The following is a 72,089-nucleotide window of genomic DNA, read 5'->3' as shown; positions in this document are numbered from 1 at the left end:
CATAGAAAAAATCATCCGCAGAAAAGGCAACAAGTTACTTGTCAAATGGCTGGGACTCCCAGAACACAGCTGGATCGATGCAAACAAAATAATAATATGAACACCTGGGATGTTATAAAGAGGCTGCCAGAACCTGAACAGCAGAATAAGAGAAATGGCAAGTTGCTGCCTGATAATATTAGATGTCTTATTCTTGGGCCATCGGCTTGTGGTAAAACTACACTATTGATTGATAATTTTTTATTAGCACCCAACTGGTTAGACTGGAAAAACAGGCACTTGTATGTCTTCTCTAAGAGCTTGGAACAATTAAAATATCAACAGCTGATGAAGCTATATGATGGATTGGATATAGCCACTTTTGAACCAGATGTTAAGCCACTCCATGAATGTCTCGATAATTCTGTTGTTGTGTTTGATGACATTATACTGGATAATCAAAACAAGGTTAGAAACTTCTTTACACAGGGCCGGCACAAAACATTGATTGCTTCTACCTGGCACAGACTTTTTCTAAAATTCCGAAGCAGCTGATCCGAGACAACAGCAATTTTATAAGTGTGTTTCATCAAGACCATACCAACCTCAAACACATACATGATGAATATGTAGGTGGGGACCTGAGCTACAATGATTTTTCCAAGATTTGCAGTGGGTGCTGGAACCAGGACAGTTATGGGTTTGTCACAATTGATATGACAAAAAAAACCAATAGTGGCAAATACAGAAATAAAATCAACAATTTTCTAGACATTGAAACATATATAAATAAACATGAAAAGGCCAATCACTGATGATCTTAAATTAAGAGATTATCTTGTAAAAAGATTTAAGGGATGGAAATCAGAGAACCGAGGAATTTATGAAAAACACAAACAAACAGAACAGCCTGTAATTGATGCTATTAGTGAATTAGGTAAAAATATTAAAACTGTTACAGAGCAAAATCAAAATTTGATCACAGAGCTTGTACCTGTAGCTGCCAGGAACATATTAGATTATCCATTCACCCCACTTTCCAGTATTCATACACCTAGTCCTATTGCTCCTAGAAGAATTGAAGCTACTCAGGATCCTATTGAATTGGGTCTTCTTGCTCAAAAATATTTAAGCACACCTAAAGACAACAAAGATGAGGTTTTTGGCTTATATGCTGACACAGAGCGTGATGGTAGCATCATACATAGAATTGGCAATTTCAGAGTAACATTTATGGGAGATGATCTGATTGTATATTCAGAATCTCATCTTGGAGAAAAAGGTGCTTTTGTTAAGTATCTCGGAACACCTGGATTGTGGGAACTGATGACTAGGAAGAGACCTGGCAGCTATACAGATCAAGATTATGAATATTACAAAGAAATATTAATAAAATCAGATGCTCTATACCAGAACAATGATCCCACACAAAAAAGAGTCAAGTCTAGCAGTGGAGCAAAATACAACAACTTAATCAAGCCCATATGGTCCCAGATCAAGACTGGTAGTGGAATCAAACAATACAACACCCTGCCTAAAGAATTTGTGTGGGTTGATGATGTCAGGAAACTTGTAGATAGGTTGCTGGTGATAGCTGGGGAGGAAAATGCTGGCAACTACAATTTTTACAATGAAAAGTTTGGAATTATGGACATGATAAGCACAAAATTGTCTAATTTTATAGTGAATGACACTAAGGGGATTGGATATCTTATAAAAATTATTAATACTCTACCACCTAAATTTTGGAATATTTCTGAGGGTCGGGGTCTGGTTAATGACATTATAAACAAGCTGCCATTTGAACTACACATTCCAGGCTATCAGTATTGTGGTCCAGGCACAAAATTGGACCATAGATTAAACAGAGGTGATCCTGGTGTTAATCCCCTAGATGCTGCTTGTAGAGACCATGACATAGCATACAACACACATTCTGATCTTGACAAGTGACATGTTGCAGACAAGAAATTAGAAGAGGCTGCATTTGGTAGATTTGTAAGCAAAGATGCTTCTTTAAGTGAAAAAATAGCAGCATTGGGGACCACCATAGCTATGAACACCAAACAAAAATTGGGGTGGGGGTTGTGAATATGTATATAATAAACCTACAATGAAGGCCAAGGGTGTTATGTATCAAATACCTTATGCAGGTCTCAAATCTCTTAAAACTATTGATAATCTTTTAACCAAAAAGCAGTGCAAGAAAAAAAATTCTTGTCTTGCCAAGGGTCATGGTATGAAATTGTTGCTTAGCACCCCCCAATTAAAAAAAATTACAGCAATCAAGAAAAAAATCACATGTGGGGGGTTTCATATTTACTATCCCGGTCATCTTAGCTGCTCTCGGGGCTGTTGGGAGCTTGGCTGGGGGATCAGCTGCCATAGCAAAAACAGTAATAGATGCCAAGAAAAATAAGGCAGAATTAGATGAGCAGAGGCGCCATAACCTGGCCATGGAGAAACAAATCAAAGGTGTTAAGAGAGCCATGAATAAGTTTAAAAAAAACAAGAGCCGCTTACAAACCAAGATATTGAAGCTTTAATCAAGCCACTGGGCATCAAACATTTTAGAGGTGTGTACATGTCTGATTCTTTGCCAGAGCAACCACTCAACAAAGAGTGTGGCATTGTTAATTTGGATAAGTTCAAAAATCAGGGCACTCACTGGATCTGTTATCTTAAATATTTAAACAATGAGGCATTTGTGTTTGATTCATTTGGAGGTGTTCCACCTGAAAATTTAGTAAAATATCTAAAATCAGCTAATCTTTATTACAATAATGCCCGTGTTCAAAATTTCAAAGATGTTAATTGTGGACATTTGTGTTTATCTGTTCTTAGATATATGTCTCAAATAAATAAACCATCAATTGAAAATTTTCAAAAGGCCCTGTGGTATTTAAAACATCATGGGGGTATTCCATCTCACCAGCCAAAATTCAATATTGAAACTCAAATTACATGATGACATAGTGTATCCCAAAACAATAGCTCTCAGAGCATTTTATGGCATGTACTTGATCCCTAATATTACACACCACAACAACAAAATTGCAGTTGGTGATGAAAAAATTGTCATTACTCCAGGGCAGTATAATCTGTCCACTCTAAATGCTCAATTACCCAGAGGTGTAGTGTTAAGTCAAAATTCTGTCACTCACAGAGTAGAGATTGTATCTGCTACAGAGACAGTGGATCTGGGTACTATAGGAGAGCTGTTAGGATTTGAGAACAACACAAAGCTTGAACCAGCCATCAAACACACTGCTATGAATATACCTTAATTCTTAGCCATAGAGACTCTGAATATTCACTGTAATGTGGCCGAGGGTATGATCACCAAATCAAATGGCATAGGCACTCACAAACAAACTGGCATCATTGCAACATTCAAACCTAATTCTGAATTTATGGAGCCCATTATCTACAATCCATCCCCAACATTATATTTTCCTGTGTGCCATAATAGAATAGATAATATTGAATTGATGGTCACTAATGAAAAAGAAGAATTAGTTGATTTTGCTGGAGCCACAACAACTGCTATCATAAAGATTAATATTTTAATAAAAATACATACAAGAAAAAAATGGAAAATATTGAGAGTTATGAGCTACAATCATTCCCCCCAAACAGGAGGACATTTGCAAATTTAAATCAACCCAACACAGAGATTGAGGTTGATCTTGATGTAGGGGATGGCTTTATACACCCTCACAGAACAGATCTATACATCAAACTTGATGTTGTAAAGCTCGATGGTACAGATTATCCTGCAAATTCAAATATAAGATTGGTGGACAATTTTGTGCCATATCTGTTCTCTGAAATTGAGATCAGAAAACATGGTGTTGTTATAAACAGAGTAGATTATCCCGGCATTACCTCCACAGCTTTGGCCACACTAAAATTATCCAAAACCGAGGCTTTTTACTACAAAATAGGTGGATTTGAGGCTGGTGATAAGATATTATCTAAGAACCACACAGTGCTGTTCCCTATGCGCCTGTTGCCAGGATTCTTCTCAGATTACAAAGATATTATGTGGAAGGGTGGTTTAAGAATCACATTTAGAAGAGCTGCAAATGATAATAATGCTTTGATGAGGTACAGTGCATTAAACTCTACCGGGGAAGCTCTGCCTAATACCCTACCTGATGAGAGCAAATGCATTATTCAGACTATGGAGCTAAGAATCCCGGTTGTTGAATATGAGGCCAGTTATGCTCTTAAATACAAAGCTGATATAATAAAAAATCCACAGATTCCTCTACAATTTTATACATATCAATGTGTACAGAAGCCCGCATCTGGTACATATTATGAGTTTGATGCTACAAATTCATTCTCCAGTATACAATATGACATGCCAGATTTTGTGGTGGTACTGTTTCAGACTGGAAGACACAATAATCAGGAAAAAAATTCAAGTAAATTTGATAACTGCAACATCAAGAACATTTATCTTAAAAATGGCAGAAATGAGGTATTTCCTAGAGAAAATTATAATTTAGACATGTCCAAGGATGATTTCCTCAAATTATATGAAGCATTTACAGCATACAAAAGGGTCACTACTGGCAATACTGACATGTATTACACACCAGATGAATTCAAAGCACAGAGACCCATGTTTGTCATTAACACTTCAAAAAGAAAACAAGTTGTGGTTAATGACAGAACAAACATTAAAATTATCTGTGAATTCCACGAAACACTCCCCGATGACACCATATGTAGTGTTATTCTTATAGGGAAAAAATCATATGTTTATGATGTAAGAAATGAGAGAGTCACAGAGCAATTCTAGAAGATTTCTGCACAATACATTGTCTTAGTACTAGATATGCAAGTTGGGCCTGGTGTCCAATTGAACTTAAACCAGAAGTGGACCGGAAGTAAATATGTATAGGTGTGTGTGTGTGTGTGTATGTGTGTGTGTGTGTGTGTGTGTGGGTGGGTGTGGGTGTGGGTGTGTATGTGGGTGGGTGTATCGTGGCCTAGTTTTAAGTGTGGCCAAAAAAAAATATCAAGAGGGGCATATTTTTGACAAGTTTATGGACAACAATCTCAGAAGTGCCTTTTATAAGTGTAGGCAAATCAATCTGAGGGGGGTCATACTTTCCCGGGAAATTCTCGAGGGCATTTTTACAAAAATCTTGGATTAGACGGGGTTCCACACTTGAGCAAAAAGCTCATATGGGCATGTTGAGCTAGTTTTAAGTGTGGCCAAATCTGCTTGAGGGGGGCTCATACTTTCTCGGGTTTATAATATTGTAAATACAACTACTGCAGTTGAAGGAGGATGGCCTGGTGCTGCTAAGAAGTCATCGTCCAAGTTCAGCTGTTAACCGAACCATTTCCAAGTTGTTTTATTTGTGGACAGGACCGTTCATAGCTACCCAAGTGAAATTCAACACGGCAGTGTTATTGGACACAAAAACTCGTAAGGACGTGTGCAAGGTGAATTTCGACAATCTGAAGATTTTTAATTGTTCTCCAGACTTGAGGAAAATACTTTTAGAAGGTTGAATCCAAAATCTCCTAGACTGTGAGTGCTTCCACGAGTCGTCGTCGATTTTGTTACTCAATGGAGGGCGATTGACATGTCCTTCCTGGACGTATGAACAGACAGCTGAAGTATACCATCCCGCCTGATAGATATGAATCTTGTTGCGGGGGAAATAGAAGTTACGAGATTAATGGAGGTTCATGTGATAATTTTTGTGCTGCTGTTACTATGATTTTTAGTGCATTTCGTTATGATGTAAAATGTTGTTCTTAATTGCATAATCAAGATAAATATATTCTGAACCTAGATGTTAACACGTAAGTCCTGAGTTTGTTAATTTTTAATGCAAATCTTAATGTTTTCCCGTGCCCTGGAAGGTATCACGTGTATACCGATATACAGTCTCATGTTACTCATTCTCAATTTGTATTGAAATAAATCTATTCTTATGGATATTAATATACTATAGTTGAACCTGGCGGGATGGTATACTTCAGCAGTCTGTTCATACGTCCAGGAAGGACATGTCATGATGGAAGCGTAATCTGATTTGTTCTTCTAATTGAAAAGTGTCCCCCGGTTCCGTAAATTCTTCCACAATTTTAGTCTTTAAAGTTACAAAATCTATATCCTGTGCTTCCTTGGTTCGGCTCCAAGTATTGAACCATTCCAATGCTGAATCACCCAAAAAATGCCGGTAGCATTTGCCTTTTCTTTAAGTCATTCCACTCATTAAGAATAGCTAAACTTTCAAATTTGTCAATGAATTTTAATACATCCTCGTGAATGTTACCTTGAAACTGGATAGTTTCGAGAATGTCGGGGTGGATAAATCTAGACTGCGCCATGATTCTATGATTAGCCTATGCGCAGGAAAAATGCTTGATTAGCTTAAAATTAGCACAAAGTTGCTTGTTTTCTTTTCTCATCCCCCCGTGGCTTTGACAGGACATTATTAGCAAGTCAATTGTTTACTCTCTCGGAAATTTGATAAGTTAGGTTCAACAAGAGAGTAAGAGAGTGACGATAGTACCGAACACATCTTTGAAATAGTTAACCAACCTTTATGCAACATCCTAATGTTAATTCTCCTTTTTCCACAAACCAATCGCCAAATAACCTAGTTACAACTCTACTCTTATTTATTTGAGCCTTACCGCGTAGCATATTGCTAGGCCTACCTTTTGCTTTCTTTTCTTGATATTTGGTAATAATTGAATTAACACAACGTGAAGCGCTAACAAGTGAAAATTCCGGCGCCATATCGCACGTACGTAATTTGAAAAGCTAGAAGGCTCTATTATTTTCATCATATTTCGGGTTGAAATAGATGAAAATCGCAGTATTTCACGTACTGCAGTGTTTTCTCATCGCATTTGCAAAAAAAATGGATGAGAAGCCCAAAGCACGTCTACCACGTAACGATTTTTGGGGTGGGGTTAAATTTTAAACTGGTTAACAAACTCTTTTCATTTCTGAAAAAATGAAAATGCCCGCGTATCTCCACCACGTAACGCAACTCCCATGCTGCGTTTGGGATCGAACCAAGAACCTCTAGATTGAATTGGGTGATGTAGTTATTTGTCATTCATCTCTCAGATGGTTATCACTCGCTTGGCCTAAATGTGATAAATGCAAGAGGTTACATTAAAGGAATGGCGATAGAAATTAACTTAGGTTAGATATGGGTTTTATACTCTCCATGACTGAACCGATATGGATTGGTTTAGAAAAGGATATTACTTGCCTTACAAATAGATGAAGATTGCTCCTACACTTGTCCTCTCAAATGTCACTTGTCTGACCTCCCTGTCAGACATCGATTCAATCACACACCATCGTCCAATAATACAACCTTAGTGACAATGAAGTTCGACCAGTCACAAATATAGGAGTGCGTTGTGAAAGAAGGAGAACACATGCATATGCTGAACATATTTTATTCAGCAGGCTACATGGAACAAAGGAAAACATAAATTTCCGCTGCAACGCAGCAATGTATGGTGTCCACACAAAATAAAACATTTTCGTCCATCTACACGTGACATTGTAGTTCGACCACTGTTAGAGGGGATCCTGTTTACCATGGTGTGACGCCGCCCCGTCGGCGAATAACTGTGGCAATGCGTCGGGGCATGCTGCGAACGAGTCGTTCAAGGTATTCCACATCGATGCGGTGCCATTCCTCCTGCAGGCAGGCGATAAGAGCAGCCACTGTCGTGGGTCCCCTCTGTTGCACACGTCGCTTAAGAACACGCCACACATTCTCAATGGGCGAGAGGTCGGGACTCGAAGGTGGCCATGGCAGACTTCGCACGTGATGGCGAATCAACCATTCTCTTGTCAGCCGCGCTGTATGAGGCCTGGCATTGTCGTGTTGAAAGATGAACAGTGTGGAACAGCTGCCTTCGCACTGTGGGAAGATGCCGCTCCAGTATGCGTGTATAGGCGTGTGCATTCACAATGCCCTCACAGACGTGTAGTGAGCCAACCCCAGATGCCGTCATGCATCCTCATACCATCACTGACGCAGATTTCTGTACCCGACGTGCATAACATTTTGCTTCATTCTGTTCCTCCTTCCGACAAATGACTGTTTTCCGTATTTTCCCGTACACAACATTGAAAATGGATTCGTCCGTCCACAAAACCCTGTTCCACTGCCGAAATGTCCATCCCCGGTACATTCGTGCCCACCGTAGTCGATTGCCTTTGTTCAACATGGAAAGGAAGGGTTTACGTTTCGCCTTGTACACTCGGTAACCGCATCGCTGTAGGTAACGGCGAATGGTTCTGGTTGACACTTCAATGTGAAAGCGTTCTCGAGTCCACAGTCGTAATTCGGCCACAGAAACATGATTGTCGGTCTGGTTATAGCGACTAAATATACGTAGGTCACGCACGCTCAGCAGGCGTTTTCGACCGGGGGCCTTACCTGGCTCTGTAGTACCCGTATTTTGGTGGTGTTTGATGATGCAGTGGACGGTTGACTTGGGTAAGTTCAGTTGGCGCCCTATTTCCCGTTCACTGAGTCCATCCCGTTGCAACTCCACCACTCTTCTCCTCACGGTGTTGTCAATAGGTTTGCCCCTGGCCATGGTGATGATGCACTGCGGTTCCTCGGTGCACAGCACGCGCTTATATACGGCGGACTCCCTTATCGTGTCCGTGACGTCATGCTTCCGTCGAATGCGCCACTATCTGGAATTTATCCGTATGGGTCTGGTGCCTGGTCGAAGTTCAATGTCACACGTATAGTTCCCCGTTTTCGTTCTTTACGTGACCTTGGGTGCAACATGCTGGGATCACGATTGTTGCCTGCTCACACGCCTCCTCTTACACACATGAGTCACTTCTGCGGGTCACCCATTCCACCGCCTATGCCTATGTGCATTTAATCACGTATTCCTTTCTGGTCGAACTTCATTGTCACCAAGGTTGTAGTTCTCCACTTTGCTTCTCTCTCACAATCTGCAGACCTTACTCTCTCTCGTATTCTCGCAAACTGATTCCACCTCCTGACAATTCCAAAACTCATGCCACATACGCCTTCCAAGTCAATCACCCGACCTTTGCCTGATTACTTATTCAGCATTCCTTTCTCTGATACCTGCTATGCTAAGACTTTATACTTCTTACCCAATACCTTGGGTACGATACGAAAGGCAATCTGAAAGTACCACGTGTCGAAGTGTGACGAGCTCTCCTGCATAGCAGTCGGTTCCAGTGTTCTTCCACTGATAATGCGAATACGGCCCTCCAATCTTGGTCTCATTCACCGTTGTCTGTTACAAGTGGTTGCATCGTCGAAGACATTGTGTTGTACCTCAGGACGTTCTACAGTGCATTCCTCGCGGGTCGTGTGCATTCCTGTATTTAATTCGCAGTGGCAAATTGTTGAATGTGAACTAATAATGCCTTTCACAAACGAAGAAGTATTTGATATGCTCATGGTGTTGGATGAGTGCCAACGAAATAGTTCTGCTGCTGCTCGTGTGTATGCTGCAAGGTATCCCGATCGGGAACATCGTTCAAGACATGTTCTTCGCAGCCATTCCGATCGTGTACGCAGAAGGGGCAATGTTCAGCCTTCTAGCAGTCACAAACATGAACGCATTGCTCGGCCTGTTCGAGATGAGAGGTCTGCTGGTGTACTTGCAGCCTTCCATCTCAATCGTCACGTGAGTATCAGCAGTGACGTGCACTGAGGAGTAGCTAGTCTAGCAGAGATAGATCAATCGATCTCACATCTCGAATTATATTCAAATCACAATATTTATTGTCTTGTTAAAGCCACCACAGCTCATATGCAACACCTTTCTTTCCATGCTCTTCTCGTCCACCGGTGTTCTCGGCGGGCAAAGCTGGCTGGATACCCTAGCTCGCTCTTATTCCGCCTGACCAGTTTCCAGGTAGAAACGGCCGCCCTAAAGAAAAGGAAGATTTCTACCTCTACCTCCCTTGCCCCCTCACCCCGCTGCAGTGGTTGAAAGCCCGTGCTTTCAGGTCCCCCAGTCTATCTCCTATAGGACAGATAGGGGATTGGTTTCTCTTAGATTTTTTTGTAAATCCTCTAAAGAACTCAGAGTAAAATTTTCTGCAGTTCTCTGTATTTACACAACATTTTACACGTTGTACAATATGTATGTATAATATGGGATGTAGTTTTATTATTTATGAAATAGGAACGTGTTATGTGCAGACAATAATGTTATGCTTTCTTTCTTTTTTTCTTTTTCAAATATGGAATATATAATGATTAAATTACAAATATGTGCTCGGGCTCTCTCACACTCTCGTTTTAGTAGTGTTTTATTTAAATATACTAATCTCTTGGCCTCTAACAGTCTAACAGTATTTATTTGGGCAAGAGAACGTGCGTTCATATTGTTGTTGGATTGGTTTATTTTACTTCGCTTTTCTGCCACATTTGGTTATTGCGAAAATGAGGATGAGTGATGATATGATGAAATTGATGAAGGGACCTCATATGAACAATCCAGGCCAGGATTCGAACCCGTGATGAGTGCGCATTCTTGTCCTATGTGTTGTACTCTTCAGTGAATACTGAAATAATTTGGAATGAAAAATGTATCTCAGAACTCAAAAAGCCAAATGAATATTATTGAAGAAACTACAAAAAAGTGTGTTTTGTTACCTGTTTTGTTTCTGTGCATAAAGTGGACTTAAAACACCAAATCAACCAACTGTGCGGGAGTGGTTTTCACAGCGCGCTACGACACCAGGAGTTCTGGGTTCGAACCGCACCCTGGCCATGGGTGTTCTTTGTGTTTGTACCTTCCTTAATTTTATCGTATCATCTTCGCAATTAACCAAATGTGACAAAAAAGCGACGCTAAGTAACAAAAATGAAATGAAATCATTGATTGATTGATTGCTCGATTTGGTTTATTTTACTTCGTTTTTCCGCCACTTTTGGCTAATCGCGAAAATGATACGATAAAATTGATGAAGGGACACACAAGGAATACCCATGGACAAGCTGAGATTCTAACCCATGATCTCTGGCTTAGTAGTAAAATCAAATCGTTTTTTATTTTCGAATGTGGGTGAGGGTTACGTGTACTTTTTTTTTTTAGTACTCATTCATCATTTTGTAATCCTTTCCTGTTATTGACATTCTTTTTGTTAGGAATACTGGGTCCTAAAGGGGGGAGGGGTATGGCCCCCCCTTGAGCACGCCACTGACTGCTACCCCAAGTGTCGACGTCACCGCACGTCACTGAGTATCAGGCAAGTTGCTCGGGATTCTGGTGTCAGCGCAACTACAGTGAGAAAGATTTTAAAGGATCACAGATTTCATCCGTACCACGTGTCCTTGCATCAGGAGCTACACGGAACTGATTTTCAAAGCAGGCTAGACTTTTGAATGTGGTCTCAAGCTCAAGTGAATGCAAATGTTCGATTCTTTGACGAAATGTTGTGATCTGACGAGGCTACATTTAAAAGTGATGGTCAGGTAAATCGGCACAACATGCATTACTGGGCTGCCGAAAACCCACGGTGGATGCAAGATTTGATTTGATTTGATTTAGTTTATTTTACTTCGCGTTTTGTGCCTCTTGGCTAATTTGCGAAGATGGGGATGAGTGATGAAATGATGAAATTGATGAATGGACATTCACAAACAACCAAGCCCGACCGGGATTCGAACCCGGGACCCTTGGCGTCGCAGCGCGATGTGCTAACCACTCGGCCACAGGGTCGGGCGGTGGATGCAAGAGGTTGATCATCAACGTAGATGGTCTGTGAATGTGTGGTGTGGAATCATCGGCGGACGAATAATTGGACCTCATTTTTTTTCAAGCGAGGCTTACGGGTGTTGTGTATCCCACATTTCTTCAAGAACAATTGCCCAGTCTTCTCGAAGACGTCCCCTTACACATCAGAACACACATGTGGCTACAACAAGATGGCTTGCCCAGCACATTTTGAGCTGAGAGTGAGGAATCAGGTGAATGCAGTGTTTCGTGGTCACTTGGTAGGTAGAGGTGGGCCTGTGCCCTGGCCTCTTAGGTCACCAGACTTAACATGTTTAGATTATTACCTCTGAAGACGACTGATAGAAATAGTTTACCAAAATCGCCCTACAACGAGGGACGACATGATCGAGCGCATATTTGCTGCATGCAGGCAGATTAGTGAGGCAGAAGTTATTGCAGCACAGAATGATTTCAGTATCCGTGTGCAGAAATGCATTGAGACCGAGGGAAGACATTTCGAACATCTACTGTAAGTTGGTAAATGTGCATCACACTGGGTGCATTACCTATTCTTCTCGTTTTCGCTGTTTATTGGTTTCTGATTACTCTTTCGTTTATCTTATCATCATTTCAGTTAGGCCTATTTATTTTGTCAAACAATGGTTTGGCAATCAATTGTGAGAAAAGGACCTTTTTCTTTGGCGAAGGAGCCATTCAACACGCCAACGAATTCCTTATTGTGCGTGACAGTAAACCATTCGTTGCCAGTCGTAAGCCTGGAGAAAGTATGAAGGGCGGTCAAAGTTGCAGCTACAACAAAGCTTACAGTAGTATGTTGTTTAAAAAGCGGACCCATTACCATAATTGTTTGTACAGGATCTTATGTACTCTGTCCAGTGTTTGTGTTTTGCTATTTACGTACGTAATTCCTCACTTTGGAACACCAACTTCAGGGGTCGGAATTGTTTTGGTCGCCATTTTGAAACCGGTCAGTGGATTACAAAATCATGTTTGTATCCTTTTCACGTTTTCTGTGACCTTTGAAACGAGGTATTACTCGACCTCCGTGCCATTTGAAATCTTCGAGTTCTTCCCTAACTTTAGACCCCCTTTTTGGGTCACGCGGTTTCATCCTTTTTTAGTCCGGCAGTCATCATGTGGCATATCATTGGAAAGCTTGTGTCCTGCACTTTCCGAAACTGTTATGGTGCTGCACTTATCTTAATTGTTAAGCTCGGTATACTCGATTTGGCTCACCTTCCTTTTTTTGCAAAACCATTTTCTACACGGAAAACGGTAGGTGGTACAGACAAATGTTTCATATGACAATCGTATTTTTTCCCCGCCTTTCCGAATCTGCATTCCAAACATACCCTTCCCATTTGAAAATCGCACGAACGGAGCATCTGCCCCCCCCCCCCATTAAAACCACAAAGGGTGGCTTTTGGGCTAACAAATGAGGAACTCAAACAGTTATTTTTACACCTACAAATGTTCAATGTGTGTAGCACCCATCAACACGATAGTCTGCTTAGTATAGTTCTTGCCATACTCGCATCAACGTGGGCCTGTCGATAGTGTCCATCGCCTTAGGGGCTGAGATATTACGCTGCATCGGGGAGACGAATACCCTGTCTTTGATGAAATTCCACAAAAATAAGCCACACGGTGTAATGTAATACGATCTTGGGGACCAAAACATTGCACAAAACACTGTGCACACTGTGGGTGTGGCAGGGATATAAACTCTCAGCTTAACACAACATGCACGCACAAGCTGCTTGCGTTCCTCGAACGTTCCGGACTGGTTTCATTAACGTTTGTTTAATAGTTTACTTGCAATAAATTTTTGTAACCCCTTAAGTATTTATGAAATACCCGGTTTATATACGTGTATGTGTGTGTTGGCTTCCGTGGCGGAGTGATTGGCACATCGGGCTACGAAGGCAATGGTCGAGGGTTTGAATCCCGTCCTGGGCATGGGTGTTTGTGAATGTCCATTCCTCAATTTCATCTTATCATCACTCATCCCCATCTTCGCGATTAGCCAAGAGTGGCAGAAAAGCGAAGTAAAGCACACCGAATGAGTCAATGAATATATATTTATGTGTTTATGTATATATATATATATATATATATATATATATATGTGTGTGTGTGTGTGTGTGTGTGTGTGTGTGTGTGTGTGTGTGTGTGTGCGTGCGTTGGTATACCCGTCATTAGGAGGAACAAGATTAGAAAAATTACCAGCATTAAGAGGGACTTTTTCATTGCGAGGTAATTTTGGTGGTTCCTCGGAACGAGAAAGCACATTATTTAATATTATGGCCGAACCGGCAAAGGAAAATTTAATGTCTTGGAATTAATCGACGAAGGGGACCAAGATCTATATTTTGATAAAAGGTAGAACAATGTCCGACAATTGTACTCGGAGTTATGCTACAAAACAGTGCATTTTTCTGGTTCCTCTTTTCGGGGCGTTGTGCCTGTACGTGTGTATCAGGTGTTTATCGGTTCCTCTCAACGGGGCTCTGTGCTTATCACCTACACACAACGTGTGTGTCGTTTGTGCGACGCCAGAGACATCTGCAGTGTGTGAAAAATTGCGGAACTACATCAGCGGTGACGTCAAGGCGGAGCGAGGAAGATCGTAGGGGGTGGGGCCTGCGGTTGCAGAGAACAGCGTTGTCGGATCTCCCCCTCAACTTAAATGACTCAGCATTTTTCACTGACGGCTCTGAACGTTGCATTGTTCGCAGTGCTGCATAAGTTGCAACGCTGAAAAATGCAGCGTTGCTACATAATTGCCTACATCGGAAATGTTAACGGTGCTTCACGATTGCGTTCTGAGAGGGTTCGTTGTGTGATAGTAGCCGTATTTAATATATCGGTTTGAGCTTGAGCAATTATGTCTCGTATTTCTCGGAAAAGATATATATCAACGAAGAATTGTAGCAATCTGCCGGAGGGCGCGTGTGAGCGAGCAAAGAATATTGTAGGAAATGCTTGTGTATTTCCTCATCAAGAAAGCAAACTAGTAGGATTTCTTCTTGTATTAGTTAACAAAATATTCAACCAGAGTTCCTATGCTAGAATACTTAAAATGATTGCGCTTAATCTAACTAAAGCACAAAAGCCAGATACAGGACAATATAGTACAAAAACAACATACATATTTACGTTCTTAATTGTGGTGTAACTATTCGTTTTCTCCGTCTACTCCACTCGTTAAAAATTTGCTCCTCCTCTGTGGTGACAGTAGCGTATTTAAGAGTACGACTTCAATCTCCTTCCCGAAATACCTTCCACCCTTAAAATGTTTCTTTCGTCACTAGAATGCAGATGCATATGTTCAAAAATGGCAAAATACGTAGTTAAACATTAATAAGAATAGGTTCTTCACTAACATTTCAATATTTTTCGTAATACATGTCTCTAAAGTAAGGTAGAATTCACACCGAACTTACAGGCGACACGTGTTGCTTGAGGATTTCACCAATCCAACGCAAGTTTCTGAGCCCTATTATGCCTGCCGCTACGTTATGAAACGTTGCTGCGGATTGACGCGTTTCCAATCGACATATGTCATTTGCACTTGCTGTTTGGAGTGAAATCCACGTGTTGCTTGACGTTTCGGTCTGAAAGTTACAGGCGACAAGCAACACGGAGATGCCAAGCAGCTTTCAGACCAAAGCGACACACAACACATGTCGCTTCGGAACTAGTCAATCAATATCAACGTTTCACACCTTAGACCAAGAACAGACCAAGTCAATTTGATGCACGGCCCGAGCGACATGGTGATTTCACACCCAAGCGACAAGCGACACGAGACCCTTCAATCTAATGCAAAAGATTCATTGCGTATGCGGGAACAACAGAAACAGGTGACACGATGCACCGTATTGAGAACATAGTCCAGTCCAAGCTACAAATGCAGCTTGTGTCGCTTCAGTTCAAAATTTTTGTTTTCAAGAAGCACGTTACATGGGGATTTCACAATGAAACGACACGACACGCATGATTTTGTGCGAGCAATAAAGGTTTCGATTTCCTGTGGGGCATAGCACCTTGCACTGGCGTACGCAGGGGGGAGCTGATGGGGCTACTGCCCTCCAGAAATTTAAAGAAAATCCAAATTTTAAATGAAAATTTTTAAGAACTCAAAGAAAGGAAAGATGTAAACGCAAACCTCCCTTAAAGTTAAAATGACACCCGATAACCATTTCTGTCTTCGAGTACAGTTTTAATAGTGAAAAGTTGAAAATGTACGATAGCCTATATATACTGCTGGACAATGAAAACCGGACACTTTAATATTTGACATCTGAATTGCAATAACAGCTCGCAGGTATATTACAGAATGTATGGCAGATCATGTAGTACCATATGCACCATTCATAGGCTCGGACTTTGTTTATGCATTCGTACTTAATTCAGTTTCTGCAACATTTAGTTAGCCCTTGTACCAGAGCTTTTATCGACCCATTGCGTTATCACAAAAAATGCAAGTGTCCGGTTTTTTTTGTCCAGCAGTATATTTTATTCGGTATCCCACAATTCTAGAACAAAGCTATATACTATACACCTTTACAATTTCAGCCCCTCCAGAACAAAAATCCTGCTTACGCCAGTGGCACCGTGAGAACAATTGGAGCAGACTATGATATCGAAAACCAGAAAACTACGGCGACTCAATTGTATTTAACTTAGTATATGGCACATGTTTTCCCTCTTCTCGAGTGGCAGCAACGAATCGTCCCCTACGTATGGTCAGTGCATCGCCCACTGGCATATACATGAGGGAGGGATGAAAGACAGGCCTGCGGCAAGGAGTAGCAAGTCTCCATTTCCACTTCACAGCCTAACAATGACAACTAAAGGTGGCCAGGTAGGGAAATTTCCTTTGGGCTCAGGATGGTGGTGTGTGTTGCAAGGCGTGCTGTCGACAGTGGCGGCGATTGGGTTCCTAAACTGGATTGGGCAAAGGAACTTTACTTTTCCTTTATAGATAAGCTTTAGCATAGTGTCGGAGCAAATGTGGCTAAAAGTGAGGGGGGGCAACTGCCGCCCTACGCTCCCTCCCTAATGATTATTCGACTGTGAAATCAGTTGAAATATTGGAATCAGATTCTTTCCTCATTCATCCATAAACATTCTATTTCATTTCGCTTTGTAATAAAAATAAGCACTTTATAAATTTAAAAAAATATATTTTTAAAATTATTCTTAAAATCAACGTAATTAAACAGAATTATGGCTGACACATTTTAAGAAAGAAGTTACAGTCCGTGAATTACTTTTTCACAGTGTTCAATAATTTTATTAGTGTAGTGCTGCCTCCTAGAGGAAGAAGAAACAAGCTACTGTTGCTAGACACGAGTCTGTGCAAACAGGACCTGGAATGGTGAACGTAGTTTCGTTATAATGTAAAGTGTTACGTTGTTTGTGAGTTTGTGTAATAAATGCAGTTAATCTTGTTAACATATGTGTTTCCATCGCACAACATTATTTGTGAGTTTGTGTAATAAATGCAGTTAATCTTGTTAACATATGTGTTTCAATCGCACAACATTATGGCGCAGTCGGTATAAAAGAACTTTCCTCTTCATGGATTGCAGAATTTGCAAGAACCTTACATTTCCGTAAGTTTATTCTGTTCGGACTGACTGTCCTCATTCGTACAACAAGCTGTTGTAGCAATCATAAACGTGTTGCTTTGACGCAATTTGTCATAACACGGTAAGGATTACCGTCTACATTGTTTAAGTCTTACAAAAATAGTGTGATGTAAATATGTATATCAAGATTCCTTCTAACGTGGAACCAAGTTATAATCATGAAACGTACAAAGGCTTTGTCACGTTCATAGATACATTGTGATCCGATGCAGATCAAGTATAATTATAAGTGAAAACTCACTTTTCATAGTTGTTAGGTTAAACGTTTGGATTTACAGTCATAAATATGTACACAAACTTGACATTTAACGCTTTCGACGAAGATTCAGAGGACATTGAAGATTATCTCTTACGTTTCGAACAGTTGTGTATCATTCAAAAGTTCAGCGATGATCAGAGAGTTCCTATACTCATCGCCTTTATAGGTGCAAAGGCATTTAAAGTCTTGAAAAATGTAGTCGCACCAGACCTTGTACAGAATCTGTCGTATTCTCGTCTAAAGGATAGTCTTTTGTCACACTACAAACCTGTAACTAATAAGTTTGTTGAACGATATAAGTTTCGATGTTGTGTACAGGAGGAAGGTGAAACCATTTCTGATTATGTCATAAGGCTGAAGCAACAAGCCACAAAATGTAACTACGGTAATTATCTGGACGAAGCTTTAGTTGAACAGATAGTATTGGGCATACGATCTGAAGTTACTAGAAGGAAGTTGCTTTCAGTACAGTCATTAACCTTTCAGCAATGTCAGGAACTGACATTACAAAATGAAATGTTAGAGAAAGAAACCCGATTGTTAATACGATCAGAAAGTGTAAAGCAAGAGTCAGCAGTTTCACGCACCTCAACCCAATTTCCAAAAAGAACAGTGCAAGGGGACAAACATACAAAACAACATACTTATAGTTCGTCTAATCCAACGATTCACGGAATGAAATATACTGATTACAGCTGTCCTAACTGTACGTACAAACATGATTTTAAAGACAACTGTCCAGCCAAGGATTCAGTTTGTTCATTCTGTAGGAAACGTGGTCACTGGCAAAAGCGGTGTAGGAAGAGAGAGAGAAGCTTAAACGGAAGCCCAATAGTAGTAATAACGTAGGACAAACTACTGAAATCGAAAATTTGAAGATGTCAACTTCTCATACTTCACCTGGCGAGCAAACAGCATGGATACCTAGTGTCGTCTCATACAGTTGTGACTCGCACATCATCGGGTCACCTACGTCCAATTACCCTTTATCAAAGAATCCAATGCTAAAGGATTTACTTATTAACGGCAAGTTTGTTCAATGTGAGCTCGATACAGAGTCTGCCGTAACTCTGTTCCAAGCAGATTCATTCAGGAATTGGTTTCCAACGACTGATATTAACCGTTCCTCCATAAAAATATATGGCGTAGGGAAACATGCTCTTTCAGTGCAAGGTCAGGCTGAACTGGAACTTATACACTCCGGATCGACTTATTTACTTCCCGTTATTTTATGCAAGGACTTTCTCACCTATCCACTCATAGGTCGTTCATGGCTAGATATCGTTACTCCGGATTGGAGAACGCTACTGTTATGCTCAGAGCCGGCAAGTTCTATGGTAGGGATAGCTACAGAGATTGAACAACTTCAACACTCGCATTCGAATTCAGATCCAGTCATTTCTTCTAACACTGGTGTAGTCGTAATGAAGCCGATGTCGAACACCATACACGTGCCGTTAAGTGAAGATGCTATATCTACATCGGATAGCGGATTGTCTTTTAACAAGGAAGGATTAGTTGAAGAGGAAACTTGTCAATCCTCAAGTCCGAAAGTCAAGAAAGGTTCAGGTAATAGGTGGTCGGAAGCTAGATCCGTAGGACAAAGACTCCACGTAGACCATTTCTTCTTGGCTGGGAGAAAGTTCCTATTACTTGTGGATGCTTATAGTCGCTGGATAGATGTCTGGCCAGTATCTTCCTTAGATACACCGGAGACCATACGCTGGATTCTTCAGTCATGCTCGACTCTCGGAATTCCACAAACAATAGTTTCGGATAATGGTCCGGCATTTATCAGCCTAAAGTTCCGTTCCTTTTGCCAACAGTTCGGGATTGAACACATCACAATACCGCCATACCACAGTCCTAGCAACGGGCTTGCTGAGAGGTACGTACGCACGGTGAAGACTGGCATGTTGAAGGTTTTGCATGAACATCCACATCTGACTTCTTTACAGTTCGATGCAAAGTTAGCGGAGTACCTGCTGTTTTTGAGGAATTCCCGGTTGGGAGAGGAACGTAGTCTTCCTGCAGCCTCAGTTCTCACCTTCAGTCCAAGAACATGGTGGAACTGTATACGTGGTGATCATAATAGAGATGACGAGAGGACAGAAGCTCCTCCTTTCTTGAAACCTAGGAGCAACCACAGCAAACCATACAGACATTTTCACCTACCGAAACCGTATGGGTTCAATCACCGAAGCACTTGTCACCTAACTTCAACGAGGCAGATATTGTAGAAAGGTTGGGTGGCACTCACCTTTACAAAGTACGCTTTGCAGATGGATCTCAAAGGGTGGTACATTCACGTTGGATTCGTCACAGGACACACAGACAACAAAACAGTCCAGAAACCTGGGATGATGATAGTCCACCCGGAGCAGAAGGCACGGCGGAGGATCGAAATTCGGATTCCGAAACTACCCCACTTCAACCAGACGTTGATGTCCATCAACTCCAAGACGCTGACGCTGCTCCACGACCAATATACACTCCTCATGTGCCTAGAAGATCGACCAGGATTAAGGTACCTCCTGACAGATACGGGTACCCTTGTTAATTTTTTTTTTTTGTAACTCTGGGAGGAATGTAGTGCTGCCTCCTAGAGGAAGAAGAAACAAGCTACTGTTGCTAGACATGAGTCTGTGCAAACAGGACCTGGAATGGTGAACGTAGTTTCGTTATAATGTAAAGTATTACGTTGTTTGTGAGTTTGTGTAATAAATGCAGTTAATCTTGTTAACATATGTGTTTCAATCGCACAACAATTAGGAGGCGCTTTTCTGCCATTTTATTTAACAGCAACGGTGCGAATGTGTGGTGATTAGAAGAAATTTAGGAAGGGACACTCACGCCCAGGCTGGGATTCAAACCCGGAAACCCTGGCGTCGTATTACACTGAACTAACCTCTCCCCCAAATTTTGGAGGACAGAAAGTAAGTTATTCACGTAATATATAAGATGTAATATATAATATATTACATATTATATAATATAATATTCGAACCAGTGTATAGTGCACCTCCACTGCATATCGCCAGTTTGCAAGGCGATTCTTATATTCTGTATACTCTGTACTATTCACAGTTACAATACAAGTGTTAACCCATTGAGAAACCTAAGTTTGCCATTTTGGAATCTCTCTCTCCAGGACGTAGTGTAATCAAGGGGTCCAGAGTTCGTTACCCGGTTGAGGCACATTGTGGTTCCGATCCCACTTTAAACTGTAGATTCAATCCCGATTACCCTTCTAGGCATAAAGTGTACTTAAAAATAAATCTTACGTTGAACTTGATTGAAATTACGTTTTTGCTTGCAAGTTTGAATATGTATATTAATATTAATAATAACAGGGGCGGCGCCAGAAATTTTCGTCAGGGTGGGCAGAAGCTCCATATTGATAGATTAGGGTGGGCAGTATAACTGTAAGACCATATATACAGGCACGTATTTAGAAATATGTTTCGGGGGGTCCGAATGAAGTGTCTCAATAATCATAATAATAATAATATTTTTTAATTGAAATAATTGCATTAAATCAAATTAATACTAATTACAACATATAAATTAATATTGTATTATTATTACATGAATGGGTAAAGAGACGGTATAAGAATAAAAATATAACAGGGCATATTCATTATTTAGCTTATCTGTAGTTAAGATCGGAATAATTTATATAAAAACAATTGCTCTGGCAATGAAATTAATGCCAAATACATGAAGAATTGAATATTTACTGAACAAAAGCAATGTTAGATGCATTTGGAGATAACTAAATTTCTGATTAATATTTCATACGCCTTATCATGAGTAGTAGTGTGTATAAATCATTGTAATGTCATTCAAAGCTGTATGATCCCAATATAATCCTTGACTTTCAATACGTTCAGAGGAAATTAATAACCATCGATTATACAACAAATGCTAAACAAGCATATTTTCATTATTTAATTTTAATACTTGGTAAACCTTTCGGGGGGGATCCGGACCCCGTGGACCCCCTAAATACGTCCTTGCATATACAGTATATATATGTGTATGTATCCCCCTCTCTCTTACACTCCCGATTTTCCTCTTACTTGTCTTGCCTTTCCTTTTCTTGTTTTCCTCTTTATTCTTTTCTAATCTATTCTCGCATCTTGTTCCATTTCCATTCGCTTTGTCTCTGATGGACACAATCATTTCAAGGAAGTGTTTACCCATGCGCAGCCATACATTCTAATCACATTCTTTCATGCATGTTAATATAGTGAAATAAATGTGAATTGTGTTGCAAATACAAGGCACATACTTGATTTTATGTATTCGGCGACAATGATATAAAGTGCGATGGTAGACAATCGTAAAGTTTCTCGTAATTTAAATGCATGTTCCTGAGCATAGTATTTTCATGGTACGAGTTTTTCACTGAAAGAGTTTTCTTACTCGTTGGGGGTCACTGTGTTTTCAGCTTACAAGGTTTGTACAACTGACAAATCTATCTGAATGTTTGTAGTAGCGGCGATTGGGTGCCAACATTTGAGGGGCGAGAACAAAATACGTTTTCTTGGTATAAAAATGATTAAAGAGGCCATAGTGCGAGGGCAAAATGTCACGGTGAGTACTGCACCCCCACTTCCCGCTCCTTCTAATCGGCGCCACTGAATGTTTGGATTAAAATGTATCTTATTAGGAATGATTTTAAACACACACGGAAAACCAATTCTTTGTTCATTATGCATGAAGTATTCCTGGGCTAATGAAAGGCTATTTTGACAAAATATCACTCATAAGTAATAAACAAGTAAGATTGAGAAATCTGTTCAGAATTGAAGAGATTATTAGCTAAGTTGCTATTTGTTTTCTGACATGTTACTAATTCTGGAGAAGCAATACACGTATGGTTACATGAACGTATTTTCTGAGATTACAAAATTATTTAGGACACAAGGAATTCATCGAAGTTGATCACCGTACCAGTAATAATTCATCTATTTTTCATAGATGTCTTGGGTTGTATGGCGTGACCATTTCGAACACACTAGAATGTCAACCTCTATCTTGTGCACCATACTCTGGAAACTTTATTCTTTCAGGGCAACGAGTCCCTGGCGCCTGACACCTTTGTCAAAGTAAAGGTTTATATTTTGAGTGTCAGCACGTGTTTGTTTTCGCCCCTTCTTTACTTTCATCTAATCACCATTGAACCTTATAACGTCGTCATTATCAAAATTAGCAGAAAAATGACTTAAAATAAAACAAATCCACCACAACTTACTCTTCCAAAAATGGAGTTGCATTAGTCCATAGCTCCTAGAAAGTTGAAGTGGCAGTTTCAATTGCACAGCGTTTCATTACTGGATCAAGGCAGCTAATTCCGTGAACAATGACGTTGCTTTCCGAAAGTCTCAAATATTTGTCTCAGGCAATCACCCTCTTACAATGGACGCATCTTCTGTGGTGATAAATTGCCACGTTTGATGCGAGTTCTTTCTGTATATTTTTCCCCAATGGCATAACGCTGCCGTTATAATAAGAGAGGTCCTATGTTCGACTCCCCCCTCCTCCGGTGGAAGCACAATGCACACTGGTTCGGACTACACGTTAAACTGTAGGTTTAGTCCCGATTAGCCTATATGAGCATGAAAGTGGGCTTAAAACAAACTAACAGAATCGTCTTCTGGGTACTTTGTGACATACCTTTTCCTTTGCTTTAGCTGCATCTACAGATTCTGTTGACATTTTTGGCTGATTAATGTGACAAAATTTATGTCTGGAACGAGGATTTCTAAATAGGATATTGTAGTGATTATTGTGATTTCTTCTTATTAGTAGAACGTATATAAAGTTGATATTTCGCGTACCATATTGATATTTGAAGATGACAGGTATATAAAAAAAGGGACACTTCTGAAATTTCAATGCAGAGCTAAGTGAAACTATATTATACTCTCTAGCATACTTAAACTCGAAGGTTTATGGATGCAGCAACACAAGCCTTCTATCTGTCCCTATCTTGGGCAAGATCAATTCAATCTTTCCCATCCTTACCGATTTAATTTAGGTCCATCTCAACGTTATCCCTCCATCCTCGTCTTGGCCTTCCTACTGGTATCTTACCATCAGGTTTCCCAACAAGCATCCTGTAAACTATTCTTTCCTCTGCCATTCGTGTCACATGGCCTGCCCATCTAAGTCTCCTTAATTAAATTATTCTGATAATAACTAAAAATTCGAAATAATTTTTTGTGTTGCTGGAGGAAGTAACGTTAAGATGATGTTTTGATTTGTTTATCTGGAGATTATTTTAACCATACTCAGGCCGGGATATACATATATATACGTATGTGGAGGCCCGGAGCTGCAGTCCTCAAGTTCACCCTAAATTCTGATCTAATCTTGATCATACCCTGCATAATTTTGAGCCTATCTAAGCCTACTATCTGCTTTTAATTATGGAAGTATTAATTTGATCACAGACTTTAATTCGATTGCTCTAGTAATTGAGGACTAAAAGTGGTAAACGTTGTAAGTGCCAAAAGCGAAAGTGTTGGGAAATCGCATCGTTCAGCACATCAGCACATAAGAACGTGCACACTAGTGACCCCTTTAAACGCCCTTTGAACTACTTAGAGGGCTACCAGCCACATTTCACGTTTCTCACATTATCAAGGATGGCACATTTCACAGTTTAACGTCGAAAACGGTGTTTGAATTATTGTGGCACTTACAGCGTTTACCAATTTTAGTCTTCAAATACTTTCACTTTCTAATGACAAAATTGGCTTTTTATGGGTTGATAATATGTGAACATTTCTAGCATAGATAATATTCACAAGTAAAATATACATGTTATGGACACCAGAATACACTTGCCTATGTATTGAATCATTCATATATCTCCAAGTATATGTACTTATTGAATTTGATTGGGTGGGCAGTCGGGTGGGCACATGAACTTTTGGGTGGGCGCTTGCCCACCCGTGCCCACCCCTGTCGCCGTCCCTGAATAATAATAATCTTAACTACTTTAATTAATAGAGTATGAGATTTGATCAAATTGTCCTTTGCTTGTAGAGATGTTACTGATGCAAGTATTGATGAAATGAACTGCAATGAGTATTTTGCTACCCTTGAAAAAAAACGAACCAAAGGAAAAAGCCGCCCGCCTCCCCCCTCCCTGTCCTGTTTAAGGGGGGGAGAGTGGTCAGACGTTCAGACCATACGCTTGGCAATTCTGAACTACCCTTTCTTTGTCAGTGCCAGGGGTAGGTTAGAAGAAGTGTTTGCGCACCCTTTAATTTTCTTCCGCACCCATTTTTCAACCAATAACACCAACTCTTAGAGTGCCATACCCGGTGGAGGCACATAGTGGTTCGGATCCCATTTTAAACTGTAGGTCCAGCCCCGATTAGCGTTACTGTGCATAAAGTGAACTTAAAACACCAACTCAACAACAACAACTCTTGGAGTGCCATGCTGTCTCATGTCATATTCAGCGCCGAATGTTACGTTCTAAAGTGAGATCGCTGTTATTGTTTACAACAGGCAAACACTGATCACCGATTTCTTTCCTGTACTGTCGGCAGTTTATAAAGGCAAGCCGCTATTGTCTTTCTTTCGTCAACATTGTTGTTAAGAATTGTTTCTTCTTATGTTTCACGTAGTCTGTGTTTGTCGATAAATGCCAAAGCTCAGTGTCAGGTGCTCTGTGTTATCCTTTGCATTGTTGATACACCGTTTTTGTTCTCTGCCTACTATCGGATCAAAAGCTATGTATACTCGAGTTTTGGACTCCAATTAAAAATTAATCAGTAGACCTAAATAAAAACGAGTTACATCAAAATTTGACTGTTTCAATTCTGTGTTAAGCTATAGTAACCAATTATTTTCGATTTTTAGTCGTCTTGAGAATAAAAAACTGCAGTTTTTTTGCGTTTTCCAAACAAGAAATCAAAAAAATTAAAAAATCGTCCGAACGTGATCAAATTTAAATATGCAGGTAGAAAGGTTGTAAATATAATTCTTAATTTTCAATTTTTTTTATTGGCTAAAAAGTCAAATGTGTCTTATCAATTTTCTGAAACATATTCCCTCCCATCCCGTGGGAAAATACCTTGCTTGCCTTTCCTTGGAAAAATTCTTCCAATTTTTCATGTGTCATTGGCCTCCCTTCAACAAGCTGTTCTTTTCAAATTTTTGGCCTCTCCTATGGCGCAGTGGTAGTATCGTCGCCTTGTAATCGAGGGGTTCCGGGTTCGATTTCTGGTGGAGGCATATAGTGGTTCGGATCCCACTTTAAACTGTAGGTCCAGTCCCGATTAGCCTTGCTGTGCACAAAGTGTACTTAAACACCAACTCAATCAATCAAATTTCTAAACATGTCTTGTACTAAAACCGAGCAAGAGTGAAGCAGTTGGAGTTTTAAAGTCCGCTTTATGCACAGTAAGTCTGGACCTATAGTTTAAAGTGGGATCCAAACCACTGTGTGCCTCCATCGGGTATCGAACCCGGGACACCTTTCGCTAGTTTTATCCACTTTCGTTGGCATATTATTGGTATTTCAATTAGTGGCTAAAACAAGCATGCATGTTTCGTGTTTTCTTTATTTTCAACACCGCGCCCCTTAAATTTCATTCCACACCCTCTCAGCACTTCTACAGAGCATTCATTCCCCGACATTCGCTACAAGACTCGGCAGCTAGCGGCCCGGCGTCAGCGCTTGTCTTTCCCAGTGAACGGGTCCGCGACAGTCGCACGTTACAGTCTGTTTCTTTCGCACTCCCTGCCTTCGCTCTCTTTCCCTTTCTGTTGACGTTACAGACTGACGCCAGTATAATCCTCCCTCGGAAGTTGTGTTGTGTCGTGTCCGTGTGTTGAAGATTGTGGCTTAATATGGCACAACAAAAGTTTACATTGCAACAAAGAATTTACGTTGTCGAGTGTTACTTCGGAAAGAGGAATTGTGGAGAAGTGCGAGGACGTTTTGCAACGAAATTTCCTGGTGTTCCCGTTCCACATAGAACCACTATATTAAACCTCGTAAAAAAGTTTAGAGTAACAGCGTCAGTTCTGAATAAAAGTGGAAAGAAAAATGGGGAAATCTAAAAAAATAAAGTATACAAAGACAATCCGCATACCATCAGTGAGTTAAAAGAGAGTATTGTACGAGAAATCGGGACAATTACAGTAGTAAACGAACTTGCACGTGTAAATGCCAATTTCTTTCGGAGATGCCAGGAATGTGTTGTAGCAGAGGGACATCATTTTCAACACCTTCTGTAGTCAAGGTTAGTACACAATATGAAAACTGTAATTTTAATAGCCGACTCGAGCGACTGTCACGGACCCCGTTCACAGGGAAAGACAAGCGCTGCTACCGGGCCGCTTACCGCCGAGTCTCGTAGCGAATGTCGGGGAATGCTCTGTATATAATTAATTCTGGCAACGCACCAAGATTTACGGTTGTGGTTTTCTCTCCGTTGGGAACAACGAGGACGTTTAAGTAAGCAAATAAATAAAATAATAATAATAATAATAATAATAAACAGTTGTGTTTATATACGTATGTATACGTACATAATTTATATCCCCTCCTCCACATTCACCTGAAAGTGGCAACAGTTGTGATTCGTGGGACCGTCTGCTCAGTTGATATCTATGTTTTGGCTTTTTGAGTGTGTGCAGTATTCCCCAAGGCCCTCTTCTCTTGTTGTTGCTGTGCAGAAACACAATAATCCTGAAATCGCTTGTATGGCTAGGAATTAAGTACAATGTAAGTGACAGCGTTGAAGAGATTAGAGGGGAGAAATGGTATGGCAATGAGTGAAGTTGCCAAACGAAGAATATGTGTATGACAAATTACTATTGTTTTTGCATGCATAGTTCGTCATTAACTACTTTCCTTTTGTTGCAACATATGATTTTTACTTCAAGACTTATAATAGGTCTGTGTGGGCCTCCCTGATGGTGCAGTGGCAGAGTAGTCACCTTGTAATCGGGGGTCCAGGGTTCGATACCCTGTGGAAACACATAGTTGTTCGGATTCCACTTTAAAATGTAGTTCCAGTCCCGATTAGTCTTTCTGTGCATAAAGTCGACTTAAAACAACAATTCAATTCAATTATAACGAACGCTTTCATTACACTTTAATAATCCTAATTATTATGCATTGAAATATATATTGATACAATCAACCCCATAAAATTCTGAAAATTGATATTGGAAATATTAATAGATTGAAGAAACAGGTGTATATAACTTTACTCTTCTTGTTTAAAGTAATCGAATTTTGAAGGAAAATGTAACTCACTTCCCTTTTTGTTATTTAGTGTCTAGTGGAGTGACCTACTAATTCTGACAGCAAATTCAATGAGTCATGATATTCATCTTGGTCAGGGTGTGGCTTCCTTTAGATTGTGTTTCTTTTATCACATATTTAATAGTTCATCCTCATCGCCGCAATTAACCAGTATACATATAATTTTGACCATAAATAGCAAAATGCAAGTTGAAACTTCTTGATGTTTACGATTTTCTTCGCATCTAAATTGTGGACATCCGCCTAGTAGGCTCCTGTTGTCTGCAAGAAACAATCTGGAATTTTATTAAATTTCCTGCCGCGTCTCATCGGGCTTGAAATGTATTACTTCACAAGAAAATTTTGAACAACTGTACTATCTTGCATTACGAGTTATAAAAGTAAGTAAATTCATCAAAAACTTTCACAAATCGTTGGTTGGTTGGTTGATTTGGTGTTTTAAGTCCACTTTATGCACAGTAAGGCTAATCGGGACTGGACCTACAGTTTAAAGTGGGATCCGAACCACTTGTGCCTCCACCGGGTATCGAACCCGTTTCACAAATCGTGTTTTAACACTATCATAAACATAATAGTGGATTGAAAGTGCCTGGGTATGGTTTGTGGAGGAGGCGGAGGGTCTTTTTAGAGGTATCAATCATTATCGTAAAATCTGAGAATTTTCGCCAAAGTCATTTAAATGTTTTTAGTGAAAGAATAGCCTCACAGTTTCCATACATCTGAATTACTGGCTCTACAATGGCTTTTGTGATAGTTCAACGGTTTGAGAGCTTTGATAAGTATTGATTGTGCCAAGCTCGCACTGGCGTACCCATGTAGTTGATGGGAGTTATGGCCCCGTATTTGACCCAGGTTAAAACAAAATAGAAGTCGAATAAATGAGAAGATGGCAAAATTTTAGACTGTGTGCTAAGCCATAACCAGTGGCGTAAATAATAACCCCGCAACCCCATCGTGCGGGGGGAGGGGGCCGAGCTTCGGGGGTGCATTAAGTTTTGTTGACTTGGAGTTTCAAAGTCCACTTTATGCACAGTAAGGCTAATCGGGACTGAACCTACAGTTTAAAGTGGAATCCAAACCACTATGTGCCTCCACCGGGTATCGAACCCCGAACCCCTTGATTACAAGGCGACGACGCTACCAATGCACCATCGGGGAGGCCCTGGGGTCGCGTTAAGAAAAGACAGATAGTTCACAAGTTTTCTTTTTGGCATTAAAATATATTTTCAACCAAACATGTATTTTTATGCACCTGCAACTGCAACATACAATGTTAATCACTAGAAAAGTAGAAAGCGAATTACCAGATTAAAAGAAAAATCTTCGTTAGCTGAATATTTCAACCTCCGATTATTATACCCTAGTACTTAAACCGGACAGAAACGTCGTCGCCTTGTAATCAAGGGGTTCCGGGTTCGATACCCGGTGGAGGCACACAGTTTTTCGGATCCCACTTTAAACTGTAGGTCCAGTCCCGATTAGCCTTACTGTGCATAAAGTGGACTTAAAACACCAAATCAATCAATTAAACCGGACAGAAAAGAGAGAGATTTTGGTTATGCTACTACTCTATTTTAGCCGCTGTTTATTGTGTTGGTTGGTTTCTTGTGTTTATTAGCTGTTTACCAATAGGTTCGATAAACACTTTAATGGTGCTTGGTGTAAAGGTAAAATTAATGATTGGATAGGTTTAAGTAAAAAAGAAATCAAACATCAAACCGATATCACATGGTATATTTGGTGTTGCGATATTTTCGAAACTATTAGTTACAAGTACGAAATTTGGTGATTTGAATTAACTGTGAATTATCAAGTTGATACAATATGATATCCTATTCTAGATCAGCCTGTTTGTTTGGGTGTTTTACTCTGCCCAACAATCGAACCCAATCTGAACGTAGCTGTCACGATCCACATTCGTTCATACGTAACTCAGTTCTGCGTAATTCGGTTTTATACGTCAATTACTGTAGGTCTCGGGAAAATATTAATTTTAAAACGTGTTAATTAACCTTTACTTGTACGTAATGCATTTATAGGTAATTCTGTGTTTTACCTATAACATAAAATACAGTTGATTTGTACGTAACCAAGCTACAACAATGTCACACAAAAACATAAATACTCAACAGGATAGGTTGATATGGCGGCGGTCGGTCTGGAATTGCGAGAAAGGGGAGTGCGGCGCGGCGGTGTCACAGAGAAGACAACAAACAGAGGCGGCACGTGGCATGAAATCAGAGGAGATTTGACGCAGTTGTTCAGAACAAGATACCAATTTTATTTTGTACGTACACTAGGTTGACCAGGTTTTCTGAACAGAAAATCAGGACATCCATGAATGCGTACGGGGGGGGGGGGTGTAGTTATAACTAAAAGAGCACAGGGTCCAGTAGACCCCGCCCCCCTCTTTGGCAAAGAAAAAGTCATGCTGCTTATATGTTTCCTCAAATATTACATAATTCTCTTTAATCTATTTTCCTTTTGATTTTATTTGATTTTTGTTATTTAACACCGTCTTATTGTCACTTATGGCTAATTGCAACAATGAATGTGAATGATGATATGATTAAATTCATGAGAGAGGAAAAGTTACATGCTTGACCAGAAAGTAAATTGTATACGGGAAGTGGACGCTAATCGACATAAAACTATTAAAGTGGCAAATGTAATGTACTTAAGAATCAAACTGTTAACTTTTAAATTCGTTAATTTAGCACTTTATGACAGAAATGACCTGTATTATACTGTATGTTGTAACTCAAAATAGATGCACTTATTTTAATAATGGCGTGTTATGTAAATCTGATTTGAAAGTAATTCTCAGTTATATGCAGGGGCTCTGATCACTGAAAATAATTAATGAATGACTCACTTTCTCCCTTTTTTAAGTTTTGGCCTCAGCGTTCGGAATCTCGTAAAAGCTAGGGGTGTGCGGGATTCCGAAAAGTCGGGACCGGGATCGGGGAAAAAATTTCTCGTCCCGATCCCGAGAAGTCGGGAAATACCGAATGCTCATTTTAAAATGTCGTTATTTCTCGACGTTTTCTGCATTGTCAATTTCTGGAACTTATCATAAATTGTTAGTATTTAATCCACAAATCACTTAAAGTGAAAATGACGTGTAGAATTCGAGATTTTCAGAGCTTCCGGAAATTTCGAACATTTCCTGTCCCGAAAATTTCCCGACCTAGTCGGGAAATAGAAAATAAAAGCCCAAGAATTCCTCAAAAATATCAAATTTTTTATTCACAGTTCGAATGCAGAATATTAATATACCACGGATGGACATGTCACAAGTTTCGTCAACCATAATAGCAAAATATTCCCGTCTTTTAATATCTGCTACCACGCCGCGCAAAACAGATCTCCCTAATATATCAATGACCTCGTTCTGAATGTCATGTGAGAGCCATTTGTAGCCCAAACGTCCCATCCACTACACTGAAAAAAATAAAGGTGTGGAAACTCACCTTTTGGGGTGAGTTTGGCTTGTCACAAATAGACGTCCCCAAAAGGTGAGTTTCCACACCCCATATTGAGGTGAGTTTTTCTCACCCTAGTATAGAGTGTGTTTTTCCTCCCATAAGGGTGAGTTTTCTCACCCTAGTATAGAGTGTGTTTTTCCTCCCATAGGGTGAGTTTTCTCACCCTAGTATAGAGTGTGTTTTTCCTCCCATAGGGTGAGTTTTCTCACCCTAGTATAGAGTGTGTTTTTCCTCCAATAGGGTGAGTTTTCTCACCCTAGTATAGAGTGTGTTTTTCCTCCCATAAGGGTGAGTTTTCTCACCCTAGTATAGAGTGTGTTTATCCTCCCATAAGGGTGAGTATTCTCACCCTAGTATAGAGTGTGTTTTTTCTCCCATAAGGGTGAGTTTTCTCACCCTAGTATAGAGTGTGTTTTTCCTCCCATAAGGGTGAGTTTTCTCACCCTAGTATAGAGTGTGTTTTTCCTCTCATAGGGTGAGTTTTCTCACCCTAGTATAGAGTGTGTTTTTCCTCCCATATGGTGAGTTTTTCTTACCCTAGTATAGAGTGTGTTTTTCCCCCCCATACGGTGAGTATTTCTCACCCTAGTATAGAGTGTGTTTTTCCTCCCATAGGGTGAGTTTGAGGTAAATGATCTTCGTTTAGTATAATAATGCTTACCTTTAACCTTGAAGAATCAGTCAGATCTTTTCTATCTTATCCAACATGAATTCAGAATAAGATAGAGCAATCATAACTTCATTGTAATTTCTTCTCAGATGGCAAATGTATCAAAGTAGAGAAATGCAATGTTAACTCTTGCATTGTATAATATACGACATCACAGGGAAAACAGTGTTTCTTCATTTAATGCGTTCAGATTTTAATGTGATTAATTGTCTCTTTATAAAAAGAATACCATTCAATTCAGCATTAAATTTTGACAAAGCTTAAAAATCTTAGAGGAAACTAGATGCGGCACGCTCACCAAGGTATTCATGTAGAAGAACAAGCCATCCATAAATTACATGAAGCTTGCAAGGAATATTATGTATCGATTTCTAAATCATACAAAAAAGCCGCAACTTTTAATGTACATTCATAGTTTCCAATAAGTCTTTTTTGAGACTTCCACTTGATGCTTAGAAGCCAATTGGGACTGGATATATGTACAGTCACATACACTGCTGGGTTGTAATGATTTAATTGAAAGTCAATGGTGCTGTTACAACCCAGAAGTGTCCTTCAGTGTACAATATAACATGAAGGGGATTGATCTTCAGAAGTCACACCCGTTAATTAAAAAATAACAACTTTTTTGTGTACTGTTTGGAAAGCAACACTCATGCTCACATACATTGCTAGGATAAATAAATGACATACTTAACACAACAAAATACTGTATACTTGTATATCCGTAGATAAATTTTATGTATACGTTGGATGCAAGTATATACATACATGGTAAGGGAATAATCTCTGAAAAATACTACCTTGCCACTAAATGCATACACATTAAGCAATAATTCAACCTTACCTTTCCTTTGCTGTTGGTTCTGCACACTCAGTTCAATGCCACAATCATTACAATGTGAGTGATTTTTGGTGCTTTTAGAACCTATTTCAGTACTTTAATAAATTAATTAGAAACGAAAATGTACATTCTTAAGAAGGCAGAGCAAATTTAGTAGAAGTTATAAATGTTCATATACATAATTTTTAACCACTCTATTTCAAATACACAGCTTAATTTTTTCGCCCCAAAGATTAGGTTGAAGAAATAAAGTTACCAGTTAGCAAAAAATTCAACTTTATTTACAATATTCGTACATTTCATCTTGCAATAATTCAACATAGTTCTCACAATTTTATCCAAAAAAAAGAGGAATGATTTTTCAGTTTCAATTTTACTTCATTGCTAAAAATATGCATGCTGTATTCCTTTAAAATGTCTGCATGGAAAGGCGTCCATGATCTGAAAGGAGAAAAAAATGTAAGAGTAAATAAGAATATAACCAAGAATGCATTTAGGTCAGAATGTGATAATTTAGAATGTACTTATAACATTTATGAGTCTTAATACTTCCCTGAAAAGTATACTAGTGATGTGTGCATACAAAGTGATTCAAGCTTGAGTAGCCAGCCTTCGTGGATAGGAAAGCATGCTAAAACGCCTGGGGTGTCGAGTTCGAATCCCAGCCTGAGCACAGGTGTTCTTTGTGAGTGTCCATTCATCCATTTCATCATATCATCACTCATCCTCATCTTCGCAATTAGCCCAAAAGTGGCAGAAATGCGAAGAAAAAAAAACAAAATCAATCAGTCAAGCTGCTCAATTGATAGATTGAGTTGGTGTTTTAGTCCACTTTATGCACAATATGGCTAATCGAGACTGGACCTGCGGTTCAAAGTGGGATCCGAACCACTATGTGCCTCCACAGGGTATCGAACCCGGGACCCCTTGATTACAAGGCAACGACCTACCACTGCACCATCGGGGAGGCCCTCAAGCTGATCAGTTTCTACATTGAATGCAGTAGCGCTAAATTGGCAATTTATTTTACACAGCATTTCCCATAATATTTAAAGCTCAGGAGGGGGGTTAAACCCAGTAACCCCCCTTGCGTACGCCACTGATTGAATGAACAGGTGGAGGGACTAAGATTATGTCACCCTATTATGCAAAGGTAATATAAACATGCATGCTTTTATTTCATAAGCAAGGGCCTATACAAGGAGGGTGCTGATGGGGCTATAAGCAGGCAGGAAAAAATAGCGAAATGAGGGCTGACTACTGGGCACGTCACAGCATATAACTGGAAATGGCACACTATCTTCAAAAGTAAGAAATTACTTTAGGATAATATTTTGTGCTGAAACATCGGTGTCGGGAAATGGAATTGCCATCGGCCATTTCAAGTCACAAAAAGCAGAAGTTGTTATAACATAAATAATGTTTAGAAAGCTTTTATTGAAAAGTTAAAACTTAAAGATAAAACAGAATAACTGTGCATTTCAATACACTAACTGTGTAAAATGTAAAAAAATAAAAAAATATAATAATAAGGAAAAGTTGTACTTGATATTCATTCATCTAGTAGTCCTCCCAAAGGATTTAATAATAGTAATAATAATAATATAATTTTATTTTTTGTTATAATAGTTATTACTGTAAAATTATTATCATAACCATGATTCTTATTGTTCATATTTGTTCTACTATTAAGTTAAGTCAATGGGTTGCCCCCCAATACACACACACAAACACCTTTCTGGTGTCGCCTAAGAGCTCAAACACTACCATTCAATGTTGGTGTGAAAAACAATTTTTTACTAATTTTTGAGTGTTTAGCTTTAGCTTTCTTATGTTTCTGTTAGTTCTGCAGGGTGCGAAATCCTGGGGGGACAGGGGGATTTCCCATCACCAACAATCTTGGCCTCAAAAATCCCCCCACCAAAAATTTCCGGGAGGAAGATTTTTTGTTATAACAAACGAAAGATAAGCAATTACTTTTAATTTCAAATATACTGTACTAAGAATAATATCGAAAACACACACAAATTAGTGTAGTTGTGAGTATTGAATGCTTTCTCTCTCAAGAGATCATTAACAAATCTACACCAATAAGCAAAGTAAAACAAGAATGCAAGAAAATTATAACTATGAAATCTAATTGATTTATATTAACATAAAGCACAAACAAAACAAAAACTTACACATAATGAAAGCACTTCAACTATTTCATAATTTATAACATCTTTAACCAAGTTACTAAAGGAATTATTTGGCTGCTTTACAATATCTGATATGTATAAAAGTAGCAAATTAATTTACTTTTAATAATACACATATGTGGCGGAGGGGGGAATGTAGATTAAGAACTTTCTTCCCCCACCAGTTTTCAATGATTTCGCACCCTGTAGTTCTGTCCTGTCAAAGTGTATGTATAAACATCATGTAGCGAAAAGGCAAAAAGATTTTATTTATTCTGTACATTATACTAGCATTTAACAGGCACAGTGCCAGAAGGAGAAGTGAGTGGATGCCTCATTCCATCGCTTCACCCAGCAGACAAGAGACACATACCCTTGACAATTTTAAATATTTTCTATAGAAACAAGACATAGCTATATGAAAGTTCAACTCTCCAAAAATAAAAGCATGGATATGATTCTGTTTTCAAGTAGCAGAAATAAAGTTCTATTGAAAGTTTAGTAGGCTACGAAAGAAATACATAAAGATTATAATTTGTATATTTATGCTAAGGTGCATTTTGGAAATGCATATGCAAATGAAAGGTGTGTATGTATGGTTCGCACACGCAGCATTATATTGTACGTTCCTAGTTCTATTTATGTGATTCTGACATTTTCAGATTACATACAGGTTAATTGATTTATTTACTTACCTTTCCATTTACAAAATCAGGATCATCTTCAAACATCAGAGGTGGTTATTTTAGTTAAACAGCATTCAATGTCTGAAACAAGGAATAAATTTAAATTAGATTAATCTTGAAAGTAGCAAAAATTTAACTTCTTCAATACAACAGTTTATTGTACAACTATATTTGTTAATAGAAAGAAAACTATTTGAAGCGTTCCAGTGGATTTAACATATAAAAGTTAATTATCATGCAAAGTTAGTATCATTTGGATCCCCCCAGCAATTTAAATTCTCCTAAGGAATGTCTATACATACAGTGGAAGATTGAATGAAAGAAACCCAGAATGATGAAAGTTTAGATACTTTTCAAATGAGATTAATTTCTTTATCTGTGTGTTTTCTTCTACATAACATCTCAAAATGAATTTAATTTCCAAAGACAAAATTTGTATGTAGGCTTTTACAGGGTAACTGATAGCCAATAAATGTAGCATCACAGACCCTCACTTTGCAAGTTGAAAAGAGAAAACAAATAAAATGTAGGAATCACTTACTTCATCCCACATCCACAAGAACACTAAATTGTACACAAGCAGCAATCGATTCTCAGAACTTAAAGATGCTGACACAGAAGTATATTTGCTGTTTGGTCTAGTCAACCATATTTTTTTTTTCACTAATCCTCCATGAAATTAATTGTGTAACAAAGATATTAGGAAAGGTATGTAAAGAGTGAGATGCATAAATATTTCCAGGAAAAGTTCAAATGATGTTCAATTCCTTAAATACACATGGGACGTCAAAAAATATTGAAAATTATGAACAACTTGCCTGGTAATATTTTAACATCTCGCTGTACACATTGTGTAATTAGTATGCCATATCAATTTCAAAATACTTCTTAAGACAGCCACAACAAAGTTTTACACTCCAGCCTACACTGTGTATAACTATTAGTACTGTCCTTCCCAGTGGCGAACACTCCCTTTGAAACAGAAATAACCGAAGCTATGAGACACCCACCCACCCTTTCCTATTTCCAGATTTGTTGTTTGAATTTGTTTTTAAGACCAATTTAATCACAGACTAATAAGGACTGAACCTAAAGTTCAAAGTGAGATCTGAACCATTATGAACCACTACCGAGTATCGAACCTCGGACTCCTTGATACATGTATTTAAGTATGCATGTACTTTTGACACTTTAATTTTCTTTTCACACTCACTATGTTGACTATATGTTCAATACTAGCTGACCACCTCTAGCGTGTGCTACACCTGGGTACATATAGTGGTCGCCACTGGTCCTCCCATCTCAGCATATAAGCTTACTTCCTAAGAGACCTCTGTCATTTCAAGTTCCTACAGCTTAAAACTTATGAAAATAATGAATAATAAATTCCCTTGAAAAAATAAAAAAATTAGATTTGAACTGCTCTACTTACAGTGCATATCTGTGTAAACCCAACCCATGCAGGATCCTTGAAAAACTGCTCTCAGCAAAGAGTAATGTTCAGTGTAGGTTGGAACTAAGACAAGTGTGTTTGTGGGCATTATCCGTATCCACTGCTCTACGCATGGCACATTCCTGAAAAGGAGTTGAAAATTAAAATGATGCTTAAAATGTTATGTTACGCAACCATATTTATGTGTAAAAGAAATCTAAGACAACACTCTAAAAGAAATTCTAGCTGCTGCTTGAAATTGTAAGTTTCCTTAACTTAAATTGTTAATGTTTAGAATCCCCCAAGGACCGAAAATTTGAAGATACTATGGACGCACACTACAGAAAACCTCACGAATATCAGCGTCTGAGTGTGGGAAGGCGATCACTGCTCCAGAAAATTAATGTCATTGTATATTTAACTTTCACGCCCTTCCTTACAATGTGTCTTTTTCTCCTTTAAAAAATTGTGATATTAGCGCAATCGACTACAACGAATGAATGAAGTGAGTTTAAGCAACACCTTACAAATCTTATAAACTCTTACAGAAGCCTGTTTTGTAAATAATATTTTCCATGGAAATTAACTTTACGTCCCACAGTATCCCACTGCATTATTTTGGCCTCTTTACTTAAAAATCAATTACAAATCCCTCTGGGGTACGTTCCGACAGCCAATAACGAAAGATTATGAATTGTGTGCAATAAGTTACTTTACAACTTTAGGAACATCACACACCAAACGAAGCTGTCAGTCGCAGCCAGAATAGTCGACACCAAAGGGGGCTCTAGCCCACCACGAAATATTTTTGGCCCATCTCCTCCTAACACAAATAGCCAACAGTTAAAAATTAGGATTGCTTACAGCATAGCGAGAATCACACAAGGTCAGAAGAACACAAAGAGAGAGGGTGAAAGAAACCAAAAGATACATTGACAGCGAATGACAGAGAACAGAAGAAGAAGGAAATGGGAAAGAGAGAAGGAAGCGTAGAAAGATAAAGGAAAAAGGTGAAGAAGAATAACGGAAATGGAAACAGAGGAACCAAGAGAGCAAAGAAAAATTGAAACGTATGAAAAACGGAGAAAGAAATAAAGATGATAGAGAATCCTAGTATCAGTGATAATTGTAGTACGGTCAACCTTTGTGACGTTGTCCCCCCAAACATACACATATTATTCTGTTTAAAGTATGTCATAAGATTATCCTTTGTTTGTACCGGATTGTATCGCATTTACTTTCGTTTGCAACATTACAGCGTTCGAGTATTCACAAATTGAACTTGGGGTGGGGGCTTCGGGAAGCCCGTACAGTTTTATCCCAGCGCATTTTTTCGATTGTAACGTAAGGGTTTGAGAGTAAATTAAATCAAAATTTGAAGTTCCCTCGCCCCCAACTTTAAAATGAAGGACAAAATCATTACGTTTGTGCCATCGAAATAACTAAACTAAACAACTAAAAGCTCCCCATCATGGAGGAAGAAAAAATCAAGGAACTTCTTGGATAGAATTTCGTTTGTGCACTTGAAATTTTATTTTTTATCCTTATAGTTTTCCAGTTATTTTTCTCCAAAAATGGGAGTGGGAAGAACGGAAACGAACTTAAACCATGATTTCTCAGTCTCCGTAACCATAAGCGTAAATTGGCGGGGACATGCATGGACCCCCAAAATTTTCACATTTGTTAAAATCTTCAAGTTAGGCGACCTGAGGAGCAAAGTAATAAAGAGTAATATTTGTAATTTCGCTAGTTTTTTAGGAAATAATCCCTGGACGCTATTTTTATGAGCTGGAAAATTTTTCGTGACTCTTCCCCTAATCTCCCAAAGTTAAGCCTCAGGTTTCATTCTTCCCCCTCAAAGTAGGCTCCAGGTTACGAGGCTCAAAGATAGGGACACCATGACGAATCTTAGCACGTCGAGCTGCAACGCCAGGGGTCCCGGGTTCGAATCCCGCTTGGGCATGGTTGTTTGCAAATGTCCATTCATCAATTTCATCACTCATCCCCATCTTCTCAAAATTAGCCAAGAGGCACAAACCGCGAAGTAAAATAAAACAAATCAATTAAATCAAATCAAACCATGACGAATGTCAATCCTCGGACGAGGAATATTGAAAGGGCTCACACTGCATGCTAAACAATGTCCTCTCACCGTGTACTGTCATTATTTCGAAATGTGAAACAAATTTTGGTCTAATCATTGCGGATACGACAATCTGAGCATATATGTATAAAGAAAATTTACAGTGTAAAAATATTGAAAACGTTATTGAACTTACTTACCTTTGAATGTTGCTTTCTTATCTCCACTTTCAAATACCCACTCAGCAGACAAACTATTCTGGCCAGTGGCCACCGCACAGACGACCTCACACAATGGCAAAGGCAAGCCTATTCTGGGATGACTTCCTGCTGGTCCAAGACGTCCTTCGATTGGTCCTCACGAAAAGCGCGGGGTATACGACGCGTGACTCGTAACAAAAGACACAGAAAAGTGAATGTCCTTCAAACAAAGCAACGATCTTTGGGGGTGGGGGTGGTTTAGATAACTTTTACACTCTGTTGTTTGTGGGAGGCGCATCCACCGGGAGGGCCATGGGAGCGATCTCCTTTCCCAACTGCCAGTTCTTGGATATGATATTATACCTGATATTTTTGAGACTCAGATTTTGATTTTTTTTTAATTTGATTTAGTTTATTTAACTTCGCGTTTTGTGCCTCTTGGCTAATTTGCGAAGATGGGGATGAGTGATGAAATGATGAAATTGATGAATGGACATTCACAAACAACCAAGCCCGAGCGGGATTCGAACCCGGGACCCTTGGCGTCCCAGCGCGATGTGCTAACCACTCGGCCACAGGGTCGGGCTTGAGACTCAGATGTTCCGCCTTTTACCCCCAAATTTAAAAGGCTCGAGAATATTTATAAAATAAGTCAACTTATTGATCAAGATAAGCTAATCGGAAAAGACACTACAGTTTAAATTTGTATTGAATCACTGTGCAATATGCTTCAAAATGAAATCGAACTGAGACCCCTTGAGGGAATAGACTTTTGTGTTCTCTGCGTATTCACTATATTTCTCATATATCCTCATTCAGTTTACATTGTGGCAATAGGAGGTCAATAGGAATTATGATACAATAATAACCACCTATTCCACTCCTCGACCTCTATTCTTGCAAAGGAATTCTCTGTCTTCTAGAACACAAAAAACAGCTTCGTTCCTGTTAACAGTATAATATGTTGTTTATATATAGCAGTGCAAGGGTGTGTTAGAATTGAGGTTCGGTGATGTGAGGCATTCGAATTAAATTCGCCCCTCCCAACTGTAACTTCTGGATCCGCCACTGGTTTGTGACAATTAAACGCTCTGTGGATACCAAAGTCCTAAGAAAATAAAGGACAGAATTTCTTTCCTCCACAAATTGATTGAGCTGGTTTATTTTATTTCGCTTTTGTGTCACTTTTGGCTAATCGCGAAGATGAGGATCAATTGATGATATGATTAAATTCATGAAGGGACACTCACAAAGAAAACACATCCCCAGGCCTGGATTCGCTGCGCTACCCACTCCGCCATGGAAATTGACTTTCCTTCATAAGGTTAAGTACTTCATAATAATATTAAAGTAGAATATAATATTGTAATTCTCATCCAGAAACAGCCCTATAGAAGGAGGGGGGAGGATAAGGACAGTTGATTCAACTTCAAACTTCCCCAGAACTTATTAGTTAATAGTTGACATTGATACTTTCGAATACACATGATTAGTTGACCAAAAATCTAGATTTTTACCACCTAAAAAACTAATGTGAACATGAGAATGTTATTTTTGTCGCTTTTATATAAAGAAAGGTTCAAACTGCGTTTATTGTGTAATGCTGGCTATTATCAGTTCGTTACAATAATCTGTAATGAAAATTTGTATAATAATAAATGAGTATTTAATGTCTTATTGTTGAAAATATTGTCTTTGCATTTACTGTATTGTCCTAATATACTGATTGGAACAAAGAACTCCAGAAAATATAACTTATATAGTGGTCGTTACCAAAGAAAATGTACTCTTCCTGCGGGATTTGGAAGCAATAAAAAAAAAAAAGTTCTTCTCAATAAGGGGACCCCCATGGACAGGGTGCAGAGCTGTGGTGAAACGCTCTCGCCACTTGGGGTCCAGGTTCGAGCCTGGGTGAGTGACTGTTGAAATAGCCATTTCCATAAGATAAATTATTTTCCTGTATTTTTACATATTGCCAATGGACATGAGAACTTACGAAAAATAACATTTTTTAAAAAATATCCAGGTAGTTAATAACAAGCGTTAATGTGAAGATATGAAGGACGTATCACCCAAAATAAAGGTAAAGGTAAAGTGCTCCCCTGTGCATAGCACCACGCCATGAAGGCATATAGGGGTGTGGGGGTAACGCCCCACACTTTCTTGATCCGGTCGTGAGTGGGGGTGATGTGATCAGCACCACGCCCCTGACCGCCTTTAACCCCCAGGGTTTCCCCCAGGGTTTCCCCCAGGGTTTCCCCCGGGTACCCATGTTATTCGACGCCGGGGCCGCTTCCAACGTTAGAAAAGTTCCCGGTTTGAACCGGCCGGGGATCGAACCCGGGACCTTTAGCATGGTAGTCAGACGCGTTACCGACTGAGCCACCGCGGCCTAAATATCATCCAAAATAGAATAAGTAACTTCAATTTTTTTTAACTAGTCGTTGAATGCAGGGACTTGCACTACTAATGAAACTGTATTTCAGATAGTGGTAAGCAGGTATAATGCTGTTTTTTTCTTTCTCACTGGCAGGCAGACACGTCATTCGAGGTATTACATATATCGATTGTCTTCGACTGTTGACTAGAACAATAGAATTAAAGCATGGGCGTCGCCAGAAATTTTTAAAGGAAGATCAGCCGTTGGTATAACATTTATTATTATTATGATTATTTTGATTGATTGATTTGATTTATTCTACTTCACTTTTGTGCCACTTTGGCTGAAACCGAGCACAATTTAAAATGAAGACAAGACCGAGAGTGACAGCCGTCTGTATAATCGAGACTTATACTGTCCGAAAGCCTTGTATTGTTCAAGGGTTTGGTAAATCGTAGTGTAAATTATTTTTAGAATTCGTTATAATCAAAATTTCTTTAATATGCAAATTGATTTACTTTTTATTTAAAGATGTTTAATTTTCTAAAACTTTCGTTTTTAAGTCCTATTACTAAATGTCTTTAAACATTTCTTATATATTTATCATTGAGATAATCTAAACGAGACCGAGGCTTTTCCTTCGGGAAAGAAAGAGCAACGAGAACGAGTCTGCTTACCGCGACGTCTTGCAAAGAACGAAAGAGGCCAGACAGGTTCCTTCATTCACGACTCTCCCGACTCTCCTCTCAGCTTATAACATAAATTAATGTTCCACTTTTATTAATTTTTGTAAAAGTAATCCTATGTTCAATTCCATTGATTCACTTCAGTTCACCATATTTTGAGAAATCTTACGTGCCAGTGTAATGCAAACAGTCTGTAATAAGTAAGCCGTGACAGAACACGTTTAATAGTAGACTCAAGGATTATTCTACAGAATGCTTGACGATCAATTAGTTGGCTTATGAACAGGTCCACACATATATACAAACCAATAATAATAATAATAATCTCTTGATTTAGTAGGCGACGTGCGCGTGGATTACAAGGAAGAGGAATTCTTTATAGGGGTGGTCAGGCCAACAATAAAATTTAAACAGTAATATTAATAACAATAATAATTATCATGCTTATGATTATTATTGTTATAAACTAATTGAAATAAACCAACTTTATTCCAAAAGTATTATCATTACTATTATTATTATTATTATTATATCCTGCTTGGGGAGAATTTTCTTCTCGATCCACTTGATAAATGAATTTCCAGCGCAACAGTAACTTGACTGAAATGCATATAGTAATTAAATGTTGTTATTAACTTCTATAATAATAATACCCATGGCTCTACAGCCCTCGAAGGGCCTTGACCTATCTCCCGGCTGCCAGGCTCCATCCCACAATCCTACCTAGTGGTGTGGAGATCTTCAACCAGTAATGGGGTGACGTGGGGTCAACACGTCGAACCCCCAGCCGTTATAGGAGATATCCGTGACCGGGTTACACTACTCACTCGTAGCTCGCCAATTCCCTCACGATGGTGGGTTGCCACCGGTCCTATGCACAGGCCGAGAACCCAGAGACTGGACCCAGGCGGACTCGAACCCATGCCGTCGGAGCCCAAAGCACAGCGCCTTAGACCGCACTGCCACGGACGAGGACAATTGACTTTTGTACAATTTTGTTCAAGAAAAATCTTTCAAAGCTAGTTAGAAATTTTAATCACAGCGTTTATCAGCGGAATATAATCATGTACCCGAAATAAAACACTGCTTCGACTTGTAATGTCATTTCCAGGGAAGACTTCAGGTTTGGTGCTTTGACGCGTGACGCGCACAGCAAGGGGTTGCTCGTTACAAAGGAGAGAAAGTCCAGAAACGGAACTTTGGAGGATATTCACGTGTGGTATTCAACACGTCGTTGCAAAATTTATTTGTTGCCACATCTATTTGAAGACAGTGGCTCAGAAAGGGAACCAACTTGCCTCATTCAATGTAGCGTATATTTGGAAGTGAAACAAGAATAACAAATTGGAACTACGTTTATGGTATTATGTGCTCATTGAAATTAATTAGCCTAACCAAAATTTCTTTTGAATACTTAGAAAAGCGGACTAATTTAGAAGCTTTTATGATTTTTGTTTGTGCTGCTCTAAAGATTTCAAAGATATGGATAAGCATTTTAGGTTGTACATTGACTGTGATGTAGGGGGTGGGGGGAAAATAATGAAAGTTGAATGTCTTCTGGAGTTGCGGTCCCTTGCAAGGATAAAACGCAAAGTGGGATGAAACATTTCCTACTAGACTATTTTTTGTTGGCGTTACGGCACTTAGGCATACCTTTTGAATAAATGCAAAAGATAGTCGTTGGTGTAGTAAACTACGAAGCAGAGGGTTCTAGGTTCAAATTTTGGGTAAAGGTTAAATATGTCCTTTTCTTTGTCTCATCAGTGTTATCCTCATTGTTACAATTAAACCATTCGTCAAATTGAAAATTGAAGTATTCGTCACATGTCATATTGGTGGCGTACATAAGTTGTTTGGCAGAGAACTTTAAAAAAAAAAATAATTTCAAATGCAGGAGGCATGGGAATTCTAGGAACATGACTATAACACAGGCCCGTAGCCAGGATTTTATTTCGGGGGGGACTCATCTCTTATCAGCACAGGCGTCGCCAGGAATATTTGCAGAAAGGGGACAGGTCATTGATAAAACTTGATTGGTAGAAAGAATAATGACAACAATAATTATTACCAGTTTACTACGATTATAATTATCATTTTACAATAACAAGTATTATAAGTTATTGAAAATAAATTAATTTTAATCCAAATTATTTGTTATTATTATTATTATTATTATTATTGTGTAAATGGAGAGAGACTGCTACTCGATCCACTGTGTACATCCAACACATTGTCCATTTTTTCTTACATTTTGTACAGTTAGTGTACTGAAATTCATAGTTATTGTATTTTGTTATTAACCGTTACACATTCCGTTAGAAAAAGGCTTTAAAAGTTTTGCAAAATTTTACTCGTAAAGTTTATATTGTATGGCTTGTCACAAAGAAAACTACAATTTTTGAGAACTGGTGGATCAATTTATTCTTTGGATAAAATGATAGAATATAAAAATATAAACTGGTTCCTCTATTATACACTAAACCTTTTTTCGATCTAATGTTTAATCCTGCTAAGTAAAATTAATTACTTCTATGCACTATTTAAATTAGATATTTGTAGGATTTCGGGTGGCTTCAGCCTCCTTAGCCCTCCCTCCCCCTGGCTACGTGCCTCATAACAAGAAGGCATAACCCTTCTCTTATTGTCATAATCCTTTACGATAATACCAGTGACTTCGGAAATATTAAATTGTTAATTGTGGTGGGGTCACATTTGAAACATTAAGTTTACTTTACATCTCGGCACAGAGAATTATATTAATATAAACATATATTTCCTTTGTTTAAGTGCAGTAAGAAATGTAGCAGCAAATCTAAATCTCAATATGAAATGTGAGAGGAAAAATCATATTTTTCTTTAGGCTCAAATTTTGTTAATTACTGACGTAAAGCAGTGAAATGGTACTTGAAAATATGAAATGACTATTCAAATAGATTATTCCTGAAATTTACATGTAACATACAGGTATTTATTTCGTACATTTTCTAATTATAAAAACATCACAGGGATCTCAAAACTGATAGGTTTATTCCAAGGTCCGTCGACCGCTAGTATCTCCCGCAGGAACAACGTCGACGGACCTTGGGTTTTCGGCCTATTTTGAAAGTATTTCATGAGTTTGTCACTCGAACCAGCGCCACTTGCAGTACAGCGCCTCTGTTGAATATTTAGAGAACTGTTACAGGGTGGTAATTTGTTGGGAAAAGGGTTCAGCAGGTAGACAAATTGCTCGGAGAGCCTGGCAGGGGGTCCAGGACCACAAACGTTGTCATGTCGGCAAAATTCTTTCGCTATGACAAGGCCTGTGAGTGGATTTTCAGTGGGAAAGTTTGTACATGTGGCATCACGGTGCAGCCGAAACTCACCCAAAGAGGTGTATAGGGAAGGTTTTCACGACAGATCTGCACTCACCCTAGGGTAGGGAGGAGAAACTCACTCAAAAGGGTGAGGATTCCGAGTATTCTGACCTTCGAAGCCTCCAAAGAGCGAAACTCACCCCAAACACACCCTTTTTTTTTTGCAGTGTACCCTAGTTCATGCACATCGTCTTTTGAAACTCTTTTAAGTAAAAATTTTAACAATACTCAGACTGTCTCTGGTCATAGCCTCCCCAGAGTTGATGGTTTAGCGGTCACAGCCCCCCCAAAGTTGATGGTCTAGAAAATTTTAAATGTTTATTTAAAGTTAAGTTCATGTGGCACAATTCAGAGTAAACTTTACAAGAGAAGCAAAATAATACATTAGATCCTCTTAAGCAAAATTATTTGGGGGCTCTGCCCTACATAGTTAATATTGGGGGGCTTGAAGCCCCCCCCCAAGCCCTATGGAGTCGGCGCCTATGGTTATACGTATTATTTTCTCTTCACCTTGACATACATATAACTCAGGTTTAACTGCATAACCATTTTGTTTTTCAACTCCCGTCAAAAGTAGCATCATGTATCTGTTGGGATCAGATCCAATGGTAAACCATATTGCTCGAGGAGTGATGCCCAAAATAATCAATACCACCCTCTGTGAGGCAAAGGGTCATAAGGTTGGGGGGCGGGCGCTAGTTGTCGTGGTGGGTTCATTATTGTGTAATGTTCGCTTATTTACAATTTTTAAAAAGTAACCTCAAGAAAGGTACCAAACTGGAATGTGTGATTTCTTGGTGATAGATGGCATTTCTTGCTTACAATTTAACTTTTAATTTTATTATATTTTTTACACTATAAGAGAGGAAAGAGGAGTTTATTGGATTCTTGTTGGGAAACCTGATGGCAAGAGACCTATAGAAGGCCGAGACGAAGATGGAGGGACAACGTTGAGATAGACCTAAAGGAAATCGGTAGGGATGGAAAAGAGTATATAGATCTTGCTCAAGATGAGGACAGATGGAAGGCTAGAGAGTTAGTTAGTTAGTTTACACTATAAGGCAGAAGTGTTTGAAATTTGCAACGGGAAGGTGAAGATTAGACTATGTACGTAAGTAAATAGTGGAGATGGGTCAGTGCTTCAAAGTAATTCGTTACTTCTAATGCCGCCGTTTGCAACTAATACTTACATTCATCGAGTACCTAACTGTAACGAAGTTACCTTCCAAAGGGAATAACTGCAACTCTTTATAACAGTATGGCCAATCGGGACTGGACCTACAGCTTGAAGTGGGATTCGAGCCATTTTATGCCTCCACCGCGTATCAAACCCGAGACCCCAGGCAGAAACATTTGATGATGCCTAAAATGTTTTAGAGTGCGAGCACGATTTTTCTTTTGGCAAATATGTTTATTTGCAAACCAAAAACAACATTAGTTTGATAATGCGCTAATATTTTCAAAGTAATAGGCCTAAGTATAAATTTGGTATGATCCTTCTGGAAACATTTGTATTGCGACTGTAGTGAGCAAAAAAAAATATGATCTCTCAAACATTTCCCACATTTTTATGTTTTCGTTCAAGGATTTAGGGATGCTGCAATACCATCAGCCCCTTGCGTCTGTCTCTGTCTCCTACAAATATGACATGCGAAATTAGGAAGTATTCCGTCATATCGCGAAATATATCAGAAAGGATGGTTTTAGTGCAGAGGCAACACAACATTCAAATTAATCTTAACTGACGCACCACCACAGCTATAGCGCCGCCCTAAAGCCGGCCCTGCCTTGCGATCTAGCTCGAATGGTATAGCATAAGCAGAAAAAGCGTTCCAAATGCAGCAGTCTACCGGTGACGTAACCTATAATATGGCCCATTGAGTTACTTCGTTAGTTAGCAGGATCTTAGAAACTGCCTGGATAAATTTAACCCAACGCATGCTCACACGTTTCAGTTTGGTGTTTCAACATGTTATTTTTTTCTCGTTTTTATCAATTGTGTGATTCCATTCAAATGTTCAAAATTAATAAAATTAAATTAATCAATAAAGGTATTACTAAGTACAAGCTTTAAAACAATTAAAATTACACAGCGTGCGTCCTGCCAGGTTAAAAATTGCAAGCAGAACAAATACGTCTCGATTCTCCATAGAGGCACACAGTGGTTGAGATAGCACTTTAAACTGTAACCCCGTCTCGAATAACCTACTTGTGCATATAGCGGACACAAACATTGACTTGGAGATCGCCCACCTTGGAAATCAAATCCGTGTGCCCCACGTGGCAGCGCAACAGCCTCCCGATTGGTCCACCACGAGTACATAAGATTAAGCTATGATTTAAATAAGCAATCATTATTTGTCCATAATTCACTCGTTTCATAACATACAAATCGTGTATAAATGGTACTGTGAATTTATTTTTATGAAGATACGTCAACATTTCCAATAGTAGATTTACCGCTTCTGGTGGAGAAGTATTTTCAGTAATCAACTCACGACCTATTACACAGGAGTCTAGTACTAATTCCGGCATGCCTCATCATAAATTCCATCCAATCATTGCTATTAAACTAAAAAAGGGAAAACAGCAACTCAGAAGAATACAAATTACAACAATCAAGCATAAACCACCCAGCAATATACGTGTTTCTGTCTGAATATAAATAACTTCACTTTGGAATCAAATGTACATGTCTCTCGACCCCCACCCCCTTGCATTTTCTTTAAAGCAATTCACGGGTTTGCTTGTCAAACTTTTTCTGTACCCCATACAGTGGTATGTCAAGGATTTTTATAAGGGAGGCTGATGCCTTCATTTTAAAGGAATGCTGTGGCAAAGGGATGAGGGGTATGGATGGCCCAACCAACACCTGCTCTGGCACACTAATGACACTAGAAGATTAAAAGCATGCTTTCTTGTAGATGAAATTGGGAAATAATGTGTAAATGAGAAGAAGAAGAGCATTGTCCCTTGCAGTGCTTTTGTAAGGGGTCTGTGAGAGAAGCTACCTCTGGATAGGTGACCCCAGTGTCTTTGAGGTAACTTCTCGATAAATGTGATATGAAAGGATAAATGATTTTTTTTATATATATATTTTCCAGGATTTTTTACTACATTACCATGAATTTTGAGTAGCTGATTTTATTTCCTTTGAACGTACATGTACGAAAATTCGTTTTGTACTGGAGTGTTGCACGTACGTAAGAACATCAAATAGGTGAAAAATCTTCAACGGAATTGCCCAGGTACGATTTATCTCAGTGGCGCCAACTGTGGAGCTCAAGACCACTCAGCAATTTGTCTCGTATTGATATTATATTTTAGAAATAAAGTCCCAGCATTTAACAAAAGAAAGACTTTCATAATTACAGCATACCCTTAAAGAATTCTCACAACTTAATTACTGCTCATAATAATCTATTAGATTTTCAATTTGATACTTGTCAGTGTTCTATATTATTAACACTGCTCGTGGTCATATCGTCATCATGCAAATAAGGGAGAACAAGAGCTTAGGGCATGCGTTATGTGTAGGGTCCAGGACTTTACGTCCTATAAAACTGTAAAATATGTATGTAATTATGTCATAAAAATTGAAAAATATGTCACACAAAATTAGAAATATGTCATAAAAAATTTAAAATGTCAGAAAATGCAGAAATATTCCCTGTAAAACTAAATATATGCACAACAGTACTTTCAAATTTCTCATTATTCGGGGAAGATGGATTAAGGTGGGGTATTAAATAAAGACAGAATTCCTTTAACCGAAGAATGTGGTGGGAAAATATAGGAAATATCGTGAGGATCACTGCAATTATTCTAAGCAAGGACAGAGTATACACCAGTGACGTGCACTGAGGTGTAGCTAGTCTAGCAGAGATAGATCAATCAATCTCACGTCTCTAATTATTTTCAAATCACAATATTTATTATCTTGAAGCCTCAATTCATATGCAACACTTCTTTACACTCGCTTCTAGTCCCTCGATGTGATCAGCTGGCAAGGCTGGATACCCTAGCTGGCTCTTCTTCCGCCTTACCAGATCCAGGTATAAACAACCGGCCGAAGGGAAAGAGAAGATTTCTGCCTGTACCTCCCTTGCCCCCTCGCCCCCAGCTCCAATGGTTGAAAGTCCGTGGTTTCAGGTCCTCTAGTCTATCTCCTATAGGACAGATAGGGGATTGGTTTCCCTTCGATTCCTTTGTAAATCCTCTAAAGAACTCAGGGGAAAATTTTCTGCAGTACTTATGTTCTCTGTATTTACACAACCTTTTAAACGTTGTTCAATATGTATTATGTATAATATGGGATGTACGTAGTTTTATTTGTATATGAATGGGAACGTACTTGTATTATGTGCAGACAAAAGTGTTATGGTTTCTTTTCTTTTTTCAAATATGGAATATATAATGATTAAATAACAAATATTTGCTCACGCTCTCTCTCGCTCTCGTTTTAGTAGAGTTTTATTTAAATATACAAATAATTTGGCCTACAATAAAAAATGGGTAAGCTAAACAATCATAAATACGAATGTATTAATTTGGGCAAGAAAACTTGCGTTCTAATTGTTGTTGTTGGTTTGGTTTATTTTACTTCACCTTTCTGCCACATTTCGTTATCGCGAAAATGAGGATGAGTGATGATATAATGAAATTGATGAAGGGACCTCACAAAGAACAATTGAGGCCGGGATTCGAACCCGTGACGAGCGCGCATTCTTGTTCGTAGGTGTTGTACTCTGCAGTGAATAATGAAATAATTTGGAATGAAAAATATATCCCAGAACTAAAAAAGACAAATGAATATTTTTGAAGAAACTACAAAAAAGTATGTTTTGTTAACTGTTCATCCCCTCTAATATATTTAATTTTTGCCACCTTCCACCATTTTTTCTAGCTGTATAGATTTAATGGCAATAAGTAGCTAACGAGCTTATGGAAGTGATTGCACGAGGGACAATCATAAACAGAGAACTCTGGACTCCTGATTTCACAGTACCCTGCAGATGCACTGGGAGGAAATTATTTGTATTTTCTTTTCCTTTCTTTAGCGTTGCTTTTCGATCACTTTACCTAACTTCTGCCATGACGATAAACGTTGATTAAATTAAACGGATGAAAAGTAGTTACAAAGGAACATTCATGCACAGGCCAGGGCTCGAGCCCGGATCCTTCAGTGACGAGATCGTGAGATGGAGAAATTAGGGAAATCAAACAATGCAATTTTTTTTTGGAAAAACGTTAATCATATACAAATACGGTGTTTCAAAAATCCAATTGAAATTTACGTACCACTGAGTAAATACGCAGTTTGCTTTACCGATACCCAAGTATCCGAATAGTTAGAGCTTTCCACTCATCCTTGTTGTCGGCGGACCTCCGTGGAGGAGTGCAAGTGTCCCGGATCGGTACCAGGTGGAGGAACATAGTGGTTCGGATCCCACTTTAAACTGTGGGTCCAGTCCCGATTAGCTTTTATGTACATAAAGTGGACTTAAACACCAAATCAGTCAACCGCAGGGGAGTGGTTATCACTGCACGCTATGACACCAGGAGTGGCGGGTTCGAACCCCTACCTCGGCATGGGTGTTTTTTGTGTTTGTCTCTTCATTAATTGTATTGTACCATCTTCGCGATTAACCAAATGTGACAGCCACGCTAAGTAGCATAAATCAAATCATTGATTGATTGTTTAATTTGGTTTGTTTTACTTCGCTTTTCCTACACTTTTGGCTAATCGTCAAGATGGTACGATAAAATTGATGAAGGAACAAATACAAATAACACCCATGGCAAAGAAAGGGTTCGAACCCGGGATCTCTGGCTTAATAGTCAAATCAACATGTTTTGGATTTTCGAACGTTGGTGGGATTAACACGCTCTTCTTTTCAGTAGTCCTTCCTCATTTTGCAATCCTTTCCTTTCTTTGACGTTCTAGTTTTAGGAGTACTGGGCCCTAAAGGGGGGGGGGGGGATTATGACCCACAACAACCTCCCTGGGCACGCCACTGATTGCTACCCCAAGTGTCGATATCACCGCAGGACACTGGTATACACACTGGCTCCAACGAAAAATATCTTGAAACTCCTGTACTCGATTGCCGATAGAGAAGGGGCTGTAATGTACAGAATGCTATTTTTGCTTTTGACTGATTGTTGTGAGAAGCGAAAAAAAACGTAAACAAACGAGAACAATTGACACTTGTTTACTGTGAGTCTTGTGCATGCACAACAATGACAGAGTACATTCTTTCCTCAATAATGTTCGCACGGTAAGAAAAAACCGCATCTTCTTTTAATTTCATTGTCCTTAATTTAATTATACTACCATCGATAATATAAACTATCCGTTGCGTTAAAGGTACGAAGAATAAATTATAAAATAACCGATTATATGCAAGACAATTACGAAATTATTCAGAAATATGTCTTATTATGAGAAAATTGAAGAAATACGTTGTAAAGACGCGAAATTGGTAAAATATGTTAAAATATTCCTTCTCAAGTTTGTCTATTTCGGCTGATTTTCATCAGATAAGTGTAGATAAGTATTCGATTCGATGCCAAATGAAAAATATGTTATAACAATAAAGACCCTGGCCCTAGTTATGTGTTGTATAAATTTGTAAAACAAATCTCAAGAGTCCAGCCCACCATAGGGGTGGGCAAGGGGGGCAGTTGCCCCTTAATACTGCCGATTAGAAATTTAGTGTAGAGGAATCTTATCGACAATATTATACTACTAAAGAAAAATGAAATATCTTCATGTCAATGAGAGTTCCAAGAAATTACGTTATTTACTATGTAATTGGACTTTCCCACTTTATCCTCTAACAAATTTATTGTCATTAACATTCCGGAAAATTTCTTGGTTTTAGCACTCCTTCATACTTAGGTGGTTGAATGATTCTGATACTACGTCAAATGCGACATGTACATTTTTTTTCTAAAATTCTGCAGATTAGTGGCAACGATTAGTGGACAAGGGGGCAGTTGCCCCTCTACTTTTTGCACCCGGAACATTGCCTCTTGGAGCTAAGCCTTGTATACTAAGAGAAAGTAAACTTTCCTTGCACCCCCAAGTTTTAGCATCCAATCACCGGCACCATTGACGTCCGGAAGGAGGAGCAAGGGAGGCCAACGCCCCACTGTAAAATGAATGTCCACCTTAAATTATATGTATTTCACACATAATTTCATTCAGACACACTATTTTTTGTTAATTATTATAAGGGCATTGAAGAATCATTGCTAATGTGCATAATTAAATTTATAAATATATTATTATCTAAACCTAGAATTATCATGGTTGTTCAATGGTGCTGATGTAAGAAAATTAATGGAAAATTGAAAACACAGTTTGCGGAGGAAAGTACTATAAGAATACTTCTGAGAATTGAGTGCAAAAATAATCACTCAGTTGTACGCTGTGTGACAGACTTTGTATGTGAGCGACTGTGCTGTTTATTGTCAGGTTGGGAGAGTGAATTAATTTTTTGCCGTTACTTTGGATCATAATTGCAACTCTACAATTATATATATATTTCCTTGCAATACCACCATAGCATTGCTGGTCACATCTAATACTCCAACAGCTTTTCGCCTACCACCGTGGCAGAGTGGCTAGCGTATCACGCTCTGACGCCAGGTTCGAATCCCGGTCTGGACATGAGTGTTCTTTGTAAGTGTTTTGAATCAATTTCATCATATCATCAATCATCCGCATCGTCACGATTACATGATTAGCCAAAAGTGGCAGAAAAGTGACGTAAAATAATCTAACTCAACTAATACAACTGCATTTTCGGCTCTTCTCTTTGTTCCACATTTTGGGATATCCCCCACCCTAAAAATCCTGGGTATGGGCCTTTGATATGGAATGAGGTTTTAATTTCCCTGACTGGATTTTCATCAAGGCTTTTGCCCCCTCCCCCTTAATCGGAGTGTCTGCGCACTCCTATGCAGCCCACAGACGAAGTACGTACCAGAACATTTTACAGCCCAACACTAACTAGACTTCAATTTATACTTTATTAGGTGCTCAATGTAGCAAGAACACTGATTGCACATACTTTTGAGAATCCAACTAATTCAGGATTTTTTCTATGTAAGTATATTTTTATTGATTACTAACTTTAACAGACCAATCAGGAAGACGACAAAATTCACTAAACTTAGTACTATAGTGTAGGTGATTGCATGAAAAGTAGAAATTATAACAACCACAAGATTTCGCTTTTTTTGCTTTTGTGACTAATCGTGACGCTGAGGATGAATGGATGGCCAAAAATCTTAAGGACTGGATGTATTTTACCACTACAGACGCCTATGTAGAAACACTAGAGTACTGTTAGCTTTCAAAATTGAGGTTATACTGTACTGTTTCTTAAATATTTTGTATTTGGCACGCTTAACAAGTTACACTTATATCCATTTCAGGACAAATATTGCTAAAACTCTCAAATTTACTGTGTACAAGTTGATATTTCTGCTATCAGAGGAATTAACAACCCTATTTTACAAACAAATGGTATTGTTTACACTTTATTTACTTCAATCTGAGACTAATATTTTACAGTAATTGAATCATTCAGCCCTAGTCAATACTTTACTGCATCAGAAAGTTTGTTATTAATCTAATAAGTATGCTATTTTGTGCTATTCTAACGCAAAACGTTGTTTAATTCACTGGTTATAATGCAAACTTTTGCACAAATTCGATATATTCACTACCTTCAAACCAAACAATTGTCCTTATTTAGCGCATTTCATTTATATTTCTTGTAATTAACTTATGTTTCTTATAATTAACAAACTAAACTAATTACTTTGGCATGTTAAAAACATTATTTTTTCTACTATTTCCTATTCTATCAGGTTCTATATTGCTGTTTTTATCAATTTATGTAAGACCACACTCTGGTAAATACACATATATTCTCTTTTATACACATACACGCACGCCACACACACACACATTTACACACTTATACGAACATACATCTGACGTTTTTCAATATTTTGCTATGAAGTTTGCATCCACGCTATTCAAACAAGGGCAGGCAATGTAGTATTTATGAGTATTAGTAATCCCAAAGTGCTGTTTTTTTGGTGTCCAAGTTCAGATGAGAGTCTGCTATGTGCCTTTTGCAGGGGATTGCATGTGAAGTGTATGCATATTGAGCATTATTGAGTGTGTATGCTTCCAAGTTTTTCTGTTATTTTTCTATAATTCTGCGAGACTGTAGAGAGTTCTCCCTTTTCAAGAAGTTTTCTTTCTTTGATTGGATACTTTTTGGGAACTTAGCAGTTTTTTATGTTATGAAGCAGATTGTTGTAGAATATTTTGCATGGTCTTTTGTGATATTGAGTGGCTGCTGTAATGGTAGTAAGTATCTTTCCTTCTTGTGTTGATGTTCTTGTGTAGGTTTCCTATTTTCGGTCAAGTTGCAGTACTTAGAATAATCGCTATTGTCTTATTGATCTACGAAGCTCCTTTGAATAATCATTTGCATGTGACTCTATACTCCACGCTGTACTTTGTTCGGGGAGCTATCTTTTGAAGCCTTAGCATTCTGCTAGTACATTATTATTAACGTAGAGGTAAATTAGTTCGTGAAAATATGTATTTTTCTGATTAACTATAGTCGCTTAGTTGTTCTAGCAGGTATAAGTAGTTACTGCTGATGTTGTTAATTTCCTATTCGCAGTTGCTATGTATGATGTACCTTATTTGGGTAATTATAATTCTGTACTGTAAATAGCCTTGGCTGTCCCTTTTATTCTTATGTTGTTGAGTTTCTCCATAAGCATGCCCTGTTTTACTCTATTCTATGCCTTCTGGCTGCTCGATATCTGAGGTATGTTGCTGGTTCATATCTGAGTTAGGTTGTTTGACTTCCTATTATTTTTGCTATGGCTGTAGCTATTGATGACCCTTTCTGAATTCCATGTTGGTTTCTGTTTATCCTTGTTGCTGCTTGTTATCTGAGTTAGGTTGTTTGACTTCAGTGCTATCCTTTTTTAACTTTATTGTTGATTGCTTTTTTTTTTATTTATTTCCTTATTTGTTTTTATTTGTTTACTGAATCTATTTGTTTTATGTGCAATCAGTGTTCTTGCTACATTTAGCACCTAATAAAGTATAAATTGAAGTCTAGTTAGTGTTGGGCTGTAAAATGTTCTGGTACATGTAGTTACTTGAAATAGCAAATATTGGCTGTGTAACTGGTAAAGCACTAAAAAAAAATTAACTTCGTTTCCTCGTAGTTCTCCCTGAAAGTGCTTCTTGCACGCTAATAAGGCTCTGGCGTGTGTTCCTATGCCTCCTACTAGCCTCTGTAAAATTCATATTGACCAGTGCTTAACCATTCAACATGCTGTAGAGCCTAAGCTTTAAGCTTCAGTCAGTGGAATTTAGTTCTCAGGGACATATAGTGATTGTAGAATAAAAAAATAGAAGCCTCGAATAATACAGCATAACAGATACAAATAACCCCTGGTATTAATCAAACATTCAAAAAAGTCAATAGTACTTGAAACGTAACCCGAATAAAATACTATAAGGGTAAATAGCATAGTAAGAAAAGTTTGGCAGGTGGACTTAAGAGCCACGTAGTCATCTGCTAACATCGACTTGTCCTGTGATTTGTCATTATATTGTTAAATTGTTATATTCAAGGGATGAAAGAAACAATATTAATAAACATTCAGTTATAGTACTCTTGGTAAAGGGGTTTCAGTGCCTAGAGACATAATAATTTTAGTTACAGTAAAAGTTTGGCCTCTTATAAGTGCAAAAAAAGTACAAATATTAAACATTTCATACAGTTTATCTAGAAAGCAAAAGCAAAAATACAATAACTGCGCAACATACTTAAAAATTAAGCAAGCCGTGATATTCTACTGGCCCATAATAAGTCTAAAATATACTCGAAAATACTCTGACATAAGGTTGACGGTTATCTGAGATCGAAATTTTCAAGCTTTCTCTCATGCATAAAGTGGATCTAGGAATCACTAAGCCTCAATAAAATTGAAACATGCAGTAAAAGCACTTGGAGAGTTGTGGTGATCACATCATATGAAAAACATGCAAGAACAAGAATATATGGAACCCTACTCATATATTTAGGAAACTTTACCTACCCTAGCAGTAAGAAAATACCGAGGAAACTCTAAAATAAACAAACTTTCCTACGAAGCAAACCAAAAATAGCGTAGTGGAAGTCAATAAACCCTAACAACAACAACAACAAGATTCAACAACTACATCAAAACAAAAACAACAACAACAATAATAATACTAATAATAATAGTAATAATAAAGTTTGTGGGTACAGTTTTACTTAAAAGTACTTCTTCCTTAGTGATTAGAGAATTTTTTTTAAATAAAGAACAAAACTCAAAGTTAAGAATTAAAAAATATAAGATACAAAAGGCAATAAATAGAAAAATTAATAAAAGAAGTTGAAAAAAATATCTTTGCAAGGCTAAACTGCAATAAACACTCCTGCCAGAATAGATGAAATTGTGATATTAGAGTAAAAACTGGAAATAAACTTTTAAAATAACAAGTTAAAAGTTGAAAAATGTCTTTGTGAGTCCAAAATTTAATAAAAAATGTTGCCTGAATAGAAGAAATTGTGATATTAGAGTAAAAAATAAACCTAAATTTCAGCTAAAGTTGAAGAAACACAGTTTGTGTGTCTAAATTGCCATGCAAACTCTTGCTTGAATCGTTCAAATAGCGTTTTCTGAGTAAAAATACACAAAAAATACGAAATATTGGCCCTAACAGTAAAAACAACTGGTCAATTTTACGTGAATCCTGATGTTTATAAGTCAATAATCAAAGGGTCCGTGGTTCGCAACCTAGAAATAAGGGCAAATAGTGGATCGCATCCACTTTAACCTGTAGATACTGGAACTGATTGTTCCTAGTTCAGCCAAATTCCTTAAGCCTTAGGTCAAATAGTCTTTGCAATGTTACAAAAGGCGGAAGAAAAAAGAACGCGTAAATCACTTCCACAAAATAAAATTGGGAACCTCAAAGAAAATCAATACACGCGCGTAAAAAATTGGCGGCACCTGCCTACCGTTCAACTCCGGAAGAAGACCGATGGGGGAGATAACAATAGAGTCGTTTCTCCCCTCGTGCGTCCATGATGGCTCGCGGTTTGGGGTGACGATGAATGCAACCACATAACAGGTTCTTGCAGTATTGTTCCCTTTTTTTAAGAGCAATTATTATTAATAACATGCATTCTTCCCGAATACTTCGTTTTCATATAAGCTACATCGTTCAATTTCTTCGCCTTTAAAGCGAACATGTGTTATAATATCTTCTACCTCCGATCGATCGCATCGGCACCGGTTGTATTCGGGTAAATCCAGATCCTTAATTATAGCTAATATAATCCACCACCGTCACCACATGACATCATCGACGCCTGGAAACCTTGCCTGACGCCATCAAAATGGCTTGTACATTAATGGAAAAACCATTAACTTCAAGTACCCCGACTGTATAAATCATCCGTGACTCATATCCGGATGAAACACATATATAAAGTACAACAATAGTGTTAGAATAATCCAAAAACGAACTCCATAATAGTGTATTTTGTACATTAATGGAAAAACCATTAATTCCAAACTCACACGTGTGCATGAGTCATCGATGACTCATCTCCTCCTCCACCCCCGACACGTGGCGCTAGATTAATTAACAATAGCGTCAACCCTCATACTGAATTTAAAAAAACATTAATCATAATTAAAAATGACAGAAAATCGATGAAAAAAGCTCCCATCTCGGATGGATTCTACTAATCAGCCATCTCCAACGTGCCAATAGGTAACTTACGCCTTTATAGGAAAGGTAAATATAATACTATACTCTTATCTGTGAACTCTAAAACGAAATTTTTAACAGGATTGCAGGTTTGCCAGGACCATTTCCTAATTTTTGAAATATAACCAAAAAAATGTACGATGGACACAAATTTCTCGTTTTCTCTGAAAAGAAAACCTGGTCTATCAGTAGCAATAATTATAATCCACTTCTTTATTTCACATTTTATAACATAATTAAGAATGTAATGTACAAGAACTCCATAAAAACTGAATATATATACCGATAAACGTACGTGTGTATTTTGCCAGTCACACATTGCACAAACATACATATGTAGATATATCAAAGCAATAAGTGACTGGCGATTGTCTGAAAACACTGGGTACCGACACCACGCGCAAGATTCCTGAACAGCTGCCATTCGAATAACCAACAAGATTATTCAGAACAAAAGTCATGTGTGTTCGTTTACACTGAATTTATTCTTATGGCGGACAGAGAATAGCTTGTAAATCGCTTGATAACATAAGAGAAGCAAGCAAGTTAATGTTAAAAAAAAGATTAAAGTGAACTAAAATGCCATAATTCCTCTCCACTACTCCAGAAAAATGTCATATCCAGAGGGAGGTATTTGAGGACAACGCGATAACCATGACATGATGTATAACCACTTGATACTAGAAGGTTTTGACTAGTAATCTGTCAATGGAACAATCGCAAAATGGGACCCTAAATGCAAAATGTGAACAAAATTGAGATTTGTCGCGAACGTTTCGTTTTGTAGCGAATTTCGTCTGCTCTAAACCGTAATAAAGATATTTTCTACTGTTATGGCGGGCGCTCTACAAGCTGGCAAGGGAAGTGGGAAGCCGGAAGCGAAGTAAAATAAACGAAACCAACTAAAAGTACTGCTGTATAGATGTAACTACTGCATAATACATTTCCTTTTCAGCAAGAAGAAAAACAGTCTTCAAATGTGGGCCTCCTCGACAGTCTGGTGGTTAAGTTTGTCCCCTTGTAGTCAAGGGTTCCCAAATCAACAACCAACCAACCAATACAGGGTTGGAAACACTACAGTTATAGGTTTGGAAACACTGCTCTTCTCGGAAACTACTCTACCAGGCGAAACTATACGATATAAAATTCCGGGTTGCATAACCGTAAGGGAGGGCGTTTCTTTCGAATTCCTGTGTACCCGTAACGAAAAACAAACACCGCTTCAAATGCCCTGGCTGTAGCTTGAGCAGATAAAACAAGGGAGGGGGACTTTCAAACGGCAAGGCTTTGATCAAAGGTGAGAAGCCGCGATGGAAACAACCAGCCAAACTCTTCAATAACAGTAAAAGTGGGGGGTTATGTTACGATTGTTGTGTGGCACCTAATGTCTCCGAGAAATCTAGTTACAAAGGAAGCCTGCCGATTTACTTTGTCAGTAATCCATGAATCATTGTCACTGTAGTGCGGTGCAAATGTTTGCGTCTTTCTTATTTCATGCAATATCTCAAAACTCAGAGTATTTGAGTAGTGCAAAAGGTGTGACATAGTTTAGCATTAATATGGCAGTTAATTAATTAAGGAGAGGACGTTTCACGAAAAAACACCTTGCGACGCCAAGGAGTTCACATTTAAGCTGATTTTATGCATCTGTTGGGAAGGCGGGGGGGGGGGAGGGGGGCTAGTGCTGCATTCATAACTCTTACGAGTTTAACTCCATGAGTACATATAATTTGTCCACTTAATTTTCCCTGGAAATTGTTTCTTTGTTTAAGTTTGATTTTAAGCCCACTTTAAGTAAAAACTATTGAAATTAAGAAATTAATGTATTTTCACCACAAGTGATTCTGATATCCACAAATTACTTATGTGCATTATTGTATATTTCTTTTATTTTAAAAGTGACATGAAACACTGATTTTTGTCAATCACACAATTTAAATAAATCAAACTGATTTATACAACCTTGAAATTTTGTAAGCATATCATGCAATTTGTCATGTAAAGGCTTGCTCAAAATTGTAAATGACTATTTACGTTAATGGTTTTTATATTTTTCTTCACGAGTAGCTTGGAGAGAGAAAAGGAAACATTGGGAACTTCTCTGTACTTACATTTAAATTGCGCACATAGGCATGGACATGAAAACTTGAGAGAATGTTTCCTTTACCAAGGAATCTTTCGATTTTTAAGCCAAGACCTCTCCCCGATGGCGCAGTGGTAACGTCATCACCTTGTAATCAGGAGGTTCTGAGTTCGATACATGGTGTTTCGGATACCACTTTAAACTGTAAGACTAGACCTGATTAGACTTTCTGTGCATAAAGTGGACTCAAAACAAAAACTCAAACTCATTTTAAGCTGATAACCGCGATGATGGGAACACGAGCACTCGGATTTCATTACATTATTAATCACGGAACTCCGTAAATTGTTACTTAGAAAACAAACAAATGTTTTAAAAAGTGGAAAGTATAATTTCCCTTTGCATTATGAAAAATTTCCATTTATCCAAGGAAAAACTAAAACACGATCACAAAACTTTATGAAGAAAATACGGTTTTCCCAAGTAAGAAGTTTGAAATATGTAATTATGAAAAACTGATAATTCGTGCCTCCATTCAGCTTGATTTTAATATGCAACGACTGTATCTTCAAATATCTCTGCAGTTTCGATCCCTTTTCACCAACGGCGGCGCCAGAATTATTCATCTAGGGTTGCTGAGGGGTTGCAGAAAGAAAGTTAGGGAGTGCGATTCTGAAAATAAGGAAAACATGAAACACGTATGCAACCTGTCAAAACTGAGGGAGCCCGGTGCCAAGGCTGTGGGGGGAGGGGGGCAAGGACAGTTTACTTTCCCTTGGTAGATAAAGGTTTAGCCCAGTTCAGGGGCAAAAATAGCAAAAAGCGGAGGGCAACTGCATCCCTAATCGCCACTACTGATTAACATAAATTACTGAGTGAAATTAAAATATATGTGTGAAATATATAACTTAAGACTGACATTCATTTTCCAGGGATGCTACCACCCACCCTGTGCCCTCCCTCCACAGGCCATATCATGGGCAGCGGAAAAACAGACCTTCATTCAGAACACTTTTACTCGAAAACTATTTGAGACATTTGAATGAGCTTTATGGTGAATTGATTAGAAAGGATGAATTTTAACAGTGAATATTGAAATTTTTTTATCACTTCCATATTTTGAAAGATATTAGCTGTCAAATATCTCAGTTTTTGGATCGGCATATAGAGCCCGATTCTAAGTTACTGTAAAAATTAAACCTTGCAAGGCTTTCTTGCATCCTTCCTGAGTAAAATGATTTTTTGTTTTTTCAAATTGAAAGGCCCATTGTGACAATACGCCATTGCAAACATTGATATGCATTTTCAAACAGCTTTGAGAATGGCTTTATTCGAGCCATAGCGGGGCTGGCCATCGGCTGGCGGGGTTATGTTCAAGTCCTACAAGTTCAACCGTCTGCCGATAGATGACTCTGACCAGGTTTTAGAACAGTGGGCGTGGCTTGGCTTACTTCTTCTTCTTCTACCCTTGGCATTGTCTTTTCCCTTGGGGGCGGCTTTTGACCGCACCCGGCTGTTTTTTCATTGTGTTTCATTTGTCTTATTTCTATTTTCCAAAAGGATAAATACATTAATACAGAGACTGTCCCAATTGATTATAGCAAAATTAAAGTTTGTTTTAAGTCAATTAAATGCTTAAATAGGGTAATCGGGACTGGGGCTACAAGATAAAGTGGGATCCAGACCACTGTGTAATTCTATCGGGATCGAACGTGAGACCCCTTGAATACAAGGCGAGATAATTACTACTAATTTCATCGAAGAAACTCAAGGACTTATTTGGGGAGGATCCGGATCCCTCCCCAAGAAAGACTTACCAAGTGAAAAAATTAAATAATGAAAATATACTTGTGTAGCATTTATTACATAAACGATGGTTATAATTTCCTTTGAACTTATTGATTGATTTGTTATTTCTAAGTCCACTTTTTGCACAGAAAGGCTAATCGGGACTGGACTTACAGTTTAAAGTGAGATCTGAACCACTACTTGCCTCCACCGGGTATCCAACCCGGGACCCCTTGATTACAAGGCAACGACGATACCACTGCGCCATCGAGGAGGCCCACTCTTTGAACTTATTGGAAGAAAGATTGGAATTAGGGGGCTTAGAAGGACAGTACCAAAGATTTAGGCTTGGACGCTACTATTTATAACAATATGCATAAAATATTCATCAGGAACTTTACTTTTCGCTAAACGGATCTAACATTCTCTTTTATTCAATAAATATTCAATTCTTCATCAATTTGAAATGAATTTCTTTGGCAGGACACTTGTTTTTATGCAAATTATGCCGATGTTAACTACAGATAAGCTAGGTAATGAATACGTGCTGCTATTCGATCTTTTTACCTATTTATGTGATAATAATATAATTTTAACTTTAACATCATGTTATTATTATTCCTGACACACTTGCTTCGGTGTATTTCTAGATACGTGCCTTGGGAGGCCCTACAGAAATTACAGCGAAAGGAAGTGAGACAGTCTGGTCCTCTTTCAAACTCTAAATCTTGTTCTTGCCCCAAGTTATGTAAACGCTCTCTCGTTTTCGTCTCGATCTCTGAATATAATTTCAATTATAGTTACATTAACTTCAACGCATTTTAAAAATACAATTTGTGTCCATACAAAGAACACGCTTGGGCAATACATTCACATTTAGAGAATACCGATCTATTTCATAGAGAGTTAAGACAACTATGCTGAAGGTAGATATTTAAATTTAAAAAATAATTCACTGCACATTCAATTATACTATATGTAATGTTATGTTATAATAATAGAACCCACATCTTAATTCTAGTTTCATTAATACTCGTATTTTACTTTGGATATTATGTGAATACATTAATATTTTTATGCGTTGCCATGGGAATTTAAAATTAGAATGAACTGAACTGAAGTGGAACTCTATAAGTATGATATATTCATAATGTGGTTTCTATATCCAGTGGGTGGGAGATGACTATTCCTGGTTGGGGTGGCTCAAGATCCTCCTCACCCCCTTTAATCTCAACCTGCATTAAAATGAATAGATGTATCTTTGTTCGCAATTTTCACACTTCGAACTCCTGATTTTCCGTTCCGTTAAATTCAAATAAGGCCAGAACGAAGTCCACAGCTTTATATGTTTCAGAATTCTTATCTGGTTTTAAAATCTGTTTTAAAAAAACATAAATTCTAAGAAAACCAAAGAAAAATAGTTATGCAAATTTTGCATTAAATAACAGGACATTCGTGTGTGTTGTTCTAAAATAGAATATTTCACATGCCTTCACATTATACCTAAGTATCAAGGACGTATTTAGGAGGGGGTCCGGACACTCCCCCGAAAGACTTACCAAGAAGTGAAAGTAAATAATCAAAATATAATTGTTTAGAATTTGTTATATAATCGATGGTTATTTCCGCTGAACTTATTAGAAGGCAAGGAATTTGGCTCATACGGCTTTGAAAGGTTCCAAAAGATTTATGCACACAACTAATAATAATATCCATAAAATATTAATCAAAAACTTTACTTTTCGTTAATTGGATATAACTCCTGGTTTGTTATTCAATAAATATTCAATTATTTTTCTATTTGACATTAAATTCCTTGCCAGGACAGTTGTTTTTATGCAAATCTTGGCGATCCTTACTACACGTAAGCTAGATAATGAATATATGCTGTTATATCTCTATTATTTTACTATCTTTTACCTATTCATGTAATAACAACAATACAATATTAATTAACTTACATATTTAATTAACATTTTAATTTAATTTAATATAATTCTTATAATTATAATTATTTATTATTATTGTTATTATTGCAACACTTGGTTAGACCCCCGAAATGTATTTATAGGTGCAGTAGTATGTGTGTTTATATATATGTGAGGCTGAATTTTGTACCCCCCCAAATGAAAAACGTAAGTGCGCCAATGCATAGAGTAATCTTTACGCTGTAAATATCAATTTTTTTAGCTCCCCCATCGGAGACATCTGGGCTCAAAATTTTGAAATAGAGAATCAAGAAACCATCAAAGAGCTATAACAGTAATTCAGCCGAAATACTCTGATATTACATAACTTCCATAACAAAAATATCCTAAACTTTGAATTTTGGTCAAAATCAAAATGTTGAAAAAATACACGAAACATACAATGTAGCTTGAAATGTACTGAAAACAATGTTTTTTACCCAAGCTATCATTTTTCTTAGATGAGTTATTATAATTACAGCAACTGTCGACAAAAGCTAAAAATGCCGCAAATCATAAGTCAAACATGGCCTCAATTTTTAAACGAAGTCAAGTTTACTAATACTACCCTTGCATAGGGGTTACAACAAAAATATATATAAATAGAAAAAGTTGACCATTTTCTCAATTATTATCTTTATGGACCACATGGTATTAAATGACCATATTTTGCTTTAGACCTAGGGTCAAGTGCCCATATTTCGGATACTTAATTTCAAATTAGATTTTCAGTACCTAAATGTAAACAAAATAAGCCATAAATGTGTTGATAAACATTGAACATAACTAACTAACTAACTCTCTAGCCTTCTTAAACCAGAAGGTTCATAGCTGCAGCAACACAGGCCTTCCATCTTTCCCTATCTTGAGCAAGATCTATATACTCTTTTCCATCCATACTGATTTCCTTTAGGTCCATCTGAACGTTGTCCCTCCATCTTCGTCTTGGCCTTCCTACACGTCTCTTACCATCAGGTTTCCCAACAAGAATCCTGTAAACTCCTCTTTCCTCTCCCATTCGTGCCACATGGCCTGCCCACCTAAGTCTTCTTGATTTAATTATTCTAATAATATCTGGACATGAATACAAATTATGTAGTTCTAAATTATGTAACCTTCTCCACTCACCTGTCTCCTCATCCCTTTTAGGTCCAAAGATTTTCCTAAGGATCTTATTTTCAAATACTCTCAATTTATGTTCCTCTTTCAACGTAAGGGACCAAGTTTCACATCCATATAGTACTACATGCAAAATTACTGTTTTGTATATTTTAACTTTTAATTTCTTAGATAGTATTAAACGAGAAGACAAAAGTTTATGAAGAGAGAAGTAACATGCATTTCCTGAATTAAGCCTACGTTTTATTTCCTCTTTAATATAATTTTCATTTGTTAATATTACTCCTATATATTTGAATTTGGAAACTGATTCAAACGAGTTGTTATCAATAATTAGATTTTGATTATTATCTAACACTTGGTTTCGGACTGTAAGCATATATTGAGTTTTCTCTTTGTTAACTTCCAAACCTATCTCTTTAGCAGTTTTGAAAAATATTTTTGCATTATTCTTAATTGTAATCACATCATCCCCTAGTAAGTCTACATAATCTGCATATGCTAACAACTGAGTCACACCATTTAATTTTAGTCCTTCTTTAGTTTCTTTTACCTTCCTAACAGCATATTCTAAGGCAAAATTAAATAGCAATGGAGATAATGCATCTCCTTGTTTCAACCCATCCTGAATTGTAAATTTGTCAGACATATTAATACCCACACGAATTTTACTTTCTGTTTCACTGGTGCATATTTTTATCATACTAACAAGCTTCTTAGGTAATCCAAACTCTACTAATATATTATATAATTTATCTCTTTTGACCGAATCATATGCTTTTTTTAAATCAATGAATAGCTGATGGACATTTTGATTATATTCCCACTTTTTCTCAAGTGTCTGTCTGATGTGAAAAATTTGATCTGTAGTTGATATGTTACGTTTAAATCCACATTGATAATCACCTATAATTTCATTAGCATATGGTGTTAGTCTTGTTAAAAGAATGTTAGACAATATTTTGTATGTTGTTGAGAGTAGAGAAATTATTGCAGTTCATTTTATCACCTTTTTTAAACACAGGAACAATTATGGATTCTTTCCACTGTTGAGGGATTTCTTCTTTATTCCATATTACACAAATTAATTTATGAATTTGACATATTAATGAATTTCCACCATATTTAATTAACTCAGCTGGTATTAAATCAATGCCAGGTGCTTTCTTATTCTTTAGCCTTTTAATAGCATCTTTATGCAACGTTCGTAAAGACACGAACCAACGGCAACCAAGGTGCAGGCGAACGGTGCTCCAATGGCCGCCGCTGTTGTATTACCCATTATTGCTACTCACTTCTGTCGGGAGTATGAGAACTCTTATACACTCAGGGCTTGCGGGGTGAAAACATGGGGAACTCGATTATTAAATATTGCATAACTATTTATTTAAATAAAGGCTCTTTGAACATGCTTTTGCCAAAACTTGCTTACAATTTTCATAATTTACAAAGTCCAAATTACAATAAAAATTCCTCTGCATAAAACTACACTCGATTACAATGGCAGAATTAATACAATTCTTAAAACAATTTAATATTATTAAAATGTGCCCCTTGTTAATTCTAAAGTTCCTTTACATTGGCGCTATTAACATTTAATCGGGTGCAAATAATATTTATACTAACATTTACTTATCTGGATTATAGTCATGGCCTTCGTTAAAGAATATATCTCTCTCAGAGCGAGGAGTAGGGGGTGGGGATATATATAAACCAAAAGAGAAACGTTCCGGCACTTTACATTCAGTATATACATACTGGTACGAACTTACGTTCGGGTGCCTTCCCAAGGTACGCGGTGCAACACCGGGGGTCGAACCAGTCGGTATGACAAGAGACTCCTCACAGCACGAAGCCGGGATCGAATCTGGTTCGATTACCTACCGCTCAGTTAAAGACTTAGGGACGAGCCAACTAAGGCTCGGGTACCTTGTTCCTCAGCACGAGGCTGGGGTCGAACCAAGGTTCGGATACCTCTCCTCAGTCTTAACCGGGTTCAGACAAGGCTGTTAGGGCTGGAGGTGGATCTCTCAGCCTAAGCTGAGGAGCCAGCCCTCGATGTGCTCCAGTCAGTGTCCACAAACCAACTGATAGTAGGGCTTTTTTTTTTTTTTTTTTTTTTTTTTTGGACCGTTTGAATCGGTCAGGACATCGGCATAATGAGACATGCATCTTGAATTACTTTATCATTAACAGGCATCGCGAATTTTATTTATTACAAAATATTGGGGGGTTACATCATCAATTTTATTTTCTCTCTGCAACTGTCGCAAGAGAGTGCATCGCTTGTGTGCCCAAAAATCCCAAACATACATACAAAGGACATCACAGGACATTACGTGGAGCCTTACGGCACCAGAGTGTCGACTAAATCGGAAATAACCCGATGTCGAGACGAACGGTCCGGCGCTTGCCGAATCTGCTGCAGGCCTTGAAGTAGGGTAATCAGCCCTGTCAGGATGTCTGGTTGAGCTAATTGCTGTAGCAGGTCCAGGAGGGTCGCTTGAGGACTTGTCGAACTTTTTGGGGCTGCTGTGCTGGTAGCAGGTCGAGGTGCCGGAGTGCTGGGGCCTCTCCTGCTTGGTGGCGGCCGCTGATTGGCCGGTCTCGGCAGTGGTGCTGGTCGTGGAGCCGTGGCGACTGACGTCATTGTGACTTCCTGTCGAATTGGCCGGGTTGGAGCTCGGCGTCGTTGGTCAGATTGGGTCTTCCTCTCTGCTTTGATCTTTTTAAAGAGCGGACAGCCTCTGTAGCTGGCGTAGTGCTGTTGATTGCAGTTCGCGCATCGAGGTGGTGTGTCCCAGTCCTTTTCCGGGCAGTCAGCAAAGCGGTGAGCCCTCGCGCACTTAACACAGCGGGGGGGGGGGGGGGGGGGGGGGCGAAGCAGTGCCGCTGGCCGTGCCCGACCCGCTGGCACGCGTGGCATTGCAGGATTAGCTTTGAGTGGTACTTTTCCACTCTAATCTGAAAGATACCTATATTGGTGAGTTGAAGAATCTCGCGAGATTTCATAGAATTAGGCAGGACGACCATCATGAGGGGTAATGGTCGTCTCGTCGTGCCGGAACGCTGGTCCTCTGTGGGGCGGTCCCTTCGGTTGCGGTCGAGCGTAGTAAGTCGACTCACACTATGGACAGTATATCCATTTCTGGTTGTCAAATATTTTTGGATATTGGCTGGAAGGGTGTCCATCGGGAGGTCGCGTATGACAACCTTAAGTTTTTCCGCAGCGGACGAGCCGTATGCGAAGCCTATGCCGTTTTGCCGCAGGAAATCACATATTGTAGTGAAATCCGTCTGATTTTTGGAACTAACTCGGCAGGTCCCTCGGGTGTAACGATATGTACACCTGCCGTTGACTAGTTTAGTAAGCTTCAGTGCCATTTCCTGGCTGGTCGTCTGATAGATAGTAATACATGGCGGTTTACGCGTCGTTGCTGGGTTCGCTTGCTGCTGGGTCTCGGGGGGACTCTCAGCGTCGGACTCGCTGGTGGTAGAGGTCTCATCTTCTTTCTCTTCTATATGTCGTATCTTGCGGGCTCTCTTCTTTGATTTCCCCTCATCCATCGCCGGGGAAAACCAGGAACGGGCGTGTCTCCTCTCTACCTCTGCTGGGCTGTCGCGCGAGGTGCTACGGCCTCGTGCCTGTCATTTCTGCAGTGCACGTACGTGGATTCGAAAGATGAGAATGAAAGAAGAAAGGATAGTAGGGCCATGCGCAGGCTTCTTTTATAGGAGTGGGAGCCCCGATCGCAGCGTAAGCATGTGGCGATTCTAAGAACTACTTAGAGTTACTATGGTTGCGCTGAACAGCTGCGCACAGTAATAACTACCACCGAGGCGCCTCTACTGGCATACATATGAACTCGGTGCTTAAGATATATTGAAAACAGCCAAAATTACCAACTTAGGGTATTAATTAACATACAGAGCAGAAGTGCCACCACAAAACAAACCAATGAAAACACAACCTTAACAATTTATAAAGTTACAAACCAGGCTGACAGCCGGGGACGTTACAACACTCCCCTCCCTTTGGGGAAAAATCTTTTGAATTAAAAATGAACCATTTTTTGAGGCAAAAGATTTTTCTGTTTCTTTTTTCGTTGAAATTATTTCAAAACCTGCAACAACCAACATACTGAATCCCTAAAGTTGCATGTTATACCCCAATTACATTATTATTTTCCTACAGCTAAGTTACAGGAACACTTTATCAAGAATCTAAATTACACTTTGGTAAAAACTCCATTTACATAGCTCTTTCTTACATAAACAACTCAGAAAGAGACCAGTTAAGTACATAGGCAGGTTGAATACAGTTTCATCTAGTACATTATCTTATGTCCCTTTAGTACACGCTCAAGTTTATTCCTGGGGTTACTATACCATGGCAGCATTCCTAGCTTGCCGTAACACGGAGCCTCTAGCTCTTGCACGCCCTTTACCAGCCCTAGTGCATACGTGGGAGGTATCTTAACCTTTAATTACACTAACTCAAGCTTCATTTAAGGACATTTATAACTTTTTTTTTTGCACTTAATACTGCTCCACTAGCCCTTCTTCGGCTTCTTAATCTATTCGTACTTAACATTTTTGTTTTTAGCAATTAAAGGAGTTTATATGACAGTAGAACTTGCGCCATTCATATAATTACTACTCTGACAATCCAGACTCTTACTCTTTAAAGTTTCCCTACTTGCATAGAAAGGGGAAATTTTAGCATAATCAACCTTATTTACTCTGCATGCTATACTTCTTACAAGCTTCTATTACAATTTCAACTTTTCCTTATTAAACTCAAGCTTACTAAATATTAAGAAAATTTCTTTCAGCATACGATTATAACAATAATAGGAAAGTCCTTTCATAAACAAAGCACTATTATAGTTTTTACATCAAAAATTCTTTTTTTTTTTTTTTTTTTTTTCAACGAACTAACTTCTTCTCTCGGAGGAATTTCATTAATTGGAAAGATCTTGGCACTCTCACTCTGTTCTTTCGAAGGAATTTTCCCACATCCCGAAATTTGACGTCCTTATTTCGGAACAATTCTATCAGTCTTTCTTCTATCTTAGCTCTTCTTTCTTCTTTATTTCTGGCTGAAGTTTCACATTCCCTCAAGCTCTCTGTCGGCTCACAGGCACGGGGTTTTCTTTTCAAGTCACTCAGTTCCTGCTGCAGTTTTCTGTTTTGATCTTCCAATATGCGCAGTCGCTCAAACAGCACTTTCTTTTCATCTTCTTCTTGAGAAATGGCAACCCTTCTTGATTTAGTCTTCGTTTTAATTCCACTAGAAGCCATGGGTCGCACTACCATAGAAGCTACTCCAAATGGTTTAATAGTTGGTCCAGAGTTCGCCTTCCGAAGCGTAGATTTGCTGATGGGTACTTCAAGATCTCCAAGCTGTGCTTCCGAGGTGTGAGGAATAGGGTTGTTACAGACTTTAGGTAAATGGCACGTCTCACGTCGTTTTTCCAGGAAGGGTAGACTGATAGATGACTCGAGACATAAGTTGATTATCTCCTCTTCTATGGGATCACGTGAAAGAAGGATTGTTTCACTTGGTACTCGTAAGGTGTTGGTCACTGTAGTTGTACTATCAGGAAGTCTGGAACAAACATCAGATGTTCCAGAGGGCGAAACATCCATCCAACTGTAGTCCACCTCCGGGTGGGTTGGAGAGTATCCGGGGACTTCATCTTCCTTCGTCTTCTTTCCTTTTAAACGATCCACCAACTTCTTCCATTGCTTCTTCAATTTCTTAGGTTTTTCCCTCATCTTAGATTCCCGATGTTCCGGATCGCAAGGAGGAGGCGGAATCTCCCGTATCCTTCCTGAATTTCTCTTCGGGACTGGCCTCATCAAAGCAGCCCATTTTTGAGATGGAAGGCCAAGCCTTCTTTTCTGCAACTGTACATCAGCTGGGATGCGAACAGTAGACATCTTCTGTCATACAACCACACGCGTCGAAATTCTGACAAGTAATGAGTTCTTTGTACCAACGTTCTGCTTCTTATTCTTACATGCACGATGTAGATAATACAACTGCTAAGGGCAACAATCGGTTAAATAAGATAAGCAAGCCCAGCGTTATCACTAACAAAAGGATAAAATTTCCACTGAAACTTCCTGACAGATAATATCACATTCTTGCACACATTACAAGACGTTACAAGTTAAGTTAGGTTCTGGAACTAAAGGTTCTGCTGTGTGTACTTCATTTACTTCTGATTTATCTCCTACATGGACATTTAAAAGGTCATTAAAGTAGTTCTTCTATCTATTTAGAATATCGCTT

This window comes from Lepisma saccharinum, chromosome 21 (genome assembly GCF_977018435.1).
Source record: "Lepisma saccharinum chromosome 21, izLepSacc3.1, whole genome shotgun sequence".
NCBI lineage: Eukaryota > Metazoa > Arthropoda > Insecta > Zygentoma > Lepismatidae > Lepisma > Lepisma saccharinum.
The sequence above is the reverse complement of the archived record's forward strand: the minus strand, read 5'-3'. Positions refer to the sequence as shown.